The sequence below is a fragment of the Lemur catta genome, chromosome 1, assembly GCF_020740605.2.
Source record: "Lemur catta isolate mLemCat1 chromosome 1, mLemCat1.pri, whole genome shotgun sequence".
Taxonomy (NCBI): domain Eukaryota; kingdom Metazoa; phylum Chordata; class Mammalia; order Primates; family Lemuridae; genus Lemur; species Lemur catta.
In genome coordinates, this window is record NC_059128.1 from 271,590,731 (window position 1) to 271,662,819 (window position 72,089).

Genomic DNA, 72,089 nt, shown 5'->3' on the forward strand with positions numbered 1-72,089 from the left:
GGTCGCATTTGTAGAATGGATCAAGTCATCAAGTCCAACACGGGCTCAACCTCAAACCTCACGTTCTTAACCGGGATCATCGCTGCTATCATCTGAGAGTTGGCTTGTGGCCTGTCCAAGTTGGCTGGATCTAGCTGACCTGATTGGAGTGGCCGACATTTTTGCTGACTGGAGTCATGCTATCTTTGCCAGTTTGCTGGAATAGACACAGACACCGATTGGGTCATGCTGAAGACATTCCTGTCTTGTGAAGCAAGTCTGTTTGTATTTTAGGTTTGCCAGGACTAATGAATTAAAACATTTGGACTCTCCACAACTTGCTGTTTATCAATGTCTCTGACAGGAGGAGGGTTTTCTTTTGCTCTTGCTTTTTCTAGAAGCATGACAACATCCTGGCTGTTAGAGGGAGAGGCAAGGGAAGGAAAGAGGGGTTGTGGAGGGAAGCGGAACAGGGAGGTCCCGTGGGACGCTGGGGTCTGGGGCAGAGCAGGTAGCAGCGTGCCACCCTGACAGCTGTCTCTGCTCCTCAGATTGTCAGGGGCTGCTATGCAGCAGGTGCAGCCTGGTCTCTCACTGACTCTCTACTCCACAAAGGCAACGACTGGCCAAGGCAGTGGCTGGCCCTGGGTTACACAAGTGCAGACACTCAACTAAGTGAGGTAAGCCAACAGGTGTGAAAAGCGAACTTAATGCTCAGAGCACCAGCAACTTAACCAAAGCTCTGTTACAGCCTGCAGCCGAGAGAAGGAATCAGTGGTCCGTTTCCCCAGGCGGTGTGATGAAAAGGCAAGTTGGTTTAGGGGCTCTTGTGGTGGATGTCGTGTGGAACTCAAAGTCCACCCAACCTTGCCACCATCCTTGTGGAGGCAGACAGATGTTCTCCACTGTGCGGAGGGAAGGGACGGTAATTAGCGGTGTTTATCAATTCCATTTCCCGTAGCTGGGAACCTTACCAGAGAGTTCTTTACAAAATCCTGGAGGCAGATTTCGACCTCTTGTGCCTTATTTCTTGGTGCAGGAAAGTGTTGGGAGAATTAGCCAAAAGAGAAGTGCAGGTTTCCATCCTTAGATGTTAAAGTGGTTTGGTGGTTGCACAACGCATAACAGTAAAGCTTTTCCTTTTGACTAAAACTTTAAGGGAATTTTAATTGTTTGTTCTGTTAAATGTGAGACAATCCGTGCTATTCTCCAGGAACAGGTGGCTAACAAAACACTCGATTCTAAGCAGATGGGACTGGATATAAGTGTGTCAGGGTTATGATAAAACAAATCCTGAGTCAAGTAACAGCAATTTTATATTACCATTTTCTTAAATTAAATGTTTCATGTTACTATTTCTTTCTAACTTAGAATTACATGACGTGGATAGTGGTGAGCTTTTGGTTCATTGCTATTTGTAGTGTTAAATGAATGGACCAGATATGATTTTAACTGGATGGTAAATAATTGCTGTTTTTTCTGCCAAGCTATATACTAGGTGTTTAATATAAGCCTGTTCTCTGTTCATATACTGGAAAGATGATTCTATATGTATACATGTCTAAATATACATGTATATGTGCATTAACTTTAGCTCTACAAATAATTTCAAAAACAAAATTCACTGTTCTGGACACTATTTTTAGATAGAGAAAAGTTATGGGAAAGAGAAACCTTGCTATGAGAAAATGTCCTGCTAAAGCAGTTCCCAGAATCTCCCTGAGGATGGCTGAAGAGATTATTTATATTATGCCATATTTAGAGACATTTTCCTCAAAATATCATTCAGGTTTTTTGGTTTACTGTCTACATTAGGAGGAAAATAGAGGGTTTAGGGAAGGCAAGACTAAAAATAGGAAAGTTAAATATGTGTATGTTTAAACAACAAAGATATGTATTTATAACAAAATCTTTTTCTAGTCCCTGTGAACATTACATTATTAAATATCTTAGCTAAATTGTATTTGGGCCAAATTCTCTTATTATAACAAAGCAATATTCTTGCCCATCCCATCTATCTGTAACATGTTTTTTCATTCATTCTAATATCTTAGTTTATTATTTAAATGATAATTTAATAGATGGAGTAGAACATCAATAGGATTTTTCGAGTTTTGTCTTTTGCTTGTATCATACATTGTTAAGATGTGCAACCTTAGAAATGTTTGATAGATTTACAGGTAGTTAATCAGATATTTAAAGTACATAATATTTGTAATATAACTATTAGTTTTACAAACATAAAGTATTAATATTTATAATGTAATTAAATGGTATTTGATATTATTTAAATGATTCTATGATATTCATTCTTTACCATTATAAGATCAATAATTCAGATTTAATTTAGGCCTTTGAGCATGAAAAGCTAGTCTGATCTGAAGCCGTATGTTACCCTATTAAGACTATATCTCTTTTTATCCCCCTCAATTAAAAATAAAACACTATATATAACTTTGAAGGGCCAGGATTGAACTGGTCAGCATGAAAGGATACTGAAAAAGTGAGGCAGGTAGAGATTTTTGTCACATTTCATTCATTCTGGATGTATATTGAAAAGCAATTTTTTGAATAAGTCAGAAAAAAATTTTGTATATGGAGCACGTGAAGAGGAAATGAAAGCTCAGAAAAAGTTTTTTTTTATTTGTTTATTTGGTTTTTTTTTTAAGAGATGGGGTCTTGCTCTGTCACCCAGGCTGGAGTGCAGTGGTGTGATCACAGCTCACTGCAGCTTTGAACTCCTTGGCTCAAGGGATCCTTCCACCTCAGCCTCTCAAGTAGCTGGGACTAATGGTGTGCACCATTATGCATGGCTAATTTTTAAATTTTTTTGTAGAGATGGGGTCTTGCTATGTTGCCCAGGCTGGCCTCAAACTTCTTCCCTTAAGCGATCCTCCCACCTTGATCTCCCAAAGCACTGGGATTACAGGCACGAGCCACCATGCCTGGTCTAGGAGTACCTTTAAATTAAGAAGGCAGTGCTTACAGAGGGATGATGCTGGGCAAAGTGACAATGGCTCTCTCTTGTCCTCACAGCTGGAAGACCCAGGAGAAGACCAAGGCTCAGGTGCCCACATGATCAGCACCGCCAGGGTACCTGCAGATAAGCCTGTACGCATCGCCTTTAGCCTCAATGACGCCTCAGGTATACTCTGCTCTGGGAGAAAGGGCTGCCTCCTTCATGCCCCAGCTTTCTGTCATCTTTTCTAATTCCGCACCCCTGTGGAAAATTTAAACTTGCATGTTTGCATGACCCGATGATGGGGAGTGTGGTATTTCACCATGCATTGTTAGGTGGTGGCTTCCAGGAACACCTCTGGTCTTGCTTTCCCCCACCTTCACCTTGAATCCTCTGGTTGTTTTAGCTCATCCCCCCTGCCTCCTGCCATTTTAGGTGTCTTTTAGAATAAAATTCATTGAACTATAACAATTTCTAACAATAGAAAAGCGCGTTATTGTTAAAAGTGCATGAGGAAACGTTTATTAAGAGCTGGCAGTTGGTGAGGTAATATAAAAATATCACTGTCCCAGCTCCAGCAGCCTAAGTTCGAAATGCTAGTTTCTCACTGGTGCTCCCACACTTCCGGGGAAATAAACAAACTTCAGCAGGAGTGATGAATGAGACAGGTGAGGAGGAGCCTCTCGAAATAGTAAGGTCTGAGGTGAGGCTGCCATACTTGGAGCCTTTCGTCATGGCTCCCCTCGGTGACCTCTTAACACACATATTGAATTACACCACCTTTGAACAAAGGACCTCGTGTGGCAGGAGGTCACAGTGGTGAGGAAAGGAAGGCTTGGCTCTCTTCCACTGGCGTTGCCCATTGCTCTTAGTTTAGCGCATCTGTTAAAATCACATGCTTAAACAACATTACCATCTACACCTTAGGTCTTTTGAGGTCTCTTGTTCTCTCTCTTCCCCTCCCCTACAATGCCCATGTCGGGGTGATGCTTTAAAAGGCAATGATTGAAAAGGGACAGGATCATTCCAAAATAATGCAAAGTAAAGAGCTAGAGCTAGACTCTGTGAAGTCTGATGTTACACAGCTGATACAGGTTTGGGGTTACTCTACCAGGTGATTATAGAGGTGACACATTTACACTGGAGTTTCCCAGACTGTGTAGCCCGCATTGGAGGATGTATTTCATAGTAGGAAGAGGTGAAGCCTTGGCTCTTCATGATCTATTTTTCTAACACTCTTCCCATGACCTATTGTTGAACTATGTCCCCACTCAGGGTCACTCTGAAAGACAGTGGTAAGGGGAAATCCTCCTAACAGGCAAATCGATCCACCCCAATATAGAAATGACAACTGCCATTAATTGTACTTCTTTATTGTATTAGGCATTCACGTATATTATTTCTGATCCTTAAAACAGTCATGTAATATAAGCATTAATGTTCCCTATGTGCAAAGACAGAGGTTGAGGTTCAGAGATATACAGTTAGTAAGTAATGGAGTTATGATCTAAACTCAGAGCCCTAGATTTGGAAGTCCGAACTTGCTCCATAATTCCATGCTGCTTCTCTAAAAGGAGAAAGGAAAGCCCCTCCTGTTTTTATGCATTTCATAAATGCAAGATTTCAAGGAATAGTCAGTGCTTGAGCAGCTAGCTCTCAACACACATATATGCAAACCTGAAATCCAGGGAGAAAGAAGATGTATCATTTCCTTTTTTTTTTTTTTTTTTTGCTCATGCCCTATATGAGTAGAATAAGTCTTATTATAATCAAAATCCTTACAAAGAAAATTTCGGTATATAAAGCCCATTTATCTCAGGCAGTACATCATAATTTTGGACCAAATAAATGTACCATTCCCTTGTCAACATTTTAGCAGAATTTATGTACAGAAAAGACACACAGAGTGGTGGATCTCCATCTTTGGGCTGCATGAATAGATTCTTTCATGAAGTACAAGATGAACACCTTGTAATTAATTTGCCACCATCCTTTGAATGCTCTTTGTACCTGACTGGGAGCTCACATGTGTTTTTCCTCTATCAGTTTAGATTGATTTGTGCCAGTCACTTTCTCTTCTCTTTCCAATGTCTCAAGAACGCCCCTTTTGAAATTCATTGTTTTTAATAGGTAGCTTCAAAAGGGGTTATAATTTAAGTAATTCCTACCCTCAAGCCCCACAAGGAGAAGCTTATGAAGGCTTATGAAAAAATCTACCAAAAATTAATTATTTTTATCTTACAATCAGTGTGTCTCTGTAACTATAGAAAGGGCACCCAACTGGAGAATCTAAGGCAGGAGCTGGGGTTCAGTGTTTTTCAACCTTGCCTGATTAAAATAACCATCTGGGAGCACCCATACATGTTCCAAGGCCCCACTCCTGTATATTCTGATTCAGGAGACCCATTATTTCTCTTTTTTTTTCTTTTATTTTTTATTTTGGAGTATTATGGGGATACAAACGCTTTGGTTACATAAACTACCTTTGTACCACCTGACACCATTACTTTTCTAAGATGAGAAATGCAAGATTTCAAGGAATAGTCAGGACCCAGGACTCTGTATTTTTGCACACACATGAGGTTGTGAGTACACAAAAAGCACTTTGCAGATATTTGGGGACACTCCTTCTGAATTCTTGAATGAGGAGCATGTGGAGTGTCACCCAGAGCAACACTTGCCATCACACAAGCCGTGCATGCCTTTTGAATTCCAGTGCGTGTGGCCTGCAGACCACACATTTAGGGGGAAAACAAAGGAAAACATCCTAGACTTTCACAGTAAATGAGGAATCTAAGGAGGGCTTTTGGGGAGCAATTCCACATTGTTGGATTTATTGTTGATGAATAAGCAGAGTCCATGAGAAAAGGAGATATCTTTGCTTGTGAATGTTGCCATGTTCGTTTTTTATAAGCCTAGTCTAGTGCTCATTTCCTCCAGTCATTTTAGGACTATATATTCCTGAGATGTTCTAGCATAGAGGTTAAGAACACAGGGCTTTGGAGTCAGAGAGCTGTAATTTCTAGATCCATCTTTGTATAATCTTGGATGAGGCGTTCAGCATTGCTGAAAGTCAGTTTCCCATAAAGGTGTGCATAGTAGTAACTCACCGGATTGCAATAAGAATGAAATGACACTTTATAGGTAAAGTATTGGCAAAGTGATTGATACAAATTAAGCATTCAATTTATCCATGTAGTTATGATATTAATAATTGATTTTGGAGTAACAAGGCAAATGTAAACCACTAAGGAATTGTGTGTCCCACTTATATATCACACTGCTACTTGATTTCAAGGTGGCTTTTACGATGTAACTGACATGTAACTATTTAAGGACTAGTTATCCAGTTAGTGGATTGTGGGTGTCCTACTTCTCCTCTGATCAGTTAGCTGACCTTTATTGGGTTTTTGTGTTTCCAGCATTCTGCCAAAGGTGGTAGATGAACAAAGGGATATGCAAGAGAAGAGAACAGTATGATCTTTCCCATGAACTTTATAAGGCAAAGAGATTTGGAAAAAAGTCTGTGCCACCCAGATATTTGGTAACAGCTTCTAGGAAGAGGGGATAGTCAAACTGGGCTTGAAAGCAGGTAGGGTATATAGGGGCAATACAGGAAAGGTGTCATTTCTGGGTCCCAGGTACAAAAAAGGGAGATTCATATCTTTTAACCAGTTTTCTTTCTTTTCACTCCAAACAGAAAACATGAACAAAATCAAGGAGTCAGAGCATGATGTGTTCAGAAAATACTAAAAACTCTATTGGAGCAGAGGTCTGAATGGTGGGATAGTAACATGGTATCTGCTGAGCCCTGCTTTGAGCCAGGCATTATGGTGGAGGTTACCTAGAACCCCTGTGTAGATAGCAGTAGGCTAGAGTTACCAAGTCAATCATGAAAGTTCAGCAAAAGAGTTTGGACTTGATCAGAAGCAACCGAGTGTCAAAAGTCCTTAAGCATGGTAATAAAATGATGAAACTGTTAAAATTTTGGTGGAATAGTCTGGGATATGGAGAGATGAGAAAATGGAAGAGGTTTTTTATAATGGTATAGAGACAAAGCAGTGAGAACCTAGACTAGAGAATCAAATGGGATGACTGGATTCAGAGTACATTTTGAAGGAATGGGTAAAAGGAGTTGGTGACAGACTGGCCCTGGTAGACGGGGAGTTGGTCAATAGCTTAGTGATAGTAGAATAACCCACAAGACTGCACATAGACAGACCATGGACCTCCAGGGGCTTAAATAAAGGAAGCAAAGTTTTTGGAAAAAAATAATAGCCCTTTAAAATATAATCACCATTTCTAGCCTATCCTCAGAGCCCTTCAATAAGTAACACTGGGATAATTGTAATTCCAAGAGGTAGCAATACCTGCCTTTAATAAGTTTATGGCATGATTGGTATTGCTTCTAAATTGGGAATTCCAAAGTGTTAACTTTCTAAAATGGGACTTTTACACAATTAGTTGTCTTAATAGAAAATGTATAGAAGAGAAATATGAATCCCACTTCTTGGATTGTTAGAGAATCACTGGCCCTTCTCCAATCTGAGAGAATTTAGAGTTGGATGGACATTAAGATTTCACGTTAATTACTTGAGGGTTTTCTTTATCTTCAGCTGAGCTAAAATCTGTCACACTCTCATGTAAATTTAGACCTTGGCTTTGGCATTTTCTCTCTCTCTTTTTTAAAGTTTTTAGTTTTCATTTAGAAAGAGTCAACAATTCTGGTATTGACTCAAGCTGGTAGCTTTTTAACATTTTGTTTTAAAAAATTCTTTCAAGCTATTAGAAGTTTTCATATCTGGACATAAATTAATCGTATGACTTTTAGTTAAAAAAAATCCAGGACTCATTCTACTGGTGTCTCTTTTAAAAAATACAATTTTCTTCTCAAATATTAGAGTGTTTTGTGTGGCAGTGGGAATTACATTGCCTAGCCAAAATAGCCATCCTCGAACCTAATTTATTATAAGAAAGCGGGGTATAGCGTGAACGTCTTTTTGTGTACACGTGTAAAACTGGCTCTCAGCAAAATTGTGATGTGGGTGAAGTGTCTCTTGTCATTGTTCTCTTTCTTCAATTTTCCTACCTTTGGTATTATTTCCCCTGCCCTCCTCAGAGTCCAAAGGTTTCTGGTAATCTCTTCTCTCCACACTCTTAATCCTTGTTGTCTGGAATGAATCTGGAAAATCTCTTCCACACTAAGCTATAAATGAACATTGAGGTTTGCCTTTTTCTTTCTCTTTGGGATTTTTTTTTTCTTATTAATGGGGGACTCAATAGGAATTCAAAAGGTAAAGTTTTCACTGGGATTTTAGACACCAGGCAAGTTGGTATGGATGGCGTTTGGGAGAAACAGTGGCTGAGGCAGCCATTTGGCACTCTCTCAAGTCACCTTCTGTCCCATCCGGACCCTACCATTAAAGTTCCCTCAGCATACAGTTGACAACTCCTCAGTGGCACGGTGTGAGATGGTGTCTCCTATATTTACATTCCTGATGGAGCACAGATTTGAGAATCATAGTAGAAACTTAATTATCAAATACTTACAACATCAATAATATTAAATACAATACCGATAATCACTTGGAGTTAATTATTCTGGTATCAGATGGGGATTCTTTGACATACAATAGGATCTGTTGTTGCTTAAGGCTGTAAAGAAAGGCCATAAAGTGGGGGGAGGGGATGGAGGTATGACTACATGGTGAGTGCCAGGCGCATTGTCTGGAGAATGGACACGCTTGGGACTCTGACTCAGGGGGATGGGCGGGACATGGACAATGTATATGACCTGAACTTATGTACTCCCATGATGAGCTGAAATAAAAAAAAAAAAAAGGCCATAAAGGAAGCGAACGTTTATTACAGAGTATTTACGAGCTTTTACTTGTATCTTCTCCTCAATTTAATGTTGGCAGCAACCCCACAGGAAGGTGTTATTCTACCCATTTTAACAGATGTGGAAATATTGGCTAAGGGAGCTGAAATAACTTGCTGCAAACCAAGTGGCTAATAAATAGTAGAAAGGGTTTTTAAAGCCAGGTCCTCAGGGCTGTTTTTACTTCATTACCCATTTAGAGGCAGGGACCATGTAATAGTAAGTGAAAGCATGATCGTTCCTGGCAGAAAATAGCTTCCCAGGAAGTGGGCATGGGGGATGAGGCAGGAAGGTTGCTTCTGGTATGTTCTGGTAGCAGAGAAGAACAGGAGGGGTAAATTTTATTTGGTGGTGTGCTGAGGGGTAAATATACTTCCAATAGGCTCCTTGTCGAAGCAGATGTTTTTGGGAGACTATGTTACAAGCTAAGTCAGTCAAAATATTCTGACATTAAGATAAATCTCTAAGATTCACAAAATGGTAGCTACAATACTAGTGACTAGACAAGTGTTTCCAAGAAACATAAAATCTGTCCTTAAACTGAATCAGGTCTCTCTTTGCAGAGAAACATCATTCAGTCTATTGATGCATGATCTTGTTTGCGTGATCACTTTAGGTATTGGTTAAGGTAACGTGTTTATTAGGAATAAAGAATTGACAACGTGCTAAGTGTCATACCAAATCTCTGCCTTTATCCATATCTGTATTCATATCCACACCCACCTCTATAGCTATACTTTTAATCTTATGGGCCCTGAAAATCCAATGTATATTAAAGAATTCCCATCTCTAGTGTTTGATAAGAAGGAAGCAAACTTTAAAAAAGCATCTGATGTCTCAAAATTATTTGATGCTCTAACAAAAACCAAGGTACCTAGAAATTAAATTTTTTGGATATATTAGGAATGTGGATTGGCAGCCTTATATGATTTATTTTATTTTTCTTCTTATTCTTCTTTCAAAAGACAGGGTGGTCTTGCTTTGTTGCCTGAGCATGAGGGCAGTACATGATCATAGCTCACTGCAATCTCAAACTCCTGGGCTCAAGTGATCTTTCTGCCTCAGCCTCTTAAGTAGCTGGGACTACAGGTGCGCATCACCACACCTGGCTAATTTTTCTATTTTTTGTAGAGATGGGGTCTTGCTATGTTGCTCAGGCTGGTCTTGAACTCCTGATCTCAAGTAATCCTCCCGCCTTGACCTCCCAAAGTGTTAGGATTATAGGCATGAGCCATTGTGCCCAGCCTATTTATTTTATTTCTAATTTTATTTCTAAAAATAAAATATTAATCTTGATTTAGATTTAAAATGAAAGTACTCAAAGAATTTTCATACATAAGTTAAATTTTTTTACAGTCTTTCATATAGAAAGTGTTTGTTTTGATAGGGAAGTAAAGAAAAAATTCTTCTTAAATTCAGATTTAGATGAAGAGAATAAGTCCACAAGACCTGAGGTTATGGCTATACCAGGAAAATCTCCCTTAACTGGCAGGGGGAGGACTAAGTAATTAGAGCCAGTGACTTTGACATGTTATGTCCTCTTTGTATTATTCAGATAATGAAGAATAATACTGCTAACCCCAGCTAGAACTACTACTGCTACTACTGCTACTACTGCACACACACACACACACACACACACACACACACAGTTGCCTCATCTTCATATTACCCCTGTGGTCAGGTTTATGGTGAAAAGGAATGAAAAGTAAGCTTACTTATATTAAGCATTTATTGTTATTACTGGTTATTTCCTAGGTGCTGGCCTTTAGGTTAAGTAATTGACATATGCATTCCTTTATCAATAGCACGTGTCTGAGATAGGTAATACCTGCCCATTTTGCAGAGGAGAAAACCGACTCTCAAAGAGATTACACCAATTGTTCATATTCACCAACTAAAAAGTGGTCAACCCGAGGTTGAAATGCAAGTCTGTGTCTTACTGAATGCTGCACCCACCTGCTGTGTATTTAGCGATGGGAACCTTCACGGGCAATCACTTCCCAGGAAAGTTTTTGTATGAGCCTCAGTACGCGGAAGCCACTGCCCAAACTCACTTGCCTCATAAGTGTCAATTTGTCCCCAGTACCCTGCAGGGCAGCCTCCAGGGCACCAGTACTCAGAGGACATATTGCAGGCAGCAGCAGCTATATAATTTGCAGGGCATGGTGCAAAACGAAAACACAGGGCTCCTCTTTCAAAAATTATTAAGAAATTCAGGACACTACAGTAGAGCATTAACCAAGTGTGGGGCCTGTCTGGACGAAGGGCGCTGTGTGACCACACAGGTCTCATGCCCATGAAGCCAGCTTTGACTGCAGGAAGTACAGACAGATTCAGAGGATCATGGGCAGGGCTGCCTCTTGTGTTCTGGGTGGGGAATGGGGTGGGTTTGGGAATGTCCCATGAGCATGGCTTCCCTCTCTCTCTTGAGGTTTTCTCCCCTAGGTGGAAACCTAAACTCTTTCCAGCAAGGATTTAGGGTTTCCCAGACTAGACCCAGTTATGTCTATGATGGTGAGCACAGTGGGAGAGGGAGATCATTGATTCCAAAGACCAGTCAAGATGTTGTTTAGCACAGTGGTTCTCAAATGCTCATCTGTGGACCTGGTCTGACTTTGATGAAGTTTTTTACCTCTCTGATATAAAAATGAAAGAAATACGGACATGGGTTTTTGGCTGTGTATTTGTTTTTGTCTATAAAGCTAAATTTATCCAATATAACAACCACTCCTTTATTCTAAGATTATGTTTGTCTTACGATTTTGGTGTTAAAATATTCTCTCTGTCATAAAGAGATAGTAATGATACACAGTAGTATTTTTTTTTTTTTTGAGAGAGAGAGAAGATTGTAATTTGTTTGAGGTCTTATAACTAACAAATATCTGGATCAAGGGACTAATTGAATCACACAGTAGTTGTTTTTGAATCATCTTCACTAGCTAAATAAAAAGACACTCTAAGGCATGGTCCCTTATATTTTGGGGAGAATTTTACTGGTTCACGAAATATAAATCTGGGAACCATGGACCCGAAAGTGAAGAGAAGCAGAGTGACATAGTGGAGAGAGCCCTGGGCTGGGGGACACACCTTAGTTTTACACGGCCACTAATTGTGAAGTCTTGGGCAGCTCCCGCCCCTTCTTAGCGACCTCGTCCTTAGCTCTGCTCTGAGGGGACTGGACCAGATGACTGCTTAAACCTCTTTCAGTGCTAGTATTCTCTGATAACTCTGATTGCAGCTCTCACTGATAAATCACAGTGAGGATTTGGATTACAGACCCAATGTGTCCCATTTATCCAGGTCATCAATTCAGGTTAAAACACAGAGAAGAAAGCTTAAGAGAATCTGCAAACAAAATAATCACAAAAACAACCCAACAGCTGCTAAATAAGTGCTGCGATGAGCCCATTGTAAAACACACCATGGTATGTCATAATGCTTGGGATACCAATAAGAGAGTTCTATCTTAAGGACCATTGGCTTAGTCACGTTGTGTTTGCCAAACAGGCAGTGAACATCTGTTTATTTAAAAAAAATTCCTCTTTAATTCTTTCCTTTATATTTCATCCTTTAAAAAATTCCTTAGGATACATTTTGCTTGGTCCATTAAGCCCACAGTGCTATATTGAAGAGGAAGCTTTCAAATTACTTCCGAATGCATTAAAAAATATGATAAAGTGATTTGCCAATTTAGCATAGAGTTTCAGTCCCTGCCTTGCACATAATAGGCATTCCATAAATACTTGGTAAATAAATTTTAATAAAAATGTGCTCGTACTATGATTTTTGTCCCATTATAAATATATCTAGCAACTGTTTTCTCTTTTTTAAAAAAAAATGTAAATTTGCTAAGGGGTCTCTTGCTCGGCTACTGTACAGTCTACTTTGTGCTTCTGAAATTGTCCAAATAAACTTAACTGCTCTCAGGAACTCTGATCCAGTATCACTGTCAAAATGTTTTACAACGATTCGGCCAAATGTTTGTGGAACAGCTGTGCTACTAGTCTGCCTGAGTCATTTTCCTTCTTTCCTTTTGGCCCAATCCTGTGATTCATCATCCTGCTTTTAGAATATTTGCCTATTTTTAACACCAGTCAAAGAAGGCAGCCACTGTTTGAAAGTAAACACACCACACATCAACTTGGGGCAGCTTTGTAAGCAGCCTCGCAAGCCCTGAAATTTCTGGCTAGTTGGGATGCCAGCGAAACCAGATGGCATCGAGCAGTGAAATACAGGCCTGGCTCTCAGACTTGGTAGTCTCCGTACATCTGTCTTTGGTTTGCTTGTTTCTGCTGCTATTTCCTGCTTGGCTTAATCCAACTTGATCCGTCCTTTAACAAAAAAGTCTTACTTTTTTATTTTGCTCTCTAAAACATCCACTGTATGTTGGTATCTATGTTAATCAATTAGACTTTTATTTCTACCCAAGGAGTCCAATCTTAAGCCTTCCTTTATCTGCAAAATTATGAGTATGGTCACATATGACGCAGCATGGTGTGACTATAAACGATGTAGATTTTTACAACAGGCCTCATTAGTTCTGGGTCATATCAGTTATTTGCTATTTACATTACCATACTAAAGTCAATGAATAACCTTATTTTTCTTTTTTATAATTACACAGGAAGGAGTGTGACTTCACAGGAGCAAGGTAGATTAAGTCTCAGGAAGCCTTGGGTTCCATTCCTGGCTGTCTCTTAGAATTCTAGAATGTCCTATCTGCTCTTATACTTCACAGAAGTGGTTTCTCTTTCCAACAGGTGCCTGCTCGCCTATAATTATTAGTGTTGGGAAGCCAAAATATAATATGCTTCTATTTACCTGTGCCAAGTCATTCTGGCTTTGGACCCAATGAGCTAAAATAATCATGGTGTCTAGGTTATTGAAATGGTTTGCAAGTAAATTTAAATGCACTTGAGACACAAATCAGTTTTACAACGTATGGGTTTCATAATGAAGGCTACTTCTAAGGGGTCAACAGTCACAAGTTCATATTTCTACCTTTTGGCCAATTCTTTGCAGATGGTGGAGTGGATTTAAAAAAACACAGTAATTGGCAGAATTTGTCACTTCTAGTCTGAGTGGGAAGGGAGCTTTCAAAGGGCCTAGGAGGAGCGATTGGGTCTATTTCCGATGAAGACTGTCCTCCAGGCTGCAGCAAAGGTCTTAGGAAATGTCTCAGTTTCTACTTTCTCTAGGAAGCTAAAGTTAAGTAGTGTCAGTGAACTTGCGGACATCCACTGTCTGGCACTGGTGCAGGTACAAAGTGGATTCAAATTTGGTGATGTATTGTCATTGTTTTAAGGCACTTTTAAATGGGAGTGTTATTATACTACTATTGACTAAAATATGCCGGAAGCTATTATGTGACATGACCCTCGAGGTGTTTGGCAGAGGTTAATACCACCCTTGTTTGAATTATTGATCTTCAGAGCCTTCAAAGAAATGTAATCCCTTAGATGCTAGGGACTCCTTGTGTACCGCATCTTAGTCTAAACTGTGCTGTCAGAGAGTTGGGAGAAGATGCTCATTTCTGCATCGTGTACGGCCTGTATCCTGTCCTTTAGTTCAGAAGAACATCAGTTTTTATCAACAAATTTGATTGTCATAGTGAGAACATAAAACCATTATCTCTCCTAGCTTTATTATAATTTAAAATAGCTTTGTTTTTTAAAAATTATTCTTTTAGCTTGTGTTTCGTCTATGTCTTGTATGTGTATATGTACTTGTGTGTGTTCTGGGGGCGCCTCAGAGCCAGAGTCTGCCTGGAGACACAGAGGTTCTGCCCACAAAGGGTCTGTCCTCTCGCATCAGGGCTGGGTCAGCAGGATTTGGGGATGGCTTGGATATTTTAGGCCACATTTCTGTCAGGTTTCCTCGAATGCTTCTGAGAACTACACCTTTTGATCCAGCAACAGCTGGCCTGTTGCCAGTCAGTCACCCTAGCGCTTGCTCCGGAGGCTTTTCAAGGCTCTCTGGGCTCCGGCTCTCCTGGAACAAAGCTGTCTCAGGTTGAGAGTGTGGCCGGGTGCACTGGGGAGAAATGCCCTGTTTGGGTGGCTGCCTGTGACCCACTGTAACCCAGAATGAGGTTCTGGTTAGCTGCCTGTGAGTGGTGGTTTGTGGTAAGAGCAGAGGGCGAAACCATCAAAACATGCGACACTTGGAGTCATTCAGAGCGGAACGAACGCTTCCATTTTTCACTAACTTGTTCTTCTGTCCCCTTGACGTTCTCCTGGCTACCTCATTAGCACCTTGTTAAGCACTTTCCTGCATATCATATTTTTTGGTTTTGACCAATGCAGAAGTAGTAAAAGACAAGCAGTTCTTCTTAATTGGAAAGCTCCCAGACTGTACATTTGAGGATTCTGATATTTGTTTACAAAATTTTGGTCAGGCCAACGAAGCTCTCCATGCTTCTGTGTGTACAGAAAATGAGCAAAGTTGTCTGATACATTCTGTCTGTCCCCAGCTGAAGTGATGAAAATACCTGAAGCAGTATATACTGATGGTTTCACTATGTGAGTTTAAGGATGCTTCCGGCAGGGTAACTCTCCTGAGAGAAAGGACTCTGTAGTGAACAATCATTTTATTTTCATGTTTTAGATGATACACCTCCTGAAGACTCCATTCCTTTGGTCTTTCCAGAATTAGACCAGCAGCTACAGGTAAGGCTTTTTCTCAAGTCTCTCTTATTTCCTCCTTAGTGTCACCAAGTACAGTGAGCTGGGGAGTGTCCTGAGAGAGACTGACTTGGACACAGAGTCGGGGGCTTTTAAATCATCAAGGCTCACACGTCTCTAGAGCTCCAAAGTCAGGCGAAAGCTCTCATGGAGTGCCCCAGTCTGGGTGTCTGGCCATGGCACCGGGATATCAAATGCTTATAGTTAATAAACTAGCTCCTATTTTTAAGGAGTCCAAGAGCCTGGGAAAAGGACTGGTCTCTGCTTTCCTTTGCCATGGATGTCCTTGGGCCATTGCATTTCTGGCTTTGTTTGGGGTTTATGATTTAGCAATAAACTCTGCAAAGAAAATTTGACATGTTTGCCAAGACTTTGGAATAATCCTTTCTCTACCCTCTGCTCCCTTCCCAGTTCTGACAACTTTTAATGGAGTATAATTATTTTAAATTAAACCTTCTGAAAACTGTCTGGTTTGACAGATGAGAAAAATATTTTGGGTACACAGTTCCTGGATGATCTATCAAATGATGTCCTATTTTAACACATCAGAATTATTTGAAAGGAGCTAACTTATGACATTTTAATTTTCTTTAGGTGGCATATGGTGATTCCAGGCAAAGATGGCTTTAGGAGGAGGTTCTGTCTAAAATACCTGGACACTGGCCTTGGGTCAGCCATTCCCCTGAGTACTGAACTTTGCGGTCACATTTAAACAAGTCTAATAGGGATCTCGCATCTTGTACATAGAGGTTTTGCTTGGCTGCCTTCCCACTAAATAGTGATTTTGAAAGTCTATAGAAGGGCTTTTCAACCTCCAGTTCCCAACAGACCCTGACATTCCCTGTTGTCTTATAACCAGAGCTTTTCTCATTTGTGGGTGTGCCTGATGTCCTAAAGTCATTTGAGTGTGGGACCCCTGTTCCTAGACAGCCCTCGACAGAGGTGGGAAGAACCAAGAATGAGCCCTTGCGCAACCCAAGATGGTGTTCCTTTTTGTTCATTTCAGTTCTTTATCTCAGTACCCAATGCACTGAGTTAAAAACCTGGAAGCAACTAGATTAGGTTTGAGGAGCTGGTGCTCTTTTATTGGGGGGATCTCTAAAAATCAATCCAGGGAAACTCAGGTATGACCTGGCCTTTTGGAGGAGCCCTCATTCTCACCTCTGCAGATGTCCTGGGCATTGTCACGGCTCTCCAACAGAAAGCCCACTCAACAGAGTAGCATCAGTCATGTAGGTATCTCCGAAGACTGTGTAGGAGGTGGGGGTGTTATCCTGGTCACCACCTAGCTATCAAAGACAGCTCTGTCATCCCCTAAAATTTCTTCTCCGGCTATCAGCCATCTTATCTCCCTCTTTTCCTGTCCCTCAGACAGGGTCTTCAACCCACATTTCCTGCTTCCTGATATCTAACCATACTCTCCCCTTCCCTGCCCCCACCAGCAACTCCTCTTCTCAGCAGGGAGAACCATTCAGGCCTTTCTCTGCATTTCCCTCTGGCCATGCAGTGTGAACTGCATGTGAGGGGCCTTGCTTACCTTCTGTCCGCACAGAAGGGCTGTCTATGTGCTGCTGGTGGTGTAGTTGGGATTGTGAAATAATAACTATTTTTCCCCAGTCACAGTATTTTTCTTCGTTTATTTTACTGTCACCTCCAAGCTGTTTTATTATTATGGAAATTAGATGAAAATAAGGAGTAAGCATGTTTTGAAAATAAAGCAGTGAAAGTATATTCAGGTTCTTGTCCCCCCCCCAAATTATGGATCATTCATTCTACTTTTTTGTATTCAGAAAAAAATTTTTTTCCTTTGCAAACTTTAATGGTCTTCCCTGGCTTGTGGATCATCTTCTGCAGGATTCACAGCACCTCAGGCAATTATCCAGGTAATTTTTCTGTTACAGCATTGCTAGATCCATTTGAATTTTATAGCTTTAATTCCATTTGACATATATTAGAAATTGTCTATTTAATTATTTCACTCCAGTGAGACTATTTTATCTTCATTGATCTTTAATGAGTTAGGCAGTTGAGAGGGTGGTTTTTGGCTCAGGGGTTTTGGTTTTTTTCTTCCCCCCTTAACATATGGTATTACTTTACCTCTTCATGAACAGACAGAATGTTACCAGCATCACAACTAAGAGCATGTAAGTGCTCGTTTATTGAGTGAAGGATACGAGTGAGTTTGTTCCAAACTTTACCAGTTGTGAAGACATTTGGTTAGGTCTGCCTCTGCGAGAGCTGTTATTCAGTACTCCAGGGCATGAGTGACTGAAAAGCAAGATGGTAAGAGTTGGGAGAAGGAAGCTGACATAGAAAATGACATCTGAAAGCAGATTCTTGTTTCCGTGCTTAGCCTAAGCACATACATCTAAGCCATTCTGCAGCAGGAAGTCTCTGCATTGAAAGCAATGAAAATGCTTTATGCACAAAAGGAACAACCCAATATATGAAGCGGGCCATCTTTATAGCCAGTCTCATGGACATTCATCACACAGTAATGGTTCTTGGAATTTTATCGACCATCATAAGCCACTATGGAAGCGTAAAAGTTGGGTCACAAAGGCACATCAAGTGCCTTGTCGTTGCCACAATTTGCTTGAGAATGAACTGACTCTTGATTATTTCTATTGGGGTTTTATAAGTGTACCTGGTGAAAAATAAATGTTGCCAGGTGATTATTGCCAGCCCTACTTTCTGCAAACCCTCAGGTTTAAATCCCACTCATTCACACTGAGTATCCACTAGGCAAGGGCTGTTTTCCTATGTATCATCTCATTTGATCCTTGCAATAATTATGCAAGCCAACTATTGTGTCTCCACTTTGTACATAAGAAACTTGAGGTCAAATTTTGGTCTAAATAAATTTGCTATCCCCTTCTTTCTCTTATACTGTGGAATGTATGGGCTGCTTAAATTGCTTTGATAGGTGGTTTTTTTTTCGTTTGTTTCTAGTTTGCAAGGTTGCTATAATGTAGTTGTAGAACAATCTTATAAAATCCGTTCTGACTTTCTGATATCCATTACACATTCTTTGGTAGTTTACAAAACATGGCTATAAAATATCTGTTTGGTAGACACTCTATTACCAATTTGACCCCCAAGATTTTTCTGTTGCTTTGCCAAGAACGTGGACATGTTTGAGCATGTAATTCGTGGTGCTTCTATTTTCACATAAGCCAAAAAAAGCCTTGTGCAAGAATAGCAGTGACAAACATTTCCCTTGATGTCTCTATTAATGCAAAATGTTAGGCAAGACCTCAGGGTAAGGTAGGTGTGAAAATGAACATCTCTTTATGATGTTCATTTGTGGTTCTCGGAGCTCCACCCAGGGGCAGGTGGAAGGTTAATTCTATTTTGTACAGATTCCTTTCTTGGGACTAGGTTTCTAAATTCCCCATGCCCATCTGGGGCAGTATTTTGGTAGAGCTAGTTTAGACCACAGTCCGAAGAAAGGAGGCCCAATTCTATGTCCACTTCTAAGAACTAATAAAAAATCATTACTTTTCTTTAAGTCTCAGCTTCCTTCTATCTGAAAAAGAAGTAATGATTGACCTCTTCCTCTCTCTGTTCTGAAAGATCAATGGATTCCTGTTACAGTTGCAGGATTTGGGTCAAGACCAAGCCTCTCTTACAGCTTAAGCATGTTGTCATGGTTTTGGAACCGTGGTTTGGCTTATACATGATTCAAAGCTATGCTATAATGTGGTCTTAACTGCATTGGGATGAGGAATATGTTTTTATAATCAGGTAGAGGACATGATAACAAGTAGCTTGTAATAGACATCCTGATGAGAATTACAATGACTGGAGCATGGGCATTAGCAGTAGCTTGGCCTGGATTTACATCTCAGCTAGTTTTGTGATTTCAGGAGTGTTATTTACTCTCTCTAAGCCTCACTTTTCTAAACCTCAAAGCGGAGATAATATCAGTCTCACATTGTGTTAGAATTTAATATGGTAATGAGCAGATCTAGCACAGTTACTTGGCAAAATAGTTGCTCAATTACTGTAAATTTCTTTTCCTGGTGAAATTATTTGTTGAGTGATATATTTGAGAGCAAGTTATTTATCTTTATTTGTGTAATATGAAATGAAAGAAGCATTTCCTTGGATTTTTGAGTTAGGGATAGAGGTTCTGATGCCCTCTTCTTTTCATTAAGCCAAGGTGTCTGGAAAACAATATGACTTTTCATTTTTTGTTAACCAAATTGAGCAATAGCTTCAATCCCTCCTAAAGTCCTCCCATCTAATCTGAGATGACAGTGACAGGTGTCTCTGTGGTACACACTGAACTTGCCTTTTCTCAGACAGAGTCCGATAAGTCCAGAAACTGATGTCACCTCCACAAATAAACAATTCCGTAGCTTCAGTTGTTTATCATATCTTGTTATCGGAGCAGCCTCTCCAGAAACGTCTTTTAAGTTTTGTATCAGTATATTGCTTGATATCTGGGAAATGAAAATGGCAGAAAATGAAGTCTTAGCATGCCAGAATTGTGCTACACTGGTCTTTAACACCCATCTGGAAATGTGATAAAGACAAAATAGTCTCAGAAAGTACTGAAAATGGCTGACATTTTCTCTTTCATACACATGTTGAAAAGTATCTTGTACTGTAGTTCTTTGGCTGTTGTGACCACACAGAAAACATATATAGATACTTTGAAGCTTTACAGTAGTACCTTTAATTTTTTTTTTTTTTTTTTTTGAGCAGTGCAAGGTTTTTAGGGTATGGCTTGTTAGAAAAACTTGGCACACTCTTGAGTTCTCTCTTCCTTTTATATTGCTTATGTCAATAGAAATCACTTAAATATATTTTACTCCAATGTTATACGATGGCTATGTTATGTAGTATAATTGATAGTCCTTACTTGGATCATAACATAGATGCTATAGAAATATCAGTTCTTAAAATATTTTAAATTCTGAGATAAAGGAGTTTTTAAATATCAGAATTATCCCAGACTATGTTTTTTCTCTCAGTTTTAGCAAAAATTTTTTAACCAGCAAAAATTAAAATCCTTGTTAATTTTAAGACATTAAATTGCAACATAAATTTAAATGACACTCCCATCTTCCCTCAAAATAGGTAACACTGAGAATCAAGGAATAAATACGAGTCTGCTCAGCGACTGTAGAATGTTTAGCTTCCTAAATATAGCTTCTGTGTGGGAAGCTGGGATAGGAAAATTAAATTCTTACATTTCTGAAGTGGATGGGGCCAGTAGTATTCGAAGAAGCCAAGTAGAAAACGGAAACGCTTAAGCTGGCTTTGCCCCTTGCTGAGGGATGCTTGGCCGGGTCCTTTCCCACGGGGCCTTTTCCAGAGAACGGAATCCACTTCGGGAGGAGCCTGCTATGAACCGATGGCTCGGGCAGAGAGCAGAGATGGTACGGTGTGGCTCAAGCCGGCATTCTTGGAACGAGACCCTGCGGTTTCTCTCTTACTTCATCTTGTTAAATCGGTCCTGATGATTGGGGTGGATACCAGAGATAGCAGCTCTCCTGCACTGCCATGAAATTTAAAGCCCTTGCAAGCTCCATCCTCGGGCAGCAGGGGGAGGAGGCGGAGATGGAGGAAAGAGGGTGAGGAGGAAGTGTCCCCTCCTGGTCTCTGATCTCATCCCAGCCCCAGTGTGTGTCTTGGAAGAATGTGTTTCAAAGTTGGCTGGAGGTGCTGTTAGGAGAATGTCTTAATTTAGCCTCCTTAGAACCGGCTGTGTCGCATCGTAGACTAGATAGGATGGCATTGAGTGTTTCTGGAAGGCTGTTTGTGTGATCACACAGAATTTGTGCTCTAGTACGTTAAGAATACCTTTCATTTTTTTTAAAACTCAAGTATCTTTCGATTCCTTTTCTTTGGAATGCAGTATTTCATTCTTTAAGTAAGAATATGGGAAACATGTATCCAAAGTGTGGGAGGACATAGCGTAATTATGGAGACAGTAACAAGGCGGTTTTCTCTTCCTGATGTGAGAAGAAATTAATCATCAGCACAAAGAGTTTATTTATTGCTCATCCATTCCTAGCATGGGATTGTAACTACAAAACCCTCTTTGACAAGAATAGTCAAAATCAAGCAATGATTTTAATAGCTTTTAATAGCAAGGAGAAATGCTACTTTTATGCCAAGAAGTTAATAGATGTTTTTCATCTGGTTACCACAGGCATTCTTTTAAGTTATTTTTCAGTTTTTAATTTGAACGTGTGTTACCTAAACCCATGTATAGCTGATTAATTCATGATTGAATGAATTAATGTGTTTTAGATGTCACATTACTTAAGCCTACTGGTAGCTCCATTTTTAAACTGACAACCGGATTCTTTTGCTTGAATTTTAGGAATCTATTTCATCAGGCAGAAGCTTTTATTCAGTGCTGGTCATATATTGTCTCTTAATTTTGAGGGGTTAGAAGAAGATAAGAGAGAATCTCCCTCAGCGAGGATGTGATGATACTACACATGGACACACATTCTATCATAAAGCAATAAAAGTTTTGTATGTCATACAAAATGACACATCTCATTTTTCCAATTCCCCTTTTAATATTTGGTATAAAACCTAAATTTCTTAATACTTTTATTCATCAGAATTCTTGTTGGGATGAGAACCATATGGATTTAAACAAATTCTTTGATCAGTTTCCTGGGCTGGGGTAAATGTCCAGTGATGTCAATCAACTGTCTGCTAAGGACAGTGGGTCCTGGTGACTAGAAGTCACCTTGATTTTTCCAGCAATGTTTGGGGTTAGCAGTAACTGGCTCAGGATTACAAAGGGGTAAGACATTTTAAGTTCCCTGGAGAGAACTTTGGGAAACAGAGAATGGCTGGGTACAGATGGAGTGAGCCTCTGATAGGGAACCCTGGTAGCATTGCTTAGAAGATGAGCTGGAGCAGCAGTAAAGTCTAATGAGTTAATTTTTTTTCGCATTAACTTTTTTTTATTGTGGCAAAAAATCCATAAGATAAAATTATCCATCTTAACAATTTCTAAGTATTCATTTCAGTAATACAAATATATTATGCAACCACTCTCCAAAACTTTTTCATCTTGCAAAACAGAAGCTCTATACCCACTTAACAACCCCTCAGTTGCCCCCTCCTCCAGCCTCTGGCAACTAATGAGGTAAATTTACAATGTTATGGTGAGTTGTGCAATATAACCTCCTCCTTGCTTAAAAAAAAGGAAATCTATATTGCTCGTTAATGTTTCATGCAAATTGGGAGAACTTGAAGTGGTGCTGAGTGATATGTCAGGTTGGGGTGAAGACAGAGCTTTCAGGATCTAGAGGCTGAAATGACACCTGAAATCTTTGTACTCCGTGAAACACTGTACACTAAGTATTTTTGGCTTATTCTTTTTTAATCTGCACTTTTTTATTGTGGGGAATCTTGACAATATCATGTGTAGCTAGCATGTTCCTCCTGCTAAGAGCATATGAGGACATGAATGTATCCTGAAATACACACTGCCTACCCCCACGTATCCTTAGCAACATGATCCTACTACCTATATATAATAATATCCTCAAATTTCCCACAATTAAGAAGTGCCAATAAAAAAAGAACAAATGAAAAAATTTCCCACTTAATAAAAAGCATTGCGGGGTGGCAAGATAAGGGGGAAAAGAGGCCTCTCTCTTCTTAAGAAAATTATACATGCAATTTTTCTATTTTCTTTTTTAATTGTAGCAGCAAAGGACATTTCTCCCTGTACACGGCTGCTCTAATCTATATTCTCTGAAGCATGCAAATCCTTCTTAAGCAGAGTTATGAATCTTTTGACTATCACATAGTTAACTAGGCTGAATTTGTGGCTCAGGTACCCACAGGTGGCAAGTTCTGTACTGAACTCTTGTTCGAGTGGAGAATAGCCTGCGTGGTGTTCACAAGGACAGGATACGATGCGTAAAGTCTAAGAGCCTTCCAGGAAGCAAATCCTTTAACAGGGCACAGATGATTTAACAGCTTGGCTACGGTGCCCAGGATAAATTGCTTTCATTCCCCTTACTGTTATACCTGGTCATTTGCCAGTGTAACAGGTGAAATCTGATGAGTGGGTGACGATTTCTGGGACACAGACTGGAAGAGCCAGGAATTCTGAATTTCTCTGGCAACAGTTATATTGCACGGGGCGAATTACATTATAGTACCACTGTGCACGATTTTTCAATTTAATTCCACATAGCAAGGGATAATGGTTCCAAAAGGCTGAGTTTATGCTGTGAGTGTGTTCACGGGGCAGCAGGGAAAGATGCTACATAATAGGATTATTATTAGATTTTTCATGAATTAGGACACAACAAATGTTCCACAGGAAGGTAAATTTAATTCAAATCTATTTAGAATTTTATTTCCTTTAGAACGTCTCAGAAGCCTCACGATAAATAAGAAGGGTCATCTTATCTATTAATCAGACAATAAACTTTATTGAATTTTTATTACATCCCAGGTGGGATTACTAAATGTGACACCCACAGAAATCTGTGTCCTTGAAGAATATAATGAGAGGAGGAGCAAATAGTAAGAAACTCATTAGTTCTAAACCAAATGTAAAATAAGTGAGAACAGGACCTGATCAAATATATAGTTTATATATATATACATATATATATATATATAGACTATTGTGAAGAAAGGATTAGACTGAAGAGCCTATTGAATGAGCTGATATTTCTCAGATTTTATATAATTTTTTTTCTATAAGTAATTGAAAAGGGTGATTAAAAATCTCTTTAAAGACTATTAACTTTTGTTCCTAAAAGTAGTACTTTTAATCATGTGTTGCTAAACTAGGCAGATTAATAAACTCAGGGAAAGCTAGTACTTTAAAAATAATTCCTAGAAGTAGGACTTTCACCATGTTGTGGTTGGAAAGGTTTGCATGCTGGCCTCTGTTTCTCTCATGGGTGGGAGAAAAGGAGAGACGTGAACCCATGCTCTCTTTGGCATCCCATCTTACAAGCATTGTTTTATTTTGGATCAGACCTTTTAGACAGGTTTGTTAATCCTTGCAAGCATTATTTCTGGCTCAGTATCTTTCTTCAGGTTGGATGCATTTCTCAGAAGAAAGCCTTTATTCTCCACTCTGCAAAATAAGATTATGCCTCTGAGCTACAGGAACAGAAAGCAAGGGGTAATTGAGACAGACAACTGAAATATTTCCCCACCGCTGCCCTTCTCTAAAGCAGTTTAATATATCTGGGGAGAATTGCAGAATCCTTAGGAGACTTATTTTTACTCCAGTATGTGGCAGGGAACTGACATGTAATGGCTTTCAGGGCTCTGACTCAGGCCTGAGATGCCCATGAATGATACTGGGAGATGAACGTGGGGAATATCCACCCACCTCTCCATTTCCAGTCAAATGGAATCAGCAGAACTCTATTGAACGCTGATTGACAAAGCTGTTCTCATGGAAAAAATATCCCTCTAAAGAACATCAACAGAGCAAAATGTTTGATAATTTATTCTGATGCAAAAATAATGGACTGATTTCTTCTTCTTCTTGTTTGTGAAGCCTCTGCCACCTTGTCATGACTCCGAGGAATCCATGCAGGTGTTCAAACAGCACTGCCAAATAGCAGAAGAATACCATGAGGTCAAGAAAGAAATCGCCCTGCTGGAGGAAAGGAAGTAAGTACTTTCCCCCTGAGCACTGTCACCTCTGAGCACTGGCCACTGGGCAAGGACAAGGGGTGGTGGGCAGGGAGTACGCTGAGTGTGGGGGTGGGAGGGTGGGAAGGGGATTACAGAAATGGTCCAAATGGTGCTGCTGGAGATTAGGGCTTTGCTTTAGTAAACGGAGTAGCAGGAGTGCTTCCTACTAAAAACTTAATTTTTTTAATAAGAGATTTTAGTCCAGGAAATTAAAAGTGCCAAAATACCACCAAGAGCTACGTGGTGTTCTCTGCAAATGTGCCCAGAGGCCCCAGAGCACTTTGGCTTGGGGCAAATTTTAATTAATGCTTAAATGATGGAGTTCCTACATCAAGTGAGAAAGCCATTGCGATAGCTCTTTGGAATAATGTAAATGTATTGGTTGACTAACTGCATTTTATAGTCTGAATAAGTCTTTCTCTTGATAGATTCTTTTACCATTATAGTTCTGCTGTAGGGAATTATACAATTCTATTAATTAAAGCACTCTAATTTTACTCACTCATAACTTTTTGTTTCAGAATCCTTCCTTTTAATTGCACTTGATTCTTCTGCTGATGTCTACCCCAGCCACTCCCATTCCTTTATACTTTCTAAGCATCAGATAAGACACTTCATAGTACTGGTGGAAGTACTATGTACTATGTACTATGTACTTATACTATATATAAGTACATTTGTACTTATACATTTATTAGGGAGATCTTTTCATTACTATTTGCATCTCCTACTAAGTGGTAGGTGCCATAAAAGCACAGATAGTCAGGTGTTGTTCAACATTAGATTCCTAGAGCCTGGTATGATACATGGCACCTAGAGGTGGAATGAATTTTTCTTTCTTTGAGACAGAGTCTCACTCTGTTGCCCAGGCTAGAGTACAGTGACGTGATAATAGCTCACTGCAACCTCAAAGTCCTGGGCTTAAGTGATCCTCCTGCCTCAGCCTCCCAAGTAGCTGGGACTACAGGTGCACACCACCACATCCAGCTAATTTTTTCTATTTTTTGTAGAGATGGGATCTTGCTCTTGCTCAGGCTGGTCTCTAACTCCTGACCTAGAGCAATCTTCCCTCATTGCCTCCCACAGTGCTGGGATTACGGGCATGAGCCACTACACTCAGCCTGAATAAATTATTATTGAATGCATGAAACATAACCCAAACATATTGTGATTCTTTAACTTTCTATTTCTTCTCCCCTTTCTTTTATTGAAGTATACGTGATATGTATTTATTACTTATTTTTTAAATGAAAGCAAGTAAAATATATTTTGTCTTAAGAAATTTATGAAATTCTTAAAACTCTTTTCAGACTCCCAGGATAGTGGTTGTGGCCAGTATAGATTTTGGGGGCACACTTCTGTAAGATCTCAGCATATTATGAACACTTTTTTACTTATTTGCTTTGCCAAATAAATAAAATTGTACCTGGACTTTTGGTTATAGGGGATTAAAAGATACTTACTAGGAGATAGAAACACAACTCTTCCCTCATATATCTGAGAGTTTCTTTTTGGTCTAAGAATTTTGATAAGTTGCTTGGAATACTCAGAATGTATGTTTATACAAAGTCTGAGTCCTAAAAAAAATTTCATAAAGGAATTGAAGAGGATTAATAACATGACCAACATTGAAGTCAAAGGAGGGTTTATATGATCAGTATCCTGTGACTGTATCTTCCTGTGTGTGTGTGTCTGTGTGTGTGAAGTGTGATAATGTGATAGAAAAATCCCCAGTAATTATGTCTCTATTTGTAAACTCTTCAGATTGAAGGTACTGAAGGACTTTGTTATTTAAATTAACTTCATGTGTGGCCTTTTTTTTTTTTGGCGACACAAGACTTACGCACTAAATTATATGTTCTATAAATTTATATTTTTATATGTTGCATTTAAAACATATAAGATAATGACATGAGAGTGACTCATAGCTGGTCTTTGAAACATATTCTTGCTGCTTGCTTTGAGACAATGATGATTTTGGGTACCACTGTTACTGGCCTCTGAGTGGAGGTTTTTTTCAGGTTCTGGTTATTCATTGGGAAAAGAATTTGAGGATGTACCACATAAGCCAAACAAGCTTTTACTGAAAGCAAAAGTACACTCGCAGGGAAGAGAATGGGCAGGCTCAAAGAAAGCAGCTGCACTGGGAGGTAGTGGTTTTAGATCTTTTATAGTTTTAATAATTGAGAGAACGAATATTCAGGGCAAGTGGTTGGCTTTTACTAAGAATTCAGGTATTAATTTCTAGAATTAGGTTCTCTCACATTTCGTATTTCATATATCTGTCTCAGAACTGTTATGGTGATTTTAAGGGCAGAGAAATTTTAAAACCACAATGTAAATGATACTGTAACTAGCCAAAGTTCACGTAAGGTGACAGAGATGACTGACAAGCTAGTTGAAGCTGGTTCTTGCCTGTGGTTTTCATCCCCTTTTGTTTAAGTTTGTTTACTTTAACACCTGCACTGATCTTTAAGCCGCTGCATCCAGTCTCAGCCCTGTCTCCTCTCTCCTATGCTAACATTTCCCCACTTAAGAGATTTGGACCATTATAATCTTACAAAGGAAGCTGAGATCCATATTCTGAAGCTACTTCCTGCTGCTAAGGGGCGTTGACCCTGCCTGTGGGCACCAGCATCTCTTACATCTTGTTCTTTATCTATTAATGGGACTGGTGTCAGGGTATGGGCTTTAAGGCACCTCACTATGGTGGGAGAGACCTTCAGGGCTCTCTGCAAGGTCAGGTGGCTTCCAGTATAGGGAATAAGCTGCCCAATTAAGGGGATTTTGATAGTCTCTTTCTTCATCTCTCTGAAGAAGGATGGGGGGAGCCCTTGGACTGTCATGACAACCCAAAAGGCAAGAGATTTTAAAAACTTAATAATGCAAGGAGAGAAAGGGAGAGCAAGTATCATAACAATATTGGGGACTATAAAGGATCCTAGTCAGGGCCACAGCATTTGTCTAAAGGTAGGCCACCGGGAGGATAGCTTGTTGTATATGTCAGAAACTATGTCTGACTTTCCCTTTTGATTGTACTTGAGCAGCCATTCAGCTGCCTTATAAGCTTCCCGTAAATTTGTAGAGACGCAGCCAGTGGTATTAATCCAAGTGCAACAGGAGGAGTTTAATACAGTGGAGACCCCTCCTTCAGTGGCCAGTACATAATCTCATCCCTGCAGTTTTCTAAAACTAAATCCACAAGTGAATTGAGAGAGACTGTCAGCTGGTTTATTGCATTTCTGTGATTGTAAATGATAGTTTCTAAAGTGGAGGTGATGTTGTTGAGGACAGTCTCAGGGTAGATAAAACCACCCCAAGGGGCAAGTAGACAGATTGTGCCTACTACTCCAGCCATTATTAGGCCAATGGCCCTCACAGTTCAGTTGGTATTTGGTCCATAATAAGCTTGGATTTTGTCTCGTGTTGGGTATCCTAGAGTGCACTTCCAGGTATGCCTAGTATTTTCTAGGCAGGGGTAGGCAAGGCCTTTCCCATGCTAGGTCCTGGGGGATGCCCACAGATGAATGTCATACTGCTAGGGGCACATTGCCAAACTGGCTGGTTCTTGTTAAGTGTATGTATTAGTTGGGCCTATCAAGGATGTGAATTATTGGCATTAGAGGGAAGCATGAGATTACTGCTTATAAGATGATTTCAGTCTCCTTGATTCCAATAATCTGGCTTGAACAAAACTTCAGCCACCTTAGGCCAACTTAAGGTGGGAATGTGACCAGTGTAAGGCTGGCAATTAGGGAAGTAGTAGTATATAACTGGCACCAAACTAAGGCATTTTGACTATAATTGTAATGGCAGGAGGAATTTCCATTGCAGAAGGTTTTGTGGCCTTTTCCCAAGAGCAGGACCTTTGATAGCCATTCTTTCGCCCTAAAGGCGGTTTTAGCACAGGGTTTACATCACTTGGGTGGATTAGGGGTTAGGAGTTCTACAATCCAGAGTAAGTACATGGTAGGTGTTGGTTAAAGGAAGTATAAAGGAAGGCCAACTAGGATTGGAAATGCTGAGACTAAGGAGTATTTTAATGGGAGTGATGGTGGGGGCCCCACTCCATAGATTATAGGGAGAAATTAACCCTTTTGGTGGTCAAGCCAGTGGGCCAGGAGGCAAAGTCTGTGGGTTTTGTTGACAGATCCAGCAGTAGGCCCCAGAGGCTACTGCTTGGGAAGTTTGAATATATATATTTCATTCCCATTTTCCTTCGGTTAAACTCCAGTGGGAATCTAGCCATAAAAAGAGAGCATATTTGGATTTGGTTATTTGAAGTAAGAGAAGGGTTAAAAGTAATGGGACCATTAGAATTTACCAACAGCAAGAATTATTATTATAGGTGGGTGGGAAAATGCAAGTAAACAAGTAAGATATGTAAAGGGACAAAAGTAAAGCTAACCAACAAACAGCTTGACACATCAAACAACAAAAAAAGAAAATCTACTTTATCTGAACCATGGCATGGTGGTTGTCTTTTTTTTTTTTTTTTGAGACAGAGTCTCACTCTGTTGCCCTGGCTAGAGTGAGTGCCATGGTGTCAGCCTGGCTCACAGCAACCTCAGACTCCTGGGCTTAAGCTATCCTACTGCCTCAGCCTCCTGAGTAACTGGGACTACAGGCATGTGCCCATGGTGGTTGTCTTTTAAAAAATGTTTGTATCCCCATAATATCCTGAAATAAATAAATAATAATAAAAAGATATTTGAATTTGCAGGAATTGGAATAGGAACCTTAACCAGCATCTGGGATGTCTTCGTCCTGCAAAGACTGAGAAACAAGGTTGACTCTAGACAAGTGTACCCAACATAATATTACCTCCAACTTAAATGCCTTGGGGGTATTCATTAAAACTTGGAAGGGGCCTTTCCATTCTGGGGACAACTGGTCTGTCAGGGACTCCTCCTTCCAGGATTTTAGCAGATCCCAGTCTCCTGGGTCAACAGGGGTGGGGTGTTTTATAGAATCAGCTTGAGGCAAATGGTGATTTCCTGGAGGGCCTGTTGAACTTGGCTCAGATTAGTTATATAAAAGGTTACAGAGTTAAGATCAGGATGTATTCATAAGACAGATGTTATGAATGGGCTTCCATATAGCATTTCAAAAGGGCTAAGTTTTAAAGGTTCTTTGGGAGCTGTGCGAATGCAGAGTAAGGCAGTGGGTAGCAAGTGGAACCAAGACTTAGAGGTTTCCTGGAATAACTTGCCTAGAATTCTTTCTAAGGTCTGGTTGGCCCATTCTACTTTTCCAGAAGATTGGGGTCTCCAGGAGAAGTGAAGCCTATATGTGATTCCTAGTGTGGAGGCCAGTTGTTGAGTAATTTTGCTAGTAAAGGAAGATCCATTATCATTCTGAAGTGATTTAGGCAAACCAAGGCTAAGAATAATTTCTTTTAGTGGCAAGTTAGAAACTTCAGTGGCCTTTTCAGATCTGGTAGGAAAAGCTTCTACCCACCCAGTGAAGGTATCTACAAAAACTAGCAGGTGTTGATGTCCCTGACACTGAGGCACCTGGGTGAAAGCAATTTTCCAGTCCCCTCCTGGGTAGGTTCCCCAATGTTGGACTGGTTCCAACAAGGGAGGTGGTTTTATATCTCCAATAGGGTCATTTAGGGCACAGAGTTAGCAAGCCTTAGTTATGTTTTTAATGGTGGTAGTAATTTTGTCACCTATAAATAGGGACAGGTCATAGAGATAACAACATCTCTCCTTGTGTGAGTGGACTCATGCTCGGCCTTGAGAATAGCCCATTGTTGGCTCCTGGGGAGTAGAATTTTTCCTTCCAGAGAGATCTACCATCCTTCTGTTGCTAATTGGAACCTGTTTGACTTAGCTTCTTCATTTTCAGAGGGAATATATGAGGGAGATCTTGAGAGGGTGACAGTTTGAGGTCCTGATACACATTGCCTGGGCGTCTCTAGGAGAGCCACCCATCTGGCTGTCTGCTCTGCTGTTCTGTTGCCCTTAACTTGGGCGGATTTCCCCTTTTGATGGTCTCTATAGTGTACTACAGCTACTTTGGCTGGTTCCAGGACAGCCTGTAATAATTGAAGGATTTCAAAATTATATTTAATGGGTGAATTGTTTTTTGTTAGTAATTCTCATTCTTTCCGAGTAGCAGCCTGGGCATGAAGTATGAGGAAGATGTATTTGGAGTCTATGTAGATGTATTTCTCTTTTTCCTTCCTAACTCTCAGGCTTTTATGCGAGCAATCAGCTCGGCCTCTTGGGCAGAAGTGTTAGAGGGTAGAGGTCTCATTTCTACAACTCCATTAAGGCTGACTATAGCATATCTTGCCTTCCAGATGTCATTCAGCCTGAAGCTACTGCCATCTGTATACTATTTTTCATCCCAGTTGTCCAAGGGGGTATCTTTTAAGTTCGTTCTGCTAGGGTATACTTGTTCTATAGTTTCTGTACAGAAATATGTTAAGTCGGTGAGGGGTCCCATGGGCATCAGGGTGGCTGGATTTAAAATTTGGCACACATTGAGACTGATTTCTGGGTAGTCCAGCAGGAGGGCCTGGTATTTGGTAAGGCATCCTCCTGCCAATGGTAACCTTTTGTTTCTAAGACCTTTTGCTCCTGGTAGTGAGTTCTGACCTCTAATGACATTCCCAAGGTCAACTTAATGCCCTCTTTGACCAAGAGAGTCATGGCTGCTACTGCTCTCAAGAATCCAGGCCATCCCATGGCCACTGAGTCCAACTGCTTAGAGAAGTAGGCTGTGGGTTGAAGGTCCTGCTCCAGAGGTTGGATGAGCACACTCAGAGTGATCCCTGTCTTTCTGTGGTAAAGAGAATGAAAAGCTTATTCAGGTCAGGAATTCCCAAGGGGCAGATATCAGAGACATTTTAATGTCTTGGAAGGCCTTTTGTTGTCCTGGCCCCCAATTAAGGGCTCAGCGTCAGGTCCTTTAAAAGTGTTATGTAGGGGTTTTGCCATGACACTGAATCCGGGAATCCAAATTGTGCAAAATCCAGCCATTCCCCAAAATGTCCTAAGTTGTTTTCAGGTTTGTGGAGGGACGAGTTGTGAAATGGCCTCTTTTCTTTTTGTGGACAGGGAATGTTGTCTTGGGGTTAAAATGTATCCCGAGTACTCAACCTGTTATAAGGGTATTTGGGCTTTAGCTTTGGAGATCCTATATCCTCTGTTGCCCAAAAAGTTAAGAACCTGGACAGTATTGTCATTAGATGATTCCTTGGTGGGGCTGCAGATAAGAATATCATCTACATATTGAAGGATAGCCTCTTGTAGAAGGGACAACTTTCATAATTCCATAGCCAGGGCATTTCCAAAAAGGTGAGGACTATCTCTAAACCCCTCGGGGAGAACTGTCCAGGTATCTGGATTGGTCCACTCGAAAACAAACAAAAATTGGGAGCCTGGATGTAGAGCGATGCAAAAGGGGGCATCTTTCAAGTCCAGAAAGGTAAACCAATTAGGTTCTCCTGGAACTTGAAGTAAAATAGAATATGGATTTGGAACTATGGGATGGATGGGCACAACAGCCTCACTAATGATCCTGTGTCTTGGACTATGTGGTATTCCGCATTAGGTTTTAAGACAGATAAAATGGGAGTATTGCAGGGGGACTGGCTCAAACCATACACCTGCCCCAACCATCAGTGACCAGCTCTTTTTGTGAGCAAAGGAAATTGACTGGAATGATTCTTCTGGCATGTTTTGTAGGCTGGTGTTACCATAGTTACCCGTTTAAATGTATGTCCTTTCTGACATACATAAATGTATAGTCCCATAGACATGAACACCTTTTAACATCTTTTTGTTTCCTAATCACCTGGCATAGGTGTTGGGAATAGGGTCAAATAAGACTGGAGGTGATTTAGGGTGGCTGATTGCAGGTTTTGGTCATATTCTCTGTGCACATATGTTTTGTTTGTAACTTGTATGGTCTATATTTAAAATATAGAGCCAAGATCAGCAATCAAAGGCTGCTAAGATAAATTGATAAATTGAGAAGTATGGTTATATCTTATATTTATATATAAATGAACTTGTTTTTCCAGGATTGCTAGTGATCACTGTTTTCATTAAGACTTTATTGAAGCAGAAATTCATTTTGCAACAGATCTTTTCCTAAACAGTCTTTGTTTTCAAGCAAGATAAATTGGGCCAAATGGATTTGACCCAGGTAATTAACTCTCCATTTTTTGATGATTCTGGTGAGAATTTCTTCCCCATCATTTCATAAAGTGTGGCTGATTATGTTGCCTCTGGTGGTTGGCTGGCATTAGCTAGATGCAAAGAGAGATGCTAACTAAGGCATTTTTAAAGAGAGTTTTTTTTTATTGGAGTCTTTCAGGCACAGATTAAGGTTTGAACTCTAAACTGAACTTCTCTCTCTTCTCCAGAGGAGGTCTCCCTGGATCAAGTTTGGGAGAATTTGCAAAGGAGCAATGAGAAGAGTTGACATAACTATTATTTTAAGTCATGTCTATTGGATGGATAAAGAGAGTCAAACATTTTCTAGGATTATAAACTCAGCACGGGATGAATCCAATTTAAAAAAATCACTTCTGGCTTATGACCAATGATGCAGGAGAAGCTTGTTTTGATTTTTATTAAAATTTTGTTCTCACTGTAAAAAAAAGGGGGTATGATGGGGAACTTTATTGAAAGCTTTAAAAAATTACCAAGAATTCTGACATCTCTAAAGAATTCCTGCTATAATTTTGCCTGTTTATTTCTAGACCTTATGCATCTGAATTTTTTTTTTTTTTTTGGAGACAGAGGCTTTCTCTGTCGCCCTGGGTAAAGTGCAGTGGTGTCATCATGGCTCACTGTAACCTCAAACTCCTGGGCTCCAGTGATCCTCCTGCCTCAGCCTCCCAAGTAGCTGGGACTGCAGGTGTGTGCCATGATGCCTGGCTAATTTTTCTATTTTTAGTAGAGACGGGATCTCACTCTTTCTCAGGCTGGTCTTGAACTCCTGAGCTCAAGCAGTCCTCTTGCCTCAGCCTCCCAGAGTGTTAGGATTACAGGCGTGAGCCACCGCTCCTGGCCCAATATTTTTATATAATTACATATATAATAACACGGGATGTATAGCATGCTTTTTTCCATAAATATTATAAGAGCATTTTTACACAATACATATAGCTTTTTGTATATGTAATAGAAACTTATTGAAGTGAGATATAGACAATTTATGGCTTTGAAATCTATCACCAGATTGTTTGAAAGGAATTTTTTAGATGTATAAGATTAAACTATGATCAACTGTAAAGTTTGCTTTGTTCTAGATATTTTCTCTTGTCCAGTGGATGAAACACTTGTCTGTTCTATGTATGAAACAATGTGCTGGATGCTTTGGTGTTTAGAAGATTGATTTAGAATGTCAGAAAAAGAGACTCTTAGAAAAGTCAGGTTGAAGAATATTATATCCTTTTAAAAAAGTTTTATGTTGTTTTTAATTGACATATAATACTTGTACCTATTTATAGGGTACAGTGTGATGTTTTGATACATATACACATTGTGTAATGATCAAATCAGGGTAATTAGCATATCCATCACCTCAAACACTTGTCTTTTCTCTGTGCTGAGAACATTCAAAATCCTCTCTTCCAGCTATTTTGAAATATACAATACATTATTGGTAGCTATAATCACCCTACTGTGCAGCAGAACACTAGAAGTTATCCCTCTTATCTACCTGTAACTTTGAACCTATTGACCAACCTCTCTCCATATCCTGCTTCTCCCCCATACCTTCCCTGACCTTTGGTAATTACTAATCTACTCTGTACTTCTATGAGATCAACTGTTTTAGATTCCACATCTAACTGAGATTATGTGGTATTTGTCTTTCTGTGCCTTGCTATTTCACTTAACATAATGTCCTCTAGGTTCCTGATGTCATCATAAATAAGTAACAGGATTTCATTCCTTTCTATGGCTGAATAGTACTCCACTGTGTATATATACCACATTTTTTATCCATTCACCCACTGATGAACACTCAGGTTGATCCTATATCTTGGCTATTAAAATTCAGTGGTTTTCAGTGTATTCACAGAGATATGCAACCATGACCACAATTTTAGAACATTTTCATTACCCCAGAAAGAAACCTTGGACCCTTAAGGAGTCACTCTACATTGTTCCTTAACTCCTGGCCATTGGCAACCAGTAGTCTACTTTCTATCTATGGATTTACCTATTCTGGACATTTCATATGAATGGAATCATATAATATGTGGTCTTTTATAATTGGCTTCTTTCACTTAGCATAACTTGACAGTTCACCCACGTTGTACCATGCATCAGTATCAATTCCTTTTTATTGTTGAATAATACTCCATTGTATGGGTATGTAATATTTATCCTTTCATCATGTAATGGACATTTGGGTTGTTTGCACTTCTCGGCTATCATGAATAATGCTGCTATAAACATCTGTGTACAGGTTTTTGAGTGGACATATGTTTTTGATTCTCTTGACTATGGACCTACGAATAGAATCATTAGGTCATATGATAACTCAGTGTGTAAACTTTTGAGGAACTGCCAGACTGTTTACAAAGGGATTGCACCATTTTATACTCTCACCAGCAGTGTATGAGTGTTCTGATTTCTCCACATCTTTGCCAACACTTATTATGTGTTTTTGTTTCTAGCCAGCCCTAGTGGATGTGAAATGATGTGTCATTGTGGTTTTGATTTACATTTCCCTGATGGCTAATGATGTTGCATGGCTTTTTGTGTGCTTATTGGCTGTTTCTATGTCTTCCTGGAGAAGTGTTTATTCACATCTTTTGCCCATTTTTTAATTGGATTGTCTTTTATTATTGAGGTAGAAAATTTTATATAATTTTAGTGGGTTCAAGCAAAACATCAGAAGGGGGTTTTCATATGGGGCTGCCACAATCAACATGGTTCTTATATTCTCATGTCTGTTAAAATACATATAAAATGATGATTGGGGGATCAACATCCCATCTAGGGAAACATATCAGGATGAGGGTGAAAGGGTATATATGTAATTTCTAAAAGCATAGTCTAAAATTAGCTGAGTTTTGATTTGTCTTTAATCATGGTATTTATTTGGAGATTTCCAATAACAGGAGGTTTTTATGTTTAACCAGAAGCATTTATTTCTTTGGGACATTCCTGAAGGCAGAGGTTTTTAAACTGTGTTCTGGGGAGTCTCTCAAAGATTGGGGATGGAGAGGATGTCAGGCAGGGGACTGTACCAAGGTCAACTAGAGAAGCTTAAGTTTTTGTTTTTTTTTTCTCAGAGAAAGGGTCTCGCTCTGTCACCCAGGCTGGAGTACACTGGAGTGATCACAGCTCACTGCAGCCTTAAACTCCTAGACTCAAGTGATCCTCCTGCCTCAGCCTCCTGAGTACCTGTGACTATAGATGCATGCCACTACACCGAACTAATTTTTAAATTTTTCCCAGATTTGGGGTCTTGGTATGTTGCCCAGGCTGGCCTTGAACTCCTGGCCTCAAATGATACTGTCACCTCAGCATCCCAAAGTGCTGGGATCACAGGCATGAGCCACCATGCCTGGCTGAGAAGGTTAAATTTTATCTGTTTTATTTGCTTCCCTTCAGGGTATGATTTTCTTTGAAAAAGGATTCCAAAGCAATAAAACACTGAAAACCAAACCTCACTTTTATATACCAAGCATACTTTTCTTAAATATTTACTCATCCCCCCCCAAATTGTTTTCATTATCATAAACACTAAATGGAGACATTTCTCTGTAAGTGTTTGTAGGGTATGTTCAACATGGGGGAAAAGTTCTATCCTCTCTTTCCTATGATGTCTGATATGGTAAGATGCCTTCTGGGTAAGGTAGGGGATTTGAATTCATTTTCCAACAATGGAGATGTGCTTCCCAAGATGGACTTGGTTAGCAAGAATAAAGGACAGTGCCTGGCTTGCAATGGGCTTTCAATACATACTTGTTAAGTGAATGAATAGAGGAGCCAAAGAACTGTCTTAGCTCTTCACTTGCTTAAGAGGCAGAGGTATAGCCAAAGGGAATCTTACATTTTAGTGTTTTGTTTTGTGTAAAATCCCACCATCCCAGACTTCATCAAGCTGTGAGATTACAGTTTCTGTTAATGCCCCAGTCATAATGATTTGGGCCTTTTACACCACCTAATCACATGCTGTGCAGTCATTTAACCGGAATCTCTCAGGTATCTCTCCACTTAATTGTCTGCCTGAACACATATTGAAAGGGACAGAATATTTACCTCTTAGTGTGAGTGCCTTTAAGTAGGTTTCCCTTGCTGAGGAAAGAGGCTCTAATCCAATCTCTGGGGGAACAGAGCGAGGAAACCTTTTGCCTTTCACCTTCTTCCTGTCCCAGGGTTAACTCTTTTCAGGGTAATTTACAAGTGGAATGTCCATTTGGCTTAGAGCAGTGGTTCTCAATGAGGCAATTCTCTACCCTTCCCACTTTCCACCTCACCCCTACATTAGCAATATCTACAAACATATTTGGTTGTAATAACTGGGAGGGGGAGTGGGTTTGCTTCTAGAATCTAGTGAATAGAGAAGCCAAGGATGCTGCTAAACCTCCTACAATCCCAATGCACAGACAGCCCTCAACAACAAAGAATTGTCTGACCCACACATCAGTTGTGCCAAGGTTGAGAAACCCTGTATCAGAGCAAGTCCCACTTCCTCCTCCAAGGGTGGAATATTGCCCCTTGGTTCCCAGAAGACGTAAGTATGTTTGTTCATGCATTACTCATTTGTAGGGCTTCAACATCATAGTCTAGACTGAGTTTGGAAATCCCAGTTCAATACCATTTATTATTCCTCCACCTGCATAAGACGAAGGTAGACTTTCACGTGCTTTTTGTCATTTTCAGGCATCTACTCCTCTCCTGTGTACAGATGCTTGTATTTGGACATAAGTCTCTCAAGAACCACCAAGAGTACAGTCTAAATCTGTGTTTTAAAATAAAATTCTCCCTAGGATGAAGATATTATTTTGTTGCCTTATTATCCAAAAGTCTTTAGCTCACTGGGACCAAATGATCTAGAATTTTGCCTTTTCCAAGTAAAAGCCCTTAGTCAACTTTGAAAGTGCCAAGAACTATGGAAAAGGTCTTCCCAGAACAGAGAAATATTTGTCCCAATGATGAATCCATGTCTCAAGCTCCTGCAATGTAAAGAATCTCCTTAATTTTGGAATTAATTTCTGCAAAGTTTCAAAGTCTTTTTTACCAAGTCACTTGAACTTTCCCTTCCCCTGTTTGTTTTAGCAACTAAAAACTTTTCCAGGCATGTGGCTTAGGATGGGGCAGCAGATGATCTATGTTGGACCCCAAGGCTATGACCTTTAGACTATTGAACTGTATCATATGGAGTGCTGGGTTACAGGTTTTGGCTTCAGAAATAATATTTCTGTAACTATGGTCTTCTACCTCCATATCGTGTTACATTGAAGGGAATGATAGATAGGATAACCGAGAAATCAAAGGCAGGACCGTGTTCTAGTCAATTATAAATATTGATTTGTTCTTCAGATCATCTATTTGTAAGATTGTGTCTGTAGCTTGATGTGCCAGGGTTTAATATGAATTAATAATGGATGAGCATAAATATGTCTACATAAATAGGTTCTAGACAGGAAACAATAGACGGTTTGACAGTATTCACTGAATAGCTGTATAATTGCTTACCAAATGCACGAAACTAATCTGCAAACCTGTCAATTGAGTCTTCTTGATTCCAGTAAAGGAGAAATTATTATTGACTTTCTCCAGTATGAGAAGATTGGACGGGACAATTTTGACCATTCTTTTTTTGTCAGAAAATCTGCGATTTTGTGATTTATTATCTCTACCAGTCAAAACTCTTAACAGATGGCTTTAAACGAGGTCAGATAATGGAGGCAGGAAGATAGCCATTGTTATTCCCAGTACTGCCAACTCCTAGACCATGATTTGAAAGTGCAACTCTATTTCCACCTAAATTATGTATATGACACAAGTAATTTGAAAGAAAAAAATAGAATAAGAATGGATGATTTGATGGATAGAGGATTTAGAACATCTCTCTCTTTTTTACTTACATGGGTTTGATTTATTAATTTCTTTAAGACAGTTACATGAATACTTTCACTAATCAATATTTAATTATTGACATTTACTGCTCACACTATACTTGGCTCAAACTCTAAACATTTAATTAGAAGCATAGGCTTGATTTCTGTCTCTTTCTTATTAGCTGTGTGATGTTTTCAAATAAATGGAGCACATCGAGTTTCTCTTTCCTTAGTTTTAAAATGTAAATTACTGTATTTATCACTGAGCTGCCTTTTTCTTCAATTATTTATTCAGTAGGTATTTATTGGTAGTCTATTCTATTCTAAACACCACAGAGGGTCCAAAGATCAGTAATAGCCCAAAGGAACTTTGTGTATATGCGTACCAGTATTCCAGATTACCTTCCATTTGTCCCTGATGGGGCACTTTCTTTCCAATGCCTAGTTTTGCTCAGTGAATACCAAATTGGGTGCAAAAGGCAGTTCATTGGATGCAGGAAGAAAATACTAGAACTTCTATTCTGATTTATTTTTTGCCTTTTTTTCCAGGATAACTTTATTTTGACAGTTTCAAACTTACATAAAGTTGCAAAAGTAGTATAAAGAACTCCCATATATCCTTTACTGGATTCACCAATTATTAAAACTTTCTCCAGCTGTGCCTTATTTTTCCTCCCTGAACATTACTGGGGTTCTCTTTCCTTCTCACCTACACACACACACACACACACACACACACACACACGTATACACACACACACATTCTCTGTGTGTATATGTGCATATGTATGTGTATAAATATATGTATGTATTTATGTGTATATATACTTAAATATCTGTGTGTATAAATATATGTATGTATCCATATGTACACACGTATATGTACATACACACACCATCATCCTCCATTGTCCTAAACACTTCGGTGAGTATTTTCTAAGAATAAGGACATTCTCTCATTTAACCATGTTATAATACAATGACTAAAATCAAGGAATTTAGCATTGATACAATGATACAATAGCATTGACTATTTCATTCATAGTCTATATTCAGCTTGCATCAATTTTTCAATAATATTCTTCAAAACTATTTTTTTTCCCAGTCCAGAATCACAGATTGCATTTAGTTGTCATTTCTCTTTAGGTTTCTAAAATATGGAATAGTTCTTAATATGTAACATTTCTGAAGATACAGGCTAGCAATTTTGTAGAATTTTCCTCAATTTGATGTTCTCTGGTATTCCTCATGATTAAATTTAGATTATGCATTTTTGGCAGGAATATCACACAAATGATATTATGTCTTTCACAGTGCATGTTGTATCTGTTCATCTCATTACTACTGATGTCAACTTTGGTCACTTTCTTCCAGATTTCTCCATACTTTTCTGCTTTGCAATTAATAAGAAATCTGTGGGAATATATTTTGAGATTATGTAAATATCTTGTTCCTCGTTAGCCTTTCGCCCACTAGTTTTAGCATCCAATCTTATCTTGGTACATATCTATATTTGGATATGCTTTGTCAGGTACATGTTAGTGCATATATAATTTATAAATGAATACACAGACATGTAGAAATAGTTTGGGCTTGTGCTCAAAGTTTTCTTTTTTTAAACTAATAGTATTATATAATAAAAAATGTTTGGAGACCTAACTGAATGAGATGGTCAGACTATTTTCTTGTTCTGGATTATTGGAACACAATAGGTTGTATTTTTGATCAGGAAACTTCCCCTTGCTCCCAGTGGCCGTGGGCTTATTTCCAATATAAACTCGAATATTATTGCTTTTCAGGAATATATACTTTCCTTCTTATCGTAATATGTAGTATCAGATCAGTATCTGATCAGTGGAAGAAGGAAGAACAGAGGCTTTTAGAGATGTGGGCAACAGTAATAATGAATGAAGTTAATGAAGATAATATTTGCCTTTGTTACACACTAAGGCAAGATTGTTGCTACTTTAAAACAAGGGTTTAAAACTGTTCCCTGAGAACATACCCACAGAGTCTGAGGGGCTTTGCAGGGTTAGGGAAGGCCAAGAAGAGTGCTTGGGACTGAGACTGGTGGCAGTGTGTCCCAAGCTTTGGTCAGTTGGATACAACTTCCATGAATTATGCCATATGTGCACTATCATTTACTCAAAACTTTTCTTTAAATCAGATTTACATAGATTTTTTTTTTAAATTAGCCTACTCTTAGGGCATGTGATGTTTGAAATTATGAGTTTGATGTGTTGGTTTCTATTTAAAAATACATATTAAATAAATTTAAAAGTCTTAAAACTTTGTTATTAATAACCCCAGCAGTGCAAAGCCTTCCCTTTAGGAAGCCCATCTAGGAAACTATGTATCTGAAGAACATTTGCCCTACAGAGGAAGAAGAAACGTGGGGCAAAGGAGACTTTAATTAGTTCTAGTCTAGGTTAGGATTAACTGACCCTGGGAAGGCAGCGGACCTGGTTGTCATGGTTATTAAATCTAAACACGGACTGAAGATCCTTAGCTTCTTATCATGTGTATTTACATCAATGAGTTATTTACAAATATTTACTGAGAACTGAATTTGCTTACGGCGTCACTGCAAATTTCCTCCTGTACCCTCAGCCTACTTCCTCGATTTTAGAGTCAGGTGAGCACTAAAAGGAGACACATTGTTTTGTTAATGAGGCCTGAAATACATACGTAAGGACTAGGGAAAGATGTGGGAAATATTACAAAATCTGCAAGGATAGAGTTGGCATTCTTTAGTTCTAAGAAGCCCAGTGAAGATTTGTTCAATTCGGATATAGGAAACAAAGGACGATAACAACTAAATTTGGAGAACAAAGACTTGTAAGGAGCAAACTGCAAGACAATAGCAACATCTTAAATTATAAAAAATTATAAACTGATGTTTTGTTTTTTCACAAATTAGTTACAATTTTTACAACTTCTTGTACTCTTATAAATATCACTTTTTTGGACTATTGAAGGACCTGTGAGATTTTTTTGTATATGTTAAAAATTTTGGGTGTGTCTACTTAGAGGTGCTAGAATAAAATAAAAAGATCTAAATCTTGCAAAGTTGGAAAAATAAAAGTAAATCATTGGCGCCAACGAGAGATGGGTAAAAATTTAGAAGAGCAGAATGAAACCATCTGCTTCCATCATGCTGTTACTGAATAATTTGTTTTCATTGAATTCTGTCCTTCTTCCTGCCCTGTCCCCTGAATCTTTAGGAAAGAGCTCATTGCCAAGCTGGATCAGGCAGAAAAGGAGAAGGTGGATGCTGCTCAGCTGGTTCGGGAATTCGAAGCTCTGACGGAGGAGAATCGGACGTTGAAGTTGGCCCAGGCACAATGTGTGGAACAACTGGAAAAACTTAGAATACAGTATCAAAAGAGGCAGGGCTCATCCTAACTTTAAATTATTCAGTGTACACTTAAGAGGTTGGTGATTGCTTTGCGCTGGCCAAAAGATTTTTATTTTAAAGGAATAGTGAGTCACATTGATTGCTACTCTGTATTACCCACATGGCAAACATTATAATGAGTTTAATGCTTGTCAGCTTCTAGCGTGAGAGAAGGGATATTTTATTTTAAGTGAGATCATTAATGCAAAGCTGTTACCAATATATGTTTTCAGAGATCTGAATTCTTTTCCAAAGATATACATTTTTTTTTCTCATTTAGGAAGATACGACCATGCTATATATCAAAGGGTAGAAAATGATAAAAATAGAATATTGACTGACCCCTTTAAGAGTCACGAGCTGAGCAGAGTTAAGCCATGCAACACACCAGGAGGATGCTCACTGCAGTCCCACATCTGTGTGTTTTTAAATTGCATGCCTTTAATATTTCAAATGTGCTCAAATCTAAACCGTCAGAAACTTCTCTGCACGTATTTATGTTCACCAGTCAGACTTAATCCCTCAATGATTGATTGTACTAAGAATAAATGGTTGCATATCATAAAAGCTTCCTCATGAAAATATTAGCAGAACTCATGTTTGTGCCCAAAGCACATTTGCCAGTGCTAACTTGCTGTTATTATAAAGACAGATAAGGCTGCATTTTCTTCACACTGTGTTACCTCACAGTAAACATCTCTGCCTTTGTGTGTTCGAGGGGGAGGAGGGGACATGGAAAATTTTTGTTTGGATATTACTTGGATGTGTTCCTATGAAAACATCAGTGAAATGATAACTATTACTTTGTTTTGGATTTAAGGGGATGTTTTAGGTCAGTGACAACTAATAGGAATATATAAGTCAATTCAGAATGAAAACGATTTTTCCCTTGTTCTACCTACCACCATATTTTCCCAAATTGATCTCTGTGTTATATGTCCATTTCTATTCGTATAATTTCTTTTTCATTAAACATGGATCAAAACTGCCAGTTTGTATTTTATTCCTTTCTCAACTCCATTTATTTATTCAAAATGTGTTTATTTTTTAAAAATTCTGATTGATTTATGGGGTACAAGTGCTTTTTGTTACATGGGTGAATTGTATAATGCTGAAGTCACGGCTTTAAGTGTGCCCATCACTAAAGTAGGGTACATTGTACCTGATAGGTAGATTTTTATCCCTCATGCCCCACCTCCCTCCCCCCTTCTTAGCTTTCAATGTCTGTTACACAACTTTATGGCCATGTGTACCCATCATTTAGTTCCCACTTATAAGTGAGAACATGTGGTATTTATTTTTCCATTCCTGAGATACTTCACTTAGGTTAATGGTCTCCAGTTCCATCCAAGTTACTACAAATGACATTACTTCATTCCTTTTTATGGGATGTATACTCCAAGGGGTGTGTGTGTGTGTGTGTGTGTGTGTGTGTGTGTATAGGTTGATTCCATATCCTTGCAATTGTGAATTGTGCTGCAATGAACATTTGGATGCTTGGGTGCAGGTTTTTAGTTAGTTTTGTTTTGTTTTTATAAAACGACTTCTTTCCTTTCGTTAATCTCTTTTATACTAAAAGTTGAGATGGCCTAACTCTGGTCGGAATTTGTTCTTAGCTGTATTTGCATGTGCCAAAAAAGAAGTGAAGTCTCTTTTCTTGGAAAGAGGTCATGTGATTTCTCATATAAACAACTCAGAACTATAACAGTGAATATGAAACATCTGTGTCTTAAGGTATTTGCCTAAAAAACATACAAGAGAATAGTTCATTAACACGATCAGGTGGCCTTAGACAGACCAGTAGTTCTCAAATGGGGGTGATTTTGCACCCAGAGGACATTTGACAATGTCTGGAAACATTTTTTTGTTGCCCCAACTGGTGTGAGGGGGTGCTACTGGGATCTAGGGGACAAAGGCCAGGGATACTGCTAACCATCCTACAATGCACAACAACTCTCCACAACAAGAATTGGCGGGCCCAAAGTGACACTAGCACCAAGATTGATACACCCTGGGGTAGATTAATCACTGGGCAGTTTGGGCAAATGCCAAGGGGAAGCACATTGCAGGGCCACAGATTTCCTGCCATGGGGTGCCAAGTTGTGAGGTCCTTAAGCATGTTGATCCTCAGTTTGTTTCCTCATTTGAAAAATGAAGCTTTTTGATAAGTCTCAAAGTGTTAACGTTATATGAGCCTATTCACCTTTAAGCTGATTTAACATTTGACTAAAGGTGAAAGTCCCTCTTTTCCTGGCAGAACATTCTGTTTCAGTAACCCCCTTTTTTAGTGTAAGGTTTACAAATGCTAATATTATGCAAATCCAAAGTTAATGGAATGGGAGGAAGAAACGTAAGTTACTGACCTTTAAGTTCAAGGATTAGTTTTTGGCCATTGCTCATCTGAAGAGGGCTGCATATATTTATAGAATTCAAGCAGTCATGGTTCCTTGTAGGCCATGGCAAACAGGGAAATACAGTTCCAACATCTCTTTGCGCTACCAGAATGAAAATAATTTAATGAGGTGGAAATATTTGCACACCACTGGTATTATATTAAGGAGTCACTGAGTAAATAGTTTTCATATCTTTGCTAGTCTCAGCCTGCAATTTGACTACATGTTTCCAAAAGATACCTATTTGTGACTTAAAAGCAAGTATTTCCCTCAGTATATATGTTTTTAAGAAGATTTTTTTATTCATTAAAACATAAAAACATCATCTACTTTTATAGCATGTCAGAGAAATCTAAAGGCAGAATTTCTTCTATTATCAGACTCATCTCTTCATTCATTTGACAAGTTTCCACAAATCTTATTTACCACTGCATATTATCCATGTAACACAGATCATTTAAGAACTTTCTATCTTCAAGCATATTTACAATAGTCATGCTATTAGAAATAATGACAACGTTATAGACCACCAAAAACAAGCACAGAGGTTCCATTAGTATTAGGGTGAGGGTGCTTGTTTTAGAGCTAGAATGAAAGGAAAATGTAACTCACATTATATTCTGCAATTGCTCTCCTAAAGAATTTGCTGTTTGTGGGCCATTTAGTTTGTGCAGGCATGAAAAGAATGTGATTACACGTGGCTAGAAGTCAAATTTATAACCATTGGTGTTGGCAGAGCATGTTTCTCTCTCTCATCCTGGTACCTGGGCTTGGATGTATTATTAACTCAGTACACATAAGGATCTAAAAGAGATCTGGAGCTCAAATTCAAGTCAACAAAAATTCAGCACTTACCAAGTGCAGGGCAGAGCAACAGCAATAGAAGATGCAGAAATGAAGACTTAAAGATAACTAATCTGGTTTCCGTGTGTGTGGGACGGATTGCACTAAACAGAGAATAGAGGAGCAGGGTACTGTTAGGAGGCTAACAGAGGGGAGAGTCGGAGAGGAGTCTTAGGATAGCAGCAACTGAAGTGGAGTAACAGATGAGGAGGGATGGGAAAGACATAATGAGAAGTAGAATCCACACGGCTTGGGATGGATTGCATGTGTGATTGAGGCAAGGAAGATGAAAAGAAATAGCATTTAATGAGCCCCTTCTGTGCCAGGCTGCACTAGGTGCTTTACACAGGTTGTATTATTCTTATAACAACCTGAGAGACAGTGATGATTATCCCTGTTCTCCAAAACCAGAAACTAATGTTACGTAATTTGTACAAAGTTCCCAGAGCTGGGATTCAAGTACCAAGTTTCATTCATTCATTCAATATTTACTGAATGACTATGTTCTGCCAGGCATCCTGGAAGGTGCCAGGGACACAAAAGAGAACAACAGATACAGGGATACTGTTCTCAAGGGACTGTTAGTCTGGCAAAGGGGGTAAACATTTATTGAAATGCCCACATGGGATAGTTTTAAACTATATCCAAAAGTTCCCTCAAAAGGTGGAGCCTATTTCTTTCCCCTTTCTTGTGAGTTGGACTTAAAGACTTGTTTCTCACAAATAGGGAAAAGCAGCCGTGACAGCACGTGACTTCTCAGACTAGGTGGTAAAAGACATGGGCACTTCCTTCTCTCCTGCTCTCTCCTGGCTCACTCACTGCCGTGTTGAGAAAGGCACTGCAGGCCTGTGCAGAGGCCCATGGAGTAAGGAACTGATGCCTTCAGCCATCAGTCACATGAGCGACTGGGAAGCAGATGCTCCGGCCCCAGGCAAGACTTCAGATGGCTGCAGTCTGGCCCACATCTTGAGCACAACCTCCCGGGAGACCCTGAGCCAGAACCACCCAGCTAAACTGCTCCTGGTTCCGGATTCTCAGGAACTCGATACCATAAATGTGTGTGTTTTGAGATGCTAACTTTTGGAGGGATTTGTTATGCAGCAATAGATAATGAATACAGCAAAGAGGTGAGGGCAAAACCGGAAAGAAATGTAGATGATGAACACATGCTGAGAGGAAGGAGTCTGGGATGGTTTCCTTAAAGTGACTGTCGAGCTGGGTGAGTGAAAGCTAAAGAGGCAAAGAAGTCAGGTGGAGGAAGAACATCTAGGCGGAGTGAAAGCACATATAAAATCCCCAAGGAACATCTAAGGACTTAGAGGAAGGGCCGTGTGGTTGAGCAAGAAGAGGTAGGGAGAATATGGTATAAGATGAAGTTGTAGAATAAGGCAGGAACTTGAAGATCACATGAAGTATTTTGGCCTTAATCCTGAAAGCAAAGCGAAGCCATTGGAGAATTTTAAGCATGTTAAACGGGCAGCATGTTTTCTTCTAGGATAACATGTTTTAAGAGTTTTTACTTAATTAATTACCTCATTTAAGTTGCTTAGAGTGCTATATAGGATTATTTATACTATACATATTTACATATTTAATAGATGATAGGTTTATTTAGATAGAGTTCTTACACACATTTTACTTATAATGTCATTTTAATGAATATTTTTCTCCTTAGAGAAAAGTAAATTAAAATTAAGTAAACCCTTAGCAATATCAAGTGGCCTGGCAGAATAAAAGGCAGATCAAGTCTGCCTCTGCTGTTTCCATTAACGTATCCAATTTAGTAACACCAATAATCCTGCTTTTTATGAAAATCTCAGCAATCCACCTGTTTTTTACTGCTTACCTCATGTTTCAGAGTTGCCAAACTCAGAGTGGTGACAGAGTAGTTCTTAAACAATTAGAACTCTTAAAACAATGTTTTCAGCTGTCTTTTTATTTTTAAAGAATGAGAATAATTTGACCTGAGAACCTCCAACATGAACATAGAAAGGAAAGCGCGCAAAGACAGAGAGTGAGCGACTCACAAAGATGACAGCATTAACCTTCAGATTCCCTGAATATATTTCCAGTTCTAACAGCCTGTGTTTTAATTAACTGGAAATATAGTCTTTAATGTCTCATAGTTACAAACAAACACTCCCTGGAAGAAAAATTTACACTTAAGGGTTTCAGTTCTAGTGTTAAAATAATATCCATGTGACTTTGCTCTCTGAAACTTTAAAAATACCCATATTCAGTTGTAGTGTGTGTGTGGTTCCCAGGCACCTCCGAAGGCAGAGACATAAAAGGGGCAACTTTTATGAATGCAGATTACTGAGGCTGTGATAACAACCACGAGCTGATGCCCTGAGTCACACAAGCTGGAAAACAGTTTTTCCCTAAGGAGTTGGATTTTTAAAAACTTTTTATTGGCTGCTTTTGGACTAAGGAGTTTAGGATCCGTTTAGGATTCAGTGTGTCTAAAGGAGGAACCAAGTTTTTCTGCAGCCAGAAGAGGAGAACTTTGCATTTGCAAACTGCTGACACTCTGTTTTATCTGGTACTGAACAGGTCTGGGCAGTGGCTGTTTTCTTAGTCTGAATTCCCAGCCCCCACCCCCCGAAAAAAAGGAAAGATAAAGAGCTTGTAGGACAAGGTAAAATTATATGTGAAACAGCTTGGCTCACCCAGCTTCTTAATGGCCTGGTCACTTCTCATAAATGGAGTAAATGCTGAACGAGCTTTCTCCCACCATTCCTGTAAACAAGGATGTGACTCACAAACTGCAATCTCCAAAATGTCATAGATACTATGGTGATTTGAGTAGTTAAAAATAGCTAGAAAAAAAAGCAAGAAATTGGCTAAGTTGGGGCGATTTCTTTTTGTTTGGTTTTGTTTATCATTTAAATTGTTATTACATGTGTCTCACCTTAAGTATTCTGAGAATATCAAGTTTGCCAACCAGATCTTAGGATTTATGATTTCTGGAAACTAAGAATATGAACACGCTGGTCAGATCTCAGATCCCAGGCAAAAAACAAGGTGAAGACTCACCACGGAGTCACCGTGATCTGCATGCAAATCTCAATTTGTTGTATGATCTCTTTTTCCATAAAGTACAGAGCAGTGAGTGCTGACAACCCTTGAATCCACTGACGCCCACCTCCAAATAAAAGTAGTGGTAGTGATAACAAGCTTTATATTAAGCTTTCTGAATGGCATTCATTTATCTTTAGCTAGCTGATCTACAAACGGGAAACAAAGGATCTCTTTATTGTTAGCCAGATGCTAAAGCCGCCAAAGTAGGACTTTCTAGCAAAACTAGGTATAAGTCTGAAATTTAGGATTAAGGCTTAAGCAGGGAATCTCCATTTACCCAGCATCTCACTCTTACCCTGTATTGACCAGGTTCCTAATGGGGAAAAGGAATGTACTCAAAAGTGGGTGAGAAAAGAGAACGTAATGAAGAGATTATTTATAAAGTCAGGGGCAAGGCCAGGGGAAATCCGAAGGGCTGTGAAGTCCTGGGAGCTGGCCACCTCTGGAAAGTCTCTTCTAGGCTTTCAAGGGCAAACAAAGGACAACTGACTTTCCTCAAGAACTTGTCCTTTGGAGGGGGAGTCATGTCATAGCCTACTTAGGGCTTGGCAGGGAATCTCTCTCTCCTCTGTCCTTCCATCTTCTCCTGGTGGCTCCCATTGTCCATGCCCAGCTAGAAGCCAGAGGACAAGGAAGCCTAGACGCTGGGGTCCAGACAGCTGGTCTCCCAGGGCACAGAGCAGGTGGCAAGGGTGGAGACTACTGACAAGCTAGAGGGGTGGACATGCCCCAGAAGCTAGTGTAGAAAGTAGGATGGCCAGACTTGTGATTTAGTCCTGGGATTGTATCTTCTGGTAAAGCCTCATTAAATGTCTAGAAATATGAACCAGGAGGACCAGCAGCTGCTCTTCCCTGGGCCAAGATTAAAGATAGGTGCTATGGTTTGGATATGGTTTGTTGGTTCCTCCCAAAAACCGTGTTGAAATTTTATTGCCAACGTGGTAATGTTGAGAGGTGGGGCCTAGTGGGAAATGTCTGGGGCATGGGGGTGGATCCCTTATGAATGGGTTGGTGCTGTTCTCAGGGTAGGGAGTTTTTGCTCTTGTGAGAATGGATTAGTTCTCATGGGAATGGATTAGTTCCCTCAAGAATGGGTTATTATAAGGTGAGTTTCTTGCTCCTATTTGGTCCTATCTCTTCTCACTTGTCCACTTCCCCTTTGACCTTCTTGGCTGTGTTATGACACAGCACAAAAGCCCTTGCCAGAAGCCAGGACCATGTCCTTGAACTGCCTAGCATGTAGAACCATAAGTTAAGTAAACTTTTTCTCTTTATTTATTTTTTAATTTCAGAATATTATAGGGGTACAAACATTTTGGTTACATGTAATGTCTTTGCCTCACTCAAGCCAGAGCTACAAGTGTGCCCTTCCTCCATACAGTGTGCTCCGCACCCATTAGTTGTGCAATTGCCCACCCCCTCCACTTCCTTCCTACCTGACTGGCACCCAATGAATATTACTTCCATATGAGCACCTTAGTGTTGATCGGTTAGTACCAATTTGATGGCGAGTACATGTAGTGCTTGTTTTTCCATTTTTGTGATACTTCACTTTGAAGGATGGGCTTCAGCTCCATCCAGGATAATATATGAGGTGCTAGTTCACCATTGTTTTTTGTAGTTGAGTAGTATTCCATAATATACATGTACCACATTTTATTAATCCACTCATGGATTGATGGGCACTTGGGTTGTTTCCGCATCTTTGGGACTATGAATTGTGCTGCCATAAACATTCTAGTGCAGATGTCTTTACTATAGAATGTATTTTTTTCCTTTGGGTAGATGCCTAGTAATGGGATTGCGGGATCAAATGGTATTTCTATTTTTAGTTCTTTGAGATATCTCCAAGTTACTTTCCACAGGGGTTATAGTAATTTGCAGTCCCACCAGCAGAGTAAGACTGTTCCTATCTCTCCACATCCACTCCAGCATTTGTTGTTTTGGGACTTTTTGATAAAGGCCATTCTCATTGGAGTTAGGTGATATTTCATTGTGGTTTTGATTTGCATTTCCTTAATAATTAGAGATATTGAGCATTTTTTAATATGTTTGCTAGCCATTATTCTGTCTTCTTTTGAAAATTTCTGTTCATGTCCTTTGTCCACTTTTTGATAGGGCTGTTTGATTTTTTCTTGTTAATTTTATTTCTTAAGTTCTATATAGATTCTTGTTATCACCTCTTTATTGGATGTGTAGTATGCAAATATTTTCTCCCATTCTGTAGGTTGTCTATTCACTCTAATGATAGTTTTCTTAGCTGTGTAGAAGCTTTTTAAATTGATCAGGTCACATTTATTTGTTTTTGTTGCTTCTATGATTGCTTTTGGGGTCTTCTTCATAAATTCTTTGCCTAGGCTGATGTCTATAAGAGTTTTCCCAACATTGTCTTCTAGAATTCTTAAGGTTTCACACCTTAGGTTTAAGTCTGTTATCCATCGTGGGTTGATTTTTGTGAGAGGTGAGAGATAGGGATCCAGTTTCAATCTTCTGCATGTGGTCACCCAGTTTTCCCAGCACCATTTGTTGAATAGAGATTCTTTCCCCCGATATATATTTTTTTCTGCTTTGTTGAAGATTAGATGACAATATGAGGATGGTTTTATATCTGGGTTCTCAGTCCTGTTCCAAAGGTCTATATCTCTGTTCTTGTGCCAGTACCATGCTCTTTTGGTTACTATAGCCTTGTAGTAAAGCTTGAAGTCTGGTAGACTGACTGCAGATGTCTCACCTGAAAACTTACAAGCCAGAAGGAACTGGGGACCCAATCTCAATCTTCTAAAACAGAATAATGGCCAACCCAGATTTCTTTATCCAGCAAAACTAAGCTTCATATATGAGGGAGAAATAAAGATTTCCCCAGACAAGCAATCACTGATGGAATTTGTAAGGACCAGATCTGCCCTGCAGGAAGTACTCAGACCTACATTATACACTGAACAGTGCAACAGACACCCACCAATGTAAAGTCACTCAAGAGTTAAGTCCAGAATCCCAATTCCACAATGACTTGAGAGAGAAAACAAAATAATAAGAATTTATCTAGCAGTATGAACAGAAATCTACCCCAAATATCAATTATCTCAATAAATGTGAATGGCTTGAATTGTCCACTGAGGAGACATAGACTGGCTGAGTGGATAAAAAAACTCAAGCCAAGTATCTGCTGTCTCTAGGAAATGCATCTTACTCACAAAGATGCTTTCAGACTCAAGGTGAAGGCTTGGAAAACAAACTTCCAGGCAGATAGAACCAAAATAAAGCTGGGGTAGCTACTCTTATATCAGATAACATAAACTTTAAAACAGCAAAAGTGAAGAAAGACAAAGATGGTCACTATATAGTCATGGAGAGAAAAATCCAACAAGATGACTTAACAATTCTTAATATTTCTAAACCTTTTCTCTTTATATTTATAAATTACCCAGTCTCAGGTATTTTGTTATAGCAAGAGATAGTAGACTAAAACAGTAGGGTTGCCAGAGAAAATACAGGATACTCAGTTAAAATTGAATTTCAGGAATCAGATAAATCATGAGTAATTTTGTAGTATATCCCAAATATTGCATGGGATATACTTACACTTAAAAATTTGTTTCTTCATCTAAAATCCAATTTGGCATTCTGTATTTTTATAAGTACAGGCAATGCTAATTAGGCAGGCAGTGTGGAGAATGCTGTGCAAGTGTATCTATGTAACCCCTCCCGCCTCCCAAACCAGTGCTCCACTCTAGTATGTTTAGTGCAAAGAAAATGCCCTGAAATAGAATATGGTACAGCATTTCTTTTAACACCAGTGTTTGAAATGTTAACTAGTATTTCCAAAAACAGCAACAAAAAAGAAAACAATGTTTCATGGTCAAGTAAGTTAGAAAAATGCTGTACTAAAAAAAAGTTGAAGAGTTCTCACAGTTTTAAGATTTGTCCTGGCATTTAATGCTAACATACACTGTGATGCCAATAATAGTATTTCCTTACTTTATTTAAAAACCATTCCAACAAACAAATAACAGGCTCTATATTCCTTTGTTCTACTGTGACCACTGGTTTCCATTGAAATGCAGTTTAAATTTAACAAAGTCACTTTCGTGTCTATCATGCTAAAGCAGAATTTTCTTATTAACTCAAAATCTTCTTTAAGGCTAAATTTACATTTATAACGATGTTTTAAAGCTCTCTCTCTAAATGTTTGCAAAGTAATAGCATTATATTTAATATGCTATTAGATTGTTCACTTGTTACTGAGTGGTTTTGCTTAGCTTAATATGAAGAATCAATTAAAATCAAATTATCATCTAAGCAGGGACAATCCTAGATTATTCAGAGAGAAAAATGAGGATAAAAACATCAGCCTTCTCTGCTTCTTAAGGTTATTTTTGGAAAGGAAGGAAGTAAGGCTCTGAAAGGCTGTGTAGACATTACTATGCTTTACAAATTACCCTCACTGTAGAGTTGGTGGGCTACACAGGTCTTATGGTTTTCTCTCTTCCTAGTCATAGGTATTTCATCTAAATTGTTGCCTGGTCTGTAATTCTATCCTATCCTGTGCAATGGGAGTAAAAGGGAGGTATATCAGTTAGGATTAGAATTGCCTGTGAAGGGCAGAAGCCTGCCAAATCACAGTGGCTTAAACAAGGTGGAAGTTTCTTTTTTCTCTCATGTAAAAGATGGAGATGTGTTGTCCTGGGCTGAGATGGAGGCTCTGCTCCATAAAATCTTGAGGGCTTCAGCCCTCAAATTCCTCAGCCACTATTGAGAGATGTCCCTCATCCTCACAGTACCAGATGACAGCATCTATATTCCAGGCAGCTAGAGGAGGAAGGAACAAAGAAGAAGTCAGGCCAAGGCAGTGGGGCTGGCTGTTCTAGAAACTGGCACAGAAGCTTCCAGTTATGTGCCTTTATTTTTTTTTTAAATTAACTTTTACTTTAAAAATATATTTAGGAGGTTCAAGTACTTTCTGTTACATGGATAGGTAGATTTTTATCCCTCGCCCCCTGTCCTCACTCCCCCTGCTTAGTTTCCAACGTCCTTTACACCGTTTTATGACCATACATACCTATCATTTAGCCCCCACGTGTTAGTGGTATTTGTCTTTCTATTCCTGAGACACTTTACTTAGGATAATGTTCTCCAGTTCTATCCAAGTTGCTGCAAAAGACATTATTTCATTCCTTTTTATGGCTGAGTAGTACTCCATGGTGTGTGTGTGTGTGTGTGTGTGTGTGTGTATGTGTGTGTGTGCACATACAAAAATCACATTTTTTTATTCTCTCATAAAGTGATGGGCACTTAGGTTGATTCCACATCTTTGCAATTGTGAATTGTGCTACAATAAACATTCAGATGCAGGTCTTTTGATAAAATGATTTATTTTCTTTTGGGTAGATACTCAGCAGTGGGATTGCTGGAGCAAATGGTAGGTCTATTTTTAGTTCTTTGAGGAATCTCCACACTGTTTTCCATAGAGGTTGTGTTAGTTTACATTGTCACCAATAGTGTATAGGCATTCCCTTTCTACCACATTCAAGCCAACATCTATTGTTTTTTGACTTTTTAATAATGGCCATTCTGACAAGGGTAAGGTGGTATCTCATTCTGGTTTTAATTTGTATTTCTCTGATGATTAGTGTTGAGCATCTTTTCATATGTTTGTTGGCCATTTGTGTATCTTCTTTTGTAAAAACTCTGTCCACGTTTTTCACCCAGTTTTTGATGATGTCATTAATTTTTTTCTTGCTGATTTGTTTGAGTTCTTTGTAAATTCTGGATATTAGCTTTTTGTCAGAGATATAGTTTGCAAATAATTCCTCCCATTCTGTATGTTGTCTATTTACTTTGTTGATTATTTCCTTTGTTGTACAGAAGCTTTTTAGTTTAGTTAAGTCCCATTTATTTATTTTTGTTGTTTCAGTATTTGCTTTTGGGTTCTTATTCATAAGTTTTTTGCCTAGGGCAATGTCTAGAAGAGTTTTTTACATTTTCTTCTAGAATTTTTACGGTTTCAGGTCTTACATTTAAATATTTAATCCATCTTGAGTTGATTTTTGTATATGGTGAGAGATAGGGATCCAATTTCATACTTCTGCTTGAGGCTATTCAATTTTCCCAGCACCATTTATTAAATAGGGCATCCCTTCCCTAGTGTTATATTTTTGTCTGCTTTGTCAAAAAATCAGTTGGTTGTAGCTATATGGCTTTATTTCTGGGCTTTTTATTCTATTTCATTGGTCTTTGTGTCTACCTTTATACCAGTACCATGTTGTTTTGGTTACTATAGCCTTGCAGTATAATTTGAAATCAGGTAATGTGATGGCTCCAAATTTTTTCTGTTTTCTTAGGATTGCTTTGGCTATTTGGTTCAACATGAAGATTAGGATTATTTTTGTAGATCTGTGAAAAATACTGTGGGTATTTTGATGAGAATTGCATTGAATTTGTAAACACTTTAGGCAGTATGAACATTTTAACAATGTTGGTTCTTCCAATCCATGAGCATGGAATATTTTTTCATTTGTTGTGTCATCTATGATTTCTTTCATCAGTGTTTTATAGTTCTCCTTGTAGATATCTTTCACCTCCTTGGTTAAGTATATTTCTAGGTATTTTATTTTCTTTGTGGCTATTACAAGTGGTATTGAATTCTTGACTTTCAGTTTGACTATATAATATATAGAAATGCTACTGATTTGTGTATATTAATTTTGTAATCTGAGTCTTCACTGAATTTATTTATCAATTCTATGAGTATTTTGATGGAATCTCTAGAGTTTTCCAGATATAAGATAACATCATCAAAAAACAGGGATAGTTTGACTTCCTCTTTCCCAATTTGTATACCCTTCATTTATTTCTCTTGCTTGATTTCTCTGGGTAGGACTTCCAGCACTATGTTGAATAGAAGTGGTGACAGTGGGCACCCTTGTCTTGTTCCAGTATGATGTTGGCTGTGGGTTTGTTATATATGACTTCTATAATTTTGAGATATGTTCCTTCTATGCCTAGTTTGTTGAGAGTTTTTTATCATGAAAGGTGCTGAATTTTGTCAAATGCTTTTTCTGTATCTATTGAAATGAATACGTGGTTTTTGTTTTTAATTCTGTTTATGTGGTGAATCACATTTATTGATTTGCATATGTTGAACCATCCTTGTATCTCTGGGATGAAGCCCACTTGATTGTGGCATATTATCTTTTTGATGTGCTGTGGTTTGCTTATATTTTGTTGAGAATTTTTGCATATATGTTTGTGAGGGATTGGTACCAGTCTGTAGTTTTCTTTTCTTATTATATCCTTTCCTGGCTTTGGTATCCAAAGACACTGGCTTTGTAGAATGTGTAAGGGAGGATTCCTGCCTTTTCCATGTTCTTCTTTGAAGGTCTGGTAGAATTCTCCTGTGAATCTTTCTGGTCCTGTTTCTTTTTGTTGTTGTTTAGAGATTTTTTTTATTACTGTTTTGATCTTGCTACTCATTATTGGTCTGCTCAAGATTTCTATTTCTTTCTGATTCAGGCTTGGAAGGTTGTGTGTTTCCAAGAATTTATCCATTCACTCTAGATTTTCTAGTTTGTGTGCATAGAGGCTTTAATAGTAGTCACAGATGATATTTTGTATCTTTGTGGTATCAATTGTAATGTCTCCTTTTTAATTTCTGATTGAGCTTATTTGGGTCCTTTCTCTTCTATTTCTGGTTAACCTAGCTAAAAACTAATCTAGTGTTAACTCATGTATAGTTCCATATATAGTCCAGTGTTTCTTTATTGGTTTTCTGCCTTGATGATTTGTCTAGTTCTGCCAGTGCTGTGTTGCTGGCCCTAGAAATTATGATGTTACTGTTTATTACTTTCCTGATATCTAGTAGAATTTGTTTTATGAATCTAGGTTTTATGTGTTTTATGAATCACTGCACAGACTCTAAGCAGCTCTCTGATCAGTCTGGAGGTCTGCAGTTGTGGTGGAGGCCCCCTCATAGCTCAGGCCACAGTGAGCTCAGGATGATCATGGAGTCTGCACATTCTCTCCTGCTGTCCTTCCCCATGTGTAGATGCCTCCTCCACTTACCTTCCAATCTTGCCAAGTGGATCATCCCATCACTCTCTCCTTCACTCTGATTGTCTCTTGTCACTTCTCTGATGATTTACAATGCTTCATCCACAGGTGGGCATCTACTTGCAACTTTCCATCCTCTCCTTGAAAGTGGCATGTGCAGGCTGCTTCCATCTGCCATCTTGGCCCCTTCTTGATTCTTTTTTCTACATTTTTGACTGGGTTAATTCAAAAGCCTTGTCTTCAAGCTCTGAAATTCTTTCTTCTGCTTGTTCTAGTGTATTAAAACTTCCTACTATATTTTGAAATTCCCTAAATGACTCTTTCATTTCTAGAAGATCTGTTATTTTTTTCTTATATTATCTTAGTAAATTTTTCATTCATATCCTGAATTTGTTTTTTGATTTGTGTTGGTTTTCAAGTTTCTTGTCATTCTCATTGATTTTCCATACCATCCATATTCTGAATTTGATATCTGACATTTCAACAGTTTCCTTTTGGTTGGAGTCCATTGCTGGAGAACTGCTGTGATCCTTTGGGGGTGTCAATACAACCTAGTTTTTTTATGTTGCTAGAGTTCTTATGCTCATGTCTTTTCATCTGAAACCTCTTCTCTCAGCTCATGACAGATAGCTTTGCAGTGTACATGCTCTCCTCTGCTGGGAACTCTGTTGCTCAGTGAAGAGAGGAAGAGGTCCCTGGATGGTGTGTTTGAGTCCTTCTCTGGAAGATGGTCCAAGCAGGAGAGGGGTGGATGCACTGTGAGCCTTGGACACTGCTGCGCTCCTGTGTCTCCCCATTCCCCTGTGGTTGTCATGGGTGGTAGGCATGTGGTGTGAGAGTTCACCCTGCTCAGGTCCATCAGCCACAGTGGGAAGTCAGTGTGCAGTGGCGCCACAAGCATTTGCTCCAGCCAGGTCTGTTGGTGGTGGTTTTGCTCAGACGATGGCTGCTATGGCTGCACCACCCAGATGGAGCATAGGTGTTCTCTTTGTTTTGGTCCCAAGGTAGTTTTGGCTGGGTGGGGCTGCCCAGGCAGCAGCAGCAGGAGCTGGGTTCATGGGTGCTGACTCTGCCTGGGTCCCCTGGTGGTGGGGGGGGGATGCACAGCATCCACCTACAGGTCACACAAGAGCACCCAGCCTCCTTGCTCTTTCCCTGGCCTGGCAGGGGCAATGGGGAGGCAGCAACAAATGATCTGACCCCTGTGTGGACACAACACTCTGGGGCTTGGACCTCAAAATGCTGCCAGCTACACTGCTCAGAGTTCACAAGCTAACAGGACCCTGCTGTGCTCTCTCTCCAGAGCAATGTCACTGCACAGTCTCCAATCAGCTCCCTCTGTCAGTTCAGAGGTCTGCTGTGGTGGCAGGGCCCTCCCACAGCTCCAATTGCAATGTCCATAGGGGGAAGTGTGGAGCCCTGGGGTTCTCTCGTCTGTCCCTTCCCCATGTGTGGGTACCTTCCCCATGTGCCTCTGATCCTACTAAGCAGATTACCCCACTTCCCTCTCCTTCACTTTGGGAGCCTCTCATTGCCTCTCTGTTGACTCCCAATGCTCTCTCTTAGATGATCAGTCTGAAGCTGAATATCTTCTTGCCACTTTTGATTTCTCATGAGAGCACTGTGTGTAGGCTGCTTCTCGTCCACCATCTTGGTCCCTCCCCCCATTTACATTCTTGAGATAGTTAATTTTATGTGTTAACTTAACTAGGCCACAGGCTGCCCAGATATTTGGCCAAAAAGTATTCTGCATGTGTCCGTGAGGGTATTTTTGGATGAGATTAACAATTGAATCAATAGACTGAGTAAAGCATATTGCCCACCCTAATGTGGGTGGGCCTCATCCAATCAGCTGAAGACCTGAATAGAACGAACGGCTGACCCTCCTTTGAGTAAGAGGGAACTCCTGCTGCCTGACTATCTTGAGCTGGGACATTGGTTCTTTCTTGCCTTCAGTCTGAAACTGAAATATTGGCCTCTTCCTGGGTCTTGAGTGCGTTGGCCTTCAGACTGGAACTATCACCACCAGCTCTCCTGGGTCTCCTGCTTGCCTGCTTACTGATTGCAGATTTTGGGACTTGCCAACCTTCATAATCTCATGAGCCAATTGCTTATAATAAATCTCTCTCTCTTTTTTTTCTCTTTCCTGTGTGTTCAGTTTCTCTGGAGAACCCTGACTAACAGAATCCTTTTGCCTGGAACTTAGAATGGAAAAAGGAGAGTGAGCGTATGGAATGAAATGTGTGTGGGTGTAACTATGAAGCTGCTCCAGGAGGGGAGCTCAAGTCCTTCGGGGTAGTTGTGAGTCAGCAGTGACATTAATGTGTCTTTTATTTCTGGAGCTGATCAAGAGTACTTTAATTTTTAGCAGTTTAGGCCTTTCCTTTATCAAGTTGGTTAGCAATGCCCTCTTCTGTCCTACCAGATGAAAGTTCATGAAAGATATTAATCATATCCAAATTCTTTCATTTAAAAATATCTATTTAGAGTAGTATCTACAAATATAAAGCTTTGTCACTTTGCCCATTTATATGTTTGTGTTTATATGATTGTGTGGGGGGGGATGTGTGTGTAAGATTTGCAAATAAAATATTTAGTCAGTCTTGGTGCCTGAAATGGAAGTAAGGGTGATTACTTTTGTATAGAGAGTCATAAACTCCCACATGGTTGGCATTTCCTTTCTCTTATAGTAGGCGAAGTCAAGGGTGAAGAATGACAAAGACAAGTTTTGACAATAGTGTCAAGTTACTCAGTTCTTAGATTGGGGATTTTGGAGCCATTTCACTGGAAAGAGTGAATGTCACCAAATGATTAGAGGCCTAGTTTTTGATTTTTAGAAGCAGCTGTCCAAACTTTCGTAAGAATTAATAATAGAAACCTGCATCTCTTCTCAAGCTCTGCCCAAGGACCGATTGTTCACAGCTCCAGAGGGTTCTTGCTCAGCCACTTTTTGTCTACGGTTCTTTCCATCCACATGGAGAGCGTGAGAGTGTGGAACCTCAGGTTCCTGTGCTATTATTAGGACATCAAACTCATCGTTAGGTGGAAAGTTGAATCAATATTTACTTTTGACTTTTAATTGGTTATTAAATCTAAGAAAGTTTTACTTAGCAACAAGACTAACTACATAATTTGCAATGCCCAGTGTTACATGAAAATTTTGGGCCCCTTGTTTTAAAAATGATTAGGAATCTCAAGATAGTGACAGAATATTAAGCCCTTCAGGATCCTTCTGAGTGCAGGACACAGTGCAACTGCACAGGCAGCACAGCTAGGAAGTGGATCCTGTTGGCATTATCCATTTCGTACTTCAATATCCTTGAAATCCTTACAAAACTCTTACTTCATTCCCTCCCCTCCAAGTCCCTACTTTTCTGTTTTTCCAAGATCTTTACTTGGGCATAACACTATGAAATAGGAGAGGGTCTGATAAGCAAGCATTAATAGGCTTTGACCTAGATTTTTTTTTTCCTTTTTATTCTGAGTATCAGAGCTCACAGACCTTTCCCTGTTTTCTCACTCCTTTTAATACAACTCTTAGGTGTTTCATAGTCGTGTACATACATATGTGGTGAACATTTGTGTGGCCATATTTAGAGGATTAATTGCTATCAAATAAATTAGGAATATTCTTCAGATGTTCTTGACATCGAATATGGAAAAATGACCTGTAGGAATTAAGTCATCCACATGTAGTACAGGTGAACTAATTACCAAGGGAAATGGGATATACCTGGATCATGAAAGATTTATAAGGCAAATTAAAGGCATGTATTCTAATCAAATTCTGATTGCCTTATTTCCTCTGATACTGTGTTAGTCAGGGTTCTCCAGAGAAACAGAACCAATAGGCTCTACATATGTGTGTGTGCATGTGTGTGTGCAGAAATTTATTACAAGGAATTGTCTGACACGATTATGAAAGCATGCAAGTCTTAAGATCTGCAAGGTGAGTGAGCAAGCTAGAGACCCAGGGGAGCCAACAGTGTAGTTCTGTCCAAAGGCTGGCAGGCTCAAGACATGAGACGAGGTGATGTTTTAGTTGAAGGCAGCCAGGCAGCAAGAATTCTCTCTTATTTAGGGGAAAGTCAGCCTTTTTGTTTTATTCAGGCCTTCCCATGATTGGATAAGGCCCACTCACACTAGGAAGAGCAATCTGCTTTATTTAGCCTACCTATTTAAATGTCAATCTCGGTAGGGATTGGTGGCTCACACCTGTGATCCCAGCACTCTGGGAGGCCAAGGCAGGAGGATTGCTTGAGCTCAGGAATTAGAGATCAGCCTGAGCAAGAGTGAGACCCTGCTACTAAAAATAGAAAGATTAGCCAGGCGTCATCATGGCTTATGCCCAACTACTAGGGAGGCGGAGGCAGGAGGATTGCTTGATCCCAGGAGTTTGAGGTTGCACTGAGCAACGATGACGCCACTGCATTCTACCTGCTGTGACAGAGCGAGACTCTGCTAGGAAAAAAAAAAAGTTGACCTCATCCAAAACCACCTCCAAAGAAACATCCAAATAATGTTTGACCAAATATCTTGAGACCCCATGGCCCAGTCAAGTTGACACATAAAATTAAAGTGTCACAGATAACCCTGTTGTTGCAATCCTTGGATAGCACTTAAAATTCCTGGTTTCACAGTTGGTACAGAAAGCTAGGTTCTGTTCATCATTTGTTTAATTCTACCACCTGGCCATAACCAAAGATGAATTAGAACAAAATTTAATTAGAACTGAAGATTTAATTGGATGAGAATTCTTCCATCAATCGTTTACTCGGTGCTTGCTCTGTGTGAGGCACAAGTGAGGGCCCACTTGTGGGCCCACAAAGCTAGCTAAGAACAGCTGATTACTACAAAGGAAATTGGTCAAGAAGCAGCTTTGTTAAATGGGTTTTACCTGAGAGCTTCATCGTTCTCTTTTTACCCCTCTTACCAGAGATGTGATTTATTTTCTCCTGTGATTGCACTTTTGGTGTTGGAACCCCACAAATGTCATCGTCACTACTGTATAGCATGTGATTTGTTACGTAGGAAAGGCAGGAGGGAGCGTGAGTGGAATCACTCAGAAGCTGATCAGAAAGTAGCTATGGTCACAGAAGAATGGCTCCCTGGGGCAACAGGAGTGGGAAGGAGCAAACAGCGGAAAATGAGAAAGAACTTTGGATGCAGTAGAGAGTGAGGTCGAACAGCAGAGAGGTGAGGTGGCTGGACACAGCTGGTCACATTCAGCTCTATATTCTTTCTTTTCTTTAAATTTCAGAATATTACAGGGGTGCAAACATTTTGGTTACATAAATTGCTTTTGTACCCTTTGCGTCAAAGTTATAAGTGTGCCCATTACCCAGATAGTGTGCCTTGTACCCATTAGGTGTGAATTTACCCATCTCTTACATTCTTGAAGAAGATGCTTAAAAGAGGAAAAACAAAACAAAACAAAACAAAACAAAACAAACCAGTCTGGAGCTCAGGGAAGGCAGGTGTGGTGAGGGAAAAAAAGAGCTGTTATTACTGAATTCCTTAAGAAAAAACTGTGAACAAGAGGCTTGAGGCCTCAAAGACAGTGGCATCGTGGGTCGGAACAAACTTGAACTAAAACGAAGATTTGATTAATTAACTAAACATTAATGTCACTTTCTTTCTTCAAGCTTTTGTTCCTACTTTTTGTGTGGAATGTCTTCTCTCTGGTTAACTCTCGTTAATTTTTTTTTATTTAAAAAATTTCTTTGTTTTGTTTTAATAGATTTAGCAGGTACAAGTTGAATTCTGTTATATGTATACATTGTATAGTGGTAACTCCTATTAATTATTAGGTCTCAGTCTCACTATTATTCCCTCCCGGAAGACTCCTTTGATTCCTGAAGACTGGATTTCATGCTTTTCCCCTGTGTCCTCTTCTCACTCTACCTTAGAGCTTACCACCCTGATTGAAAGTGCTGTCTGACATGTCTATTTTCCGGAGTGAGCTGGGAGCTCCTTGATGACAGTAGCTGTGTCTTGATAAAAGCTATATCTCCAGAACTTACTTCATTACCTGGCATGAATTTAGTAGATATTAAATATTTGCTAACTGAAAGAAGGAATGAAAGAACGAGTGAGGACCCTATTCTTGTGCTTTCAACAACATTTAAGACACTGTGCTGGGTGTTTGGTGAAGGAGCATCGGGAAGGGTGGGATAGAAGTGGTTGTGAAACAAAGGAACTGGATTCTACTCCTGGCCTCAAAGAGCCTATAGTCTAGTAACCCTTGTGAATAATGGTATAATACTAGACAGGTGACACAATACTGTAACACAAGATAACAGAGTAGAATTGTCAGAGTTAGCAAATAAAAAATACAGTGTGTCCCATTATATTAGAATTTCAGATCAGCAACAAATAGTATATGTTTCATGGAATATTTGGCACATACTAATACTAAAAATTATTCAGTGCTTATTAAAATTCAAATTTGGCTGGACCACCTCTATTTTATCAACCATAAAAGAAAAGAACATGGGCTATAAGAGATTGTTTCTGTTTTTTTCAGGGATGGGACAGGGATATTTGAGAAAGGTAAATGATTTGGTAAATACTTTCTGGAAAAGATAGGAACTGAGTTGAGTTGCAAAGATTGCAATATAAAACGTGAGAAAATGCAGTTCTGGTAGAAGAAACCTCAGATGATAAGGCGGGATAGAGGTAGGATCAGAGACTGGCTGAAGTCTGGTTTGGCCAGTGTGCAAAAGGGTGGTGAGAAACCCAGCTAGATGGTTGGGCAGGGCCCGGGGACTCCACACGTACCAAAGCCTACATCTCCTGGGCACCCCCACCCCCTTTGCCTGGGCTATACTTTGTGAACAGGCAGAACTAGATCTTTCTGCCTGGGCAAATGTTTCAGCCTTACCTAGCTAATTAGGCTAGAACATTAGTCTTTCTCTGGAAATAGTAAAGAAGAAACATCAGGAGCATTTCGCAAGGGCTATAAATTGTCAATGTTTGCATTTTTTCCAAACACTGCTGTCAAAACAGCATCTCTAGCAAAACTGAAGAAAAAGTGAATACTAATGATGACTTATCAAAACAAGATGTGATAGTGTGGGAAATATTAACTTTTATGGCATTTGTAATTTTAGTCTTTTTCCATATTCTGTTACAAAATCTGTTTAGCATTTTATAGTAAATATAGTACTGAAACAGATAAAAATAGCTTATTTATGATCTTAGAAAGAGGGAGAATAATGCTTATATAAAGCCTTTATTGAGCACCTACTGTGTTTCATGTGGCAACTTGTTATTTCCATTAATCTTTACAATAATACTAGAATACTATTATATATATGTCTATACAATAATACTATAACAATTTTAAAGTGTAGCTTGCTGAGTCTCTCAATATTTGTTTGCGTATCGATGAACATTGGACTAGCAATTGGTTGTTTTGGCATTCAAACCTGGCATCTATATTGACTCTAGCATCTATATTGTTTCCATTATGCCACACCTCACAGATTAACAACAATTATTGGGCACTTATGGAAGGCACACTGTGGGATTAGAAAAGAGGGAACGAGCACCTAATTCTGTCTTTGGGATATCAAGGATGGCTTTGCAGGGAGATGATGCTCAAGTGGTGATTGACAAAATGATCTCACCTTCTAATCGGGTAGTAACAGGCAATGTGTGAAAAATACTTATAAGTAAAAATATATTAATAGTTTTAAAAAAGATACTGTAGTTCATCCTAAAAATCTCCCATCAGGTTTCTATAATCTTTTATTAAATGTTCCATGCTGATGACACACATAAATTCTCATACTTGCTCCCTTTTTCTATTAAATACCCACTAATGCCATTAGTCATACTCATTAAACGGTCATTATTTCAAATCTTCAGCTACTTATATGATTATACTTTGGTGCCATTTTTTTCAGAAATGCTACACATTCACATAAAATATGTTTTAAACTTCTTTGTAATTCTCTAACCTACAGGAATGGTTATAGGGTTGTGTTGACTAAATTCCTCCCACTTAATTATTTCAATTACATAAAATGTTACTTATATAACTGGAATGGTATTAAAGCTATAAAATATTCAAGTCTGTAATTACATATGATTAAAGTCAGTAAAAGGAAAGCCCTAAATTTTAGCAACATATTTCCTAGGGAAAAGCTGCTGAACAGTTCTGTTCCTATAATTTTTAAATATGACTATAATGATAATAATTAAAAACAAAACATTTTTCACTATTTTGCCTTCTCAAAAGAGATTAAATTTTTATTAAAAATATTGAAGAGTTTGGCTTGAGTATACTCTGGTGAGGTAAGCTAATATTATTGTCCTCTTTTGAACCAAATCTGGCTTCCAAATCCTCTCTCTAAGAAGCCCTCCAGACAGATCTTACCAAAGATTTATTGGTTAATGCTTACCTGTTTGACCTCAGTGACTTATTTGTATGTTGCCTTAAAAGCTTTGAAGGTTGGTTTTTGTTTTTTGTATAGAAAAACCTATTTAAATATGCCCAGGTTCTTAACTCAGTAAGCTTAGACAGCCATCTTTGATTGACTGTTTCTCTGACAATGATGAGAAGCCACGGGAAGAAGGGTGTAATTTTGGCCTTAGAGAGAAACCTTGCAAGGAAAGTAACATGTTTGAATTTTAGATGTGTTCCTCAGTGAGTCATGTAAGTTTGATGTTTATACTCACTAATGGATAAATTTTATTTATTTAAAATTTTTAAATTTTTTTAATTTTTAATTATTATAGGTACATAATATTTATATATCTCTATAGAAGGATCAGTTTTAAATGAGAATCAAATTATGACTTTTATACAACATACAATCACCATGTATTAAAGATTTCATTTAACTCAGGAATTAATGAGGGGACCAGGCTGGGTGCAGTGGTCATGCCTGTAATCCTAGCACTCTGGGAGGCCAAGGCAGGAGGATCGCTCGAGGTCAGGAGTTCGAGACCAGCCTGAGCAAGAGTGAGACCCCGTCTCTACTAAAAAATAGAAAGAAATTAGCTGGACAACTAAAAATATATAGAAAACATTAGCCAGGCATGGTGGCGCATACCTGTAGTCCCAGCTACTAGGGAGGCCAAGGCAGTTGGATCGCTTGAGTCCAGGAGTTTGAGGTTGCTGTGAGCTAGACTGACGCCTGGGCACTCTAGCCAGGGCAAAAGAGCAAGACTTTGTCTCCAAAAAAAAAAAAAAAAAGGAATTAATGAAGGGACCAATAGATGTTGCAACCAGTTCAAAAGAGAACCACACATTTATAGTCAGATAAAGAATGTGAGATTAATTTACAAATAAACGCAAAACTGGCAAAATGGTCAGTATCCACACACACACCCAATTTGCATTGGTATGGACAGGAATTAATTTGCGTTCTGATCGATTTTCTCCAAGTTAACTTCTATGTCTAAAGGGTGGTGAAATAGCCTAGTCAGAGGCAAACAAAGGCATAGATAACCCAGATGGATGGGCTAGACAGGACACATAGTAAATTTCAATCTTTCACATTTTTTTTCATATCTATTCTTTCTTTATAGGATGCTTTTGGTGGGTCTAACACCTTTGTAATGATCAATAAATTAAGATCCAGAAATTGACTAGTAAATAAAACTAGTTGTTGAGGTCTGTAGGGGAAAAAATAACTTTATCTCTACCTTTCATAGTTCTTAGGTGGGAAAGACCCTTGTAACAAAAGACAGATTAACAAGAAAAAAGCAAAGAGAAATTTAATAACATCTGTTTACTTGGGAGATGCTCAGAGAAATGAGAAAAATCTCAAAAGAGGTAGCTTTGAATTCAGGCTTAAATACCCTTTTCCATTGAAACAAAGAAAGAAAGGTGAGGAGAAAGCCAGTTATGCGGAGATGCCCAGGAAAAGCACAGTAAACAGAGGTAAGATTTGTTAGTACCTTCTTCTGAGTCCCTGGCCATTTAGTCATCCTCCTCTTCTTGGTACAGAGAGGAAGATACTCTTACAAACGGAGATTTCCTTTATAGATATAAATTTTCCCTACAAATTTTGGGTAACTTTTGCTCTGTTTTCAGAGCTTCTCTTGTGTCTACAGTTTCTCAAAATAAACAACTCCAAATAATCTTCATGCCAAAGAGGTGTATTTTGGGGTGGCATAGTCTGGTCTCCTACGGTTGCATTTTAGGGTAGCATATTCTCATCTCCTACAGGTCAAAGATATTCGCAGTAGAAATTTGGGATTGAAATTTATTTTGGTTTATAACAAATATCAGGGGGTTTCTTTTGAGGGTATGGCATCAACTAGTTATAATTTGACACAAAAACTGCAATGTCATTTTGTCTTCCGTGCATGGTCCCTGAAATACAATATAAGCCTTCTGAATGAGTTGGATCAGTTATCTGCCTACCAGCAATCTCCTTAAAACTCACAGATCCCCCTCTATGATAATAACAATGATAATAGCTGCAATAATAATAAAAACTATGACACCCAAGCTTTATTGATTCCTTAACATATGCTAGATACTGTGCTAGGTGTTTTACCTATAATAATTTAAGTTTAATTTCCATAACACCACATACAGAAGGTACAATTACGCCTAATTTATGAAATAGCAATTTATGCCTTCCTTATTCTCAGGCCCTCTTTTCAATAAAGAAGAAGAAATCTTAAGCAAGCAAGTTTCATTGAATTATCTAAATTATAGTACTTCCAAAGCAGCATGGTTCAATGAACTAAACAGCAATTCTTCTTTGGCTCCAGTTTCCTTAACAACTTGGCTTCTTTCAGTTTTAAGTTCTGGCTAGCTTTATACAATTGCTGATATTTAATTTCTGTGCAATGCTTTGAAAATCTCACAAGGTATAAAAACCTCAATTATTCCTCTGTTTACAACTGGAGAGACTTGAAGAGGACTTGAGTGCTTTGCTTTAGTAGAGAGATTTAGGGTCTGGAACTATTGACTTCCAGCCATTCAGAGAGAAAACATCTGAAAGAGTCATGCAATGACATTACAAAACAAACACTGTTTGGGGAACTGAGATAGTATCTAGACTACCCACATTGGAAAGCTAATTTATGTTCACACTTATTTTCTTCTTTGTGCTCCTCTCTCTCCTTTCTTCTCTGTTTCTGTTTTTTTTATCCACCTTGTATACTTCAAGAGTCATTTAGTACCTTGACTACATGAAATGTGCTGAGTTTGACTTTCTTTTTTTGCATACCCTAGGGAACTAATTTTAGAATATACTGCATTATTTTATAGATGACTCTTTTTTGTTGTTGTCCTATAGAGTTCTAAACTCTCACTATCTTACTCTGCATTTTTATTTCCCTGCTTTGCATTGTGGCAAGAAGAAAACGAAAAGCAATCACTACACCAAGGGCACGCTCTAAGTACATAAGGCCTTCCCTAGCCTTGACTGTGGGCTTTCTCCACCCCACTAATGGAAAGGGTTAGAACAGGGAAGTACCATGAGTCATTGCTATTGCCACACCCTCAGGAAAACCCCAGCTCCATCTTCCTCTTGTGCAGTGGTGACTCTTTCTAGCCAACGTCCTGGGTCACAGGAACTAAATTTTCAGAACATATACTCAGAGGATTTTTTTTTTTTTTTTGGTAGGAATGCAGCATCGATTTGATTGACAATAAGAACAGTAGATAGAAAGTCAAATACAAAGGAAATCTTTGAAGAACAGAAGAATGGGTCTGATCTAAACATTGATTTATAAGCTGGTTATTTGAAAATGGTAATATAGTTCCCATTTCTTACATATATATCCTTTATGGTTGTTGGTAGGACTCCTAGACTAGCCCACTCCAGCATATTCTACACCCCCATGGCTGAAGTGTGCATGTAGTATTGTTTCTGTGGGGAAGATACATTTAGTTTTAGAGTTTGGTTACTAGGGACATGTTTTCCCCCCCTTCACTGTGGTTCTAACAGCTAGGGAGAGACCTCCCTCTAGTCAATTGGCTCTAGTCAATGTCAATGAGAACAGGGCTTCTCTTGGAGATGACAATACTTGGCACAGAGATAGGGACAGGGGAGGGGAGAGTGAAAGGCCTCTTGTGGAGGAGAGGTGATTTGGGGCACCTGACTAGGTGGCCTCTGTCACTAGGGATGGGAATATAGGGAAGAGGCAGGAAAAAATGTTTGAAGGGATGGTCTTGGTGAGGAACAGAGTGAAAGGTGTCCTAGAATTTGTACCTGCTAGGAAAATGAGGTCTGGTTTGCTGTCCTCACTGGTGGATATGAAGTAGTATCACATTGTGATTTTTATTTGCATTTTCACCATTTGGATATATTTGAAAAAAAGTCTATTAAATTCATTATCCTGTCTTAACTGGATTGTCTTTTTATTGTTGAGTTGTAAGAATTCTTTATATATTCTGAATTCAAGTCCCTTATCAGATATATGATTTGCAAATATTTTTCTCCGTTCTGTGGGTCATCTTTTTTCTTTCTTGATTGTGTCTTTTAGAATGATGGCTTTTAATTTCTGTGAAATCCAGTTTATCTACTTTTTCTTTTTTTGCTTGTGCTTTTGGTGTTATAGCTAAGAAATCATTGCCTAACACAATGCCATGAAGATTTACTTTATAGTAAATTGCTTTATTCTAAGACTTTTTTCTTTTATCTTTTAGAGACAGGATCTCACTCTGTCACCCAGGCTGGAGTGCAGTGGCATGATCATAGCTCACTGCAACTGCCAACTCCTGGGCTCAAGTGATCCTCCCGCCAAGATCCCGAGAAGGTAGGACTACAGGCACATGCCACTACGCTCAGCTAGTTTGCTTTATGAATCTAGGTACTTCTGTGTTAGGTGCATAAATATTTAGGATTGTTATGCCTTCTTTTTGAATTGCTCCCTTTACCATTATGTAATGACCATCTTTGTCTTTCTTTACTATTGTTGACTTAAAGTTAATTTTATCTGATTTGAGAATGCCTACACCTCCTTTCTTTTGGTTTCTATTTGCATGGAATATTTTTTTCCATCCCTTCATCTTTAGTCTATATGAGTCCTTGTGAGTTAGATGTGTTTCCTGGATATAGAAGATACTTGGGTTGTATTTTTCATTCATTCAGCCAGCCTATGTCTCTTGAGTGGGGCATTCAAACCATTCATGTTAATTGATAGAATTGATATGTAGGATTCTGTTATGTTCATCCTGTTGGTTAGTACCTTATTGCTTTTGTCTTACCTCTTGAGCTACTGTTTTATATGAGCTCTGAGCTTAAGCTTTTGGGGGGTTTTATACTGATTGGTGTCTACTGTGATGATCCATGTATGATGCGGTTCTGACTATTTCCTGCAGGGCAGGTCTGGTCTTGACAAATTGCCTCACTGTTTGCTTGTCTGAAAAAGTCTTTATGGTTTTTCAGGATACAAAATTCTAGGCTTAAACAGTTGTTCTATTTAAGAAGACTGAAGACGGGGCCCCAATCTCTTCTGGTTTGTATGGTCTCAGTTGAGAATTCTACAGTTAGCCTGATGGGTTTTCCTTTGTAAGTTACTTGATGTTTTTCCCTCACAGCTTGCTGGATTTCCTCCTTGGTGTTGATTTGGCCAGTCTGATGACTGTGTCTTGGTGATTGCCTCTTTGAAATGAATCTCCCAGGTGTTTGTTGAACTTCTTGTACCTGGATGTCTAAATCTCTAGCAAGAACAGAGACGTTTGCCTGAATTATTCCCTCAAATAGGTCTTCTAGCCCTTGCATGTTTTCTTCTTCATCCTCAGGGATGCCTATAATTCTTATATTTGGCCATTTTACATAATTCCATATTTCATGTGTGCTTTGTTCATTCCTCTTAATTCTCTGTTCTTTATTTTTGACTGACTGATTTAATTTGAAAGTATTGTCTTCAAATATCTTCTGAAATTCTTTCTTCTGCCTGGTCTGGTCTATTCTTAAAACTTTCCACTGTGTTTTGTATTTCTTTAAATGAATTTTTGATTTCCAGAAGTTCTATTTGATTTTTTGTAATATGTTGATCCCTTTAGTGAATCTTTCATTCATTTCCTGAATTTTTTTTCTGGTTTCTTCGTGTTGTTTTTCCATTTTCTCTTGGATTTCATTGAGCTTCTTTACAATCTATCTTTGGAATTCTTGATCGGTCATGTCAATGTTTTCATTGCTCGAGAGCTGACGTTCCCTTTTGTGGGTGTCCTTTTGCTCTGATTTTTCATTCTTCCAGAGTTCTTTTGCTGATTTCTTATTGGGGGCAGCTTCACTTCTTATTTTGGGGTTGCCTTTTGTTTGGGTGGGGCTTTCCCCCCACACACACTTATAAAGGAGTGTCTGAAGTATATGTTGGATAAGGACCTTTGCTTGTGGGTGCTTTGATAGTGATCTAGGTTCTGGATGGATGCCTTGGTTATAGATATCTTTAGTGTGGTGGTTTTCTCAGTTGCTAGTTGTTTGTAGGCTACAGCAGTGTTGAGCTATGTGTGTGGGCAGATTCCCTGTCTCTCTTTGATGAGGGAGAATGGAAGTCTTTGAAATCCTTTCTCTTTCTCCAGCCCTGTGGCCTTCTTAACAGTGTGAATTGTATTAGCAAGCCCAGTTTGATCTCTGAGACAGTAGGTGGTGCTTGTAGGTAAGAATCAACCACAACCTGTATGACTGAGTCAGTAAATGCTGTAAAGGGTTATGCAAATTGACTTCTCTGTCAGTAGGTGGCACTTGCTGGAAGGAACATGCTGCAGTGTTGTTTTGGGGACTTGTAACCGGCTCTAGCCCCTCAGGAGAAGCACTCAAATGCCCTGGGTGGTGGGTGGGGACTGAGATGATCTGTAAGCTGTTGTTTCTGGTCAGCCGTCTTGTTTCTCCTCTGCTTCTGTCTCCTTTTTTTTGCTGCCTATCCCATCTGGAATTCTTTGCAATACTTCTCTTCCTGGAAATTCAAAATCTTAACCATTAATTTCAGTCCAAACCTTTGTTCCTCTTTTTCCTCTCTGAAATGTAATATTACATATGGTTTATTTTGTACCAGTATTATGGCTGGGCCTGGAAAAATTCTAACTGGACTGCAGTAAACTTTTGAACATTGGAAAAATTGTGTAAATTGTTCAACACTGTTGTCTTAATCTGTTTTCTGCTGTTATAAAAGAATACCACAGAGTGGGTA

General features: G+C 39.1%; 1 protein-coding gene across 3 annotated transcripts; it reads left to right on the forward strand.

The window, feature by feature from the left end:
* The first annotated feature begins 436 nt into the window (after window positions 1-436).
* Window positions 437-43,600, forward strand: MAP3K7CL (MAP3K7 C-terminal like). Of its 3 annotated transcripts, XM_045540514.1 has the most exons (5): window positions 437-659; window positions 3,016-3,124; window positions 15,429-15,490; window positions 25,026-25,141; window positions 42,440-43,600. In XM_045540514.1, exons 2-5 carry the CDS (start codon window positions 3,055-3,057, stop codon window positions 42,618-42,620), a joined length of 429 nt encoding a protein of 142 aa, XP_045396470.1. In that variant the 5' UTR covers window positions 437-659; window positions 3,016-3,054; the 3' UTR covers window positions 42,621-43,600. The 3 variants fall into 3 exon arrangements, with proteins under 3 accessions (XP_045396470.1, XP_045396473.1, XP_045396472.1); XM_045540517.1 differs by lacking the exon at window positions 437-659 and having other exon boundaries at window positions 3,034-3,090; XM_045540516.1 differs by lacking the exons at window positions 437-659; window positions 3,016-3,124; window positions 15,429-15,490 and adding an exon at window positions 20,871-20,895.
* The last annotated feature ends 28,489 nt before the right edge of the window (window positions 43,601-72,089 follow it).

Coding starts and splice junctions, on each gene's coding strand:
- MAP3K7CL (XM_045540514.1), top strand. CDS start 3,055: ATGATCAGCACCGCCAGGGTACCTGCAGATAAGCCTGTACGCATCGCC. Junction 3,125..15,428: donor TAGCCTCAATGACGCCTCAG/GTATACTCTGCT, acceptor TTCATGTTTTAG/ATGATACACCTCCTGAAGAC. Junction 15,491..25,025: donor AATTAGACCAGCAGCTACAG/GTAAGGCTTTTT, acceptor TTGTTTGTGAAG/CCTCTGCCACCTTGTCATGA.